Below are 72,089 nucleotides of genomic sequence, written 5' to 3'. Positions count from 1 at the left end.
GGGCTATAAGTCGTGCCTTGTTACTCACCACTTGACCGTCCTCATCTTGCTTGTTTCGGAAAATCCACTTGGTGCCAATGATGTTGTGCTTGCGAGGATCTGGTCGTTTGACGAGCTCCCATAAATCATTCAGCTTGAATTGAAGAAGTTCGTCTTACATAGCTTGGATCCACTCCGGTTCCAGAAAAGCCTCAGTGACTTTTGAGGGTTCTTTGATGGATACAAAGGAAAAAATGCCCACAAAAGTTAACTAAGTGTGAAGCTTTTGAGCGAGTGAGAGGACCTGGCGCGTTGATGTCGTTGAGGATTTTGTCAAGTTCTACTTCATTTGCAATCCTCGGATGAGCTGGTTGAGGATTTCGTCTGGGCTGAGGAAGTGGTTCTGGTGCAATTTCCTCAGGAGCATCTTCTTGATTTTCATCAGTGATGGGGATCGTTTCTTCACCTATTTCCTCAGTGGGGACAATGTCTTCAGTAGGTTTGAGCTTTATTGCTTCCTCAGGAGACATCTTATCTGGATCAGAAGGCAATTGCTCTCTTTGCGAGCCATTAGTTTCATCGAACCGCACATCTGCAGTCTCAACAACTTTGTTGTGATAGTTGTTGAAGACTCTGTAAGTGTGCGAGTCCTTTCCATAACCGAGCATAAAACCTTCATGTGCCTTAGGTGCAAATTTTGAGCTATGGTGAGGATCTCTAATCCAACATTTTGCACCGAAGACTTTGAAATAACTTACATTGGGTTTCTTGTCAGTGAGGAGTTCATATGAGGTTTTCTTGAGGAATTTGTGAAGATATACCCTGTTGATGATATGGCACACAGTGTTGATTGCTTCAGGCCAAAAGCGACGAGGAGTCTGATATTCTTCAAGCATAGTTCTTGCCATTTCAACGAGAGTCCTCTTCTTCCTTTCGACGACACCATTCTGCTGCGGAGTATAAGGAGCAGATAATTCGTGGGTAATACCAAGTTCATCAAGATAATCATCAACTATGACGAAGCCATATAAAGATGCTGCATTGGTTAGTGTGGCATATTGAGTAGGTCCAAATAGATCCATATGAAGCAACTCGAATGGACGTGTAGTGGTCATGATAGTCTTCGAGGGATGCTTGGATCTGGTCATTTTCCCAGATTCACAAGCACCGCAGAGATGATCCTTGAGGAATTTGACTGATTCGATGCCGATGACATGCTTCTTCTTCGCAAACTTGTGCAAATTCCTCATGCCTGCATGACCTAGTCTTCGGTGCCACAACCATCCTTCTGAGGTTTTTGCTAGTAAGCAAGTGGCTGGTTGAGGACCTCTAGAGAAATCAACAATGTACAAATCCCCTCTTCTTACACCTTCGAAGACTTTGGATCTGTCAGATTCCATGATGACTACACATCTATATCTACCAAAGATAAAAAATCATATCAAGATCACAAAGCATCGAGACTGACATGAGGTTAAAACCAAGGGATTCAACAAGCATCACTTTGTCCATATGCCTATCCTTGGAAATAGCCACTTTGCCAAGTCCCAATACCTTGCTTTTACCTTTGTCAGCATATGTGATTTTCTTCAGAGGTGATGGAGTTAGTGCCATATTCATCAGTAAGCTTTTATCACAACAGAAATATAAGGACGTGTGAAATATTTCTATTTCATCAATCATTAGCTTGCGTCCTATCAAGCATTTCCTTAGGTCTCGAGCAAATTCTTCAGATGATGATTTTCATGTGGAGACCTGACCTATAGAGGTGATTAGTTCGATTTCTTCACCACCCACATCTGAAGGGGTGGCAAAGCATTCATCATCCTGCGAGCACCATATGAGAAAGGTGGCATTGAAGCTAATGCACTTCTCTTAACAGTAGGGGGGTTAAAGTACTCATATGAATATGCAGAGAACTGGTTTGACGATATATGAACATAATGATTTGAAGAGTAGCACTCATATTCATATTCCTTGTAATTTCCCTACATGTTAGACGCATTAGCACGGGTACGAGCATAATTTTGACCAGCTGAGGATTTTAATCCTCTTGAAGACTTTGGTCCTAGTGAGGAATTTGATCTGGGGTTCAGATTCTTCAGTGGTGGTGTCATGAGGACATTCACCTGAAGATTTTCAAGACAGCTTTTGGGAACCGAGATTTTCCTCAAGGGAGGGCCATTCCTGTAGTTAGTTCCAACATATCGAGCAAATACTTCACCAGATTGATTTTTGAATAGTTTATAGTTGGAGTCAAATGACTCATCTGAGGAATAGGATAATTCACATGAAAAGCCAGTTAGATTAGATGGATCAAAAGGAGGCCTAGTAGCAGCAACCCATGAGGTTTTGGGATACTGCTCAGGTTTCCAATAAGATCCATCAGCATTTAATTTCCTCTCAAAGGCAATTCCTTCTTTTCTCGGGTTCCTGTTCAAGATCTGCTTTTTGAGCACATCACAAAGGGTTTGATGTCCTTTGAGGTTTTTGTATATGCTTGTCACATACAATTCCTTCAACCCTGCATTTTCATCAGTAACATTTGTGTTTTCCTCAAGTGAGGAAATAAACACAAGCGGTGCAGTTGAAGAATTTGTAGCAATGGTAGCATTTGATGATTCTCGTGAGGAATTAGCAGTTTCGCGTTCAATGCATTTAAGACATGGAGGAATGAATTCAACTTGACCAGCGTTGATCTGTTGAGCTAGTAATGAATCATTTTCCATACGAAGATCATCATGAGACATCCTCGGCTTCTCAAGATCAAGCTTCCTTCGAAGAAATTCATAGGAAAGCTTCTCATGATCAGTGAGGAGTGTATCATAACGATCCTGAAGATTATCAAATCTAGACTGAAGACTTTTCACATCTTCAGTGAGGATTTGGGTAAGGTTCATTTCATCATTCAACATATCATCACTTTTATCTAGCAGTTTCTGAAGCTTTTCCAGGGCAGTTTGTTGTTTAGTGGCAATGATAGCAAGTTTACTGTATCTGGGTTTTTTATAATCATCAGGTTCACAGTCACTTGAATCAGAGGAGGAGGCATTATTTGGTACCTTTGAACCTTTTGCCATGAAGCAATAGGTTGGAGCGAAGTCATCAGCATAGTCATCAGTGTGGATGGTGCAATCATTTTCTTCAAGATTGAAGATTGACTTGCTGATGAAAGTGGTTGCCAGTGCAAGACTAGCCTATCCGGATTCTGAGTCTTCAACAGAACCCTCTTCTTCATCACCTTCCTCTGATTCTGCCTCTAAGTCCATTTCCTTGCCAATAAGTGCACGAGCCTTTCTGAAACTAGTCTTCTTGTGCGATGAGGGCTTTGAAGATGAGGATTTTGAAGATTTCTTCTTCTTCTTCGAGTCATCAGAACTGTCATCCTTGTATTTCTTCTTCTTTGATTCCTTTCCCAACGGGGACAATCAGCAATGTAATGACCTGATTTCTTGCACTTGTGGCAGGTTCGTTTCTTGTAGTCCTCAGATGAAGATTCTGATTTCCTCATGTATCTTCTTGAAGATTTACCGAACTGGCCACGTCGTGTAAATCTCTGGAATTTTCTCATGACCATTGCAAGCTCCTGTCCAAATTCTTCAGGGTCACCAATGCTGTCATCTGTGTCTTCTTCTTCAGATGAGGAAATTTCTCTAGCCTTCAGTGCACGTGGTCTGGAATAGCTTGGTCCATATAGATCTTTATTTTCTTCTAGCTGGAATTCATGAGTATTTAGCCTTTCGAGTATATCAGCTGGATCAAGCATCTTGTAGTCTAGTCTTTCTTGAATCATCAGAACTAAAGTATCAAATGAAGAATCCAAAGATCTCAGCAGTTTCTTCACAACTTCGTGATCAGTGATGTCTCGAGCTCCCAGTGCTTGCAGTTCATTTGATATGGCAGTGAGGCGATCAAAGGTGTCTTGGCAGCTTTCATTGTCATGTCTCTTGAAGTGATTGAAGAGATTGCGAAGAATATCAACACGAGAGTCACGTTGGGTTGATACTCCTTCATTTACTTTGCACAGTCTCTCCCAGATCAGTGTTGCAGAGCCCAAAGCACTTACTCTTCCAAACTGGCCTGGGCTCAGATGGCCACAGATGATATTCTTCGCTTGAGAATCGAGTTGCTTGAATTTCTTCACATCAGCAGCAGAGACACTAGCAGAGATGATGGGGACACCATGTTCCACAATATACCAGAGATCATTATCAATAGCTTGTAGATGCATTTGCATTTTGTTCTTCCAGAAGGGAAAGTTCTTTCCTTCGAAGGTAGGACATGCTGCAGTCACCTTAAACATGCCTGCAGTCGACATAACTAAAACTCCAGGTGGTTAAACCAAAATCACAGAGAACAAGGGAGTACCTTGCTCTGATACCAATTGAAAGTGCGTTATATCGACTAGAGGGGGGTGAATAGGAGATTTTTAGAATTTCATCACTGAGGAAATTCCTCACTGATGACTAACTCACAACGGAAACAGTAAAGGATCAGAAGTGCAAAGTTTCACAACAGCGGTTTTTCAGAGTGAGGAATGTGAAAACAGATTGCACTGTGAGCAGGCACGCAGAATACATATGAGGATTAACTGACGTGAAGAATTTGCAGTTGAGGAAATTCAGAGAAAGTCTTCAGCAAATTCTTCAAACAGTAGCAGTGAAAGTCATCAACACATAATACAAGGAAAGTAAGGAGTTGAGGAATTAGAACCCGTTTCTCAGTGAAGACAATCGTTGATGACCCAGTTCCAACTGCTGTGACAGTCGTACATCTGGTTTGGAGCGGCTTGGTATTCAAACCAAAGGACACACAGTCTCGAGACACACAGTCCCTACCGTGTTCTCCTTGGGCTAAGAACACAAAGTCCTCGCCCAACACTCGTGGTAAGTCTTCAGGGCAGACTTCCAAACCCTCACAAACTTGGTCACCCGGCGATCAACAATTGACTGCTGGAAAGCTCTAGACCATGACGCCTAACCGTCTGGAGGATGCACAGTCCTCAAAGGTAAAAGGCTTCAGTCCCACACAGGAACAACTTCTTCGGTGATGCTCAATCACTAGGTTTGGTTTGTGGTTTCGGTGTATGGGGTGTTTCCTCACTAATAAATTACTCTCGAAGACTCTGAGGAGTTGGGTTGCTCTTATGACAAGTGTCAGTTTCTAACGGAGCAGCCAACCAGCTAATGGTTGTGGGGGTGGCTATTTATAGCCTGGGAGCATCCCGACATGATTTGACACTAATGCCCTTAAATAATATGACCGTTGGAGTGGATAATACCAATGACTTGGCGTGGCTATCGAAACGGTCGGAACCCTCAACTGTGAGAGTTCTCATGTCACTCGTATTCCTCACTTGAGGCTTTTGGTCGGATTAGGATTGGGTTGAGCATGATGAGGAAATTCATTCCAAAGTGTAACTTCGACCCCTTTAACAGTACGGTGTTCCTATTACTCAAATACGAAGAAAATAAAACAGAAACAGTAAATCTTCATGCTTCAAAGTCTTCAAAATGATTTTCTCCAGGACACACCGAATTCCTCGATTTCAGTATCTTCATGAGGAATATCAATTTCATCGCAGATTCCTCGCGATTCATTTCTTCACCTTCAGTCCAATTTCTTCAACCGAAGATATATATTTTTAGGGGTCGATATTCTTCAAATATCTCAAACTCCTCAATGACTTATAGATCCTGTGTACACTCATAAACACATTAGATACTTAACCTATAAGTCTTCAAACCACCAAAATAACTAAGGGGCACTTGATGCACTTACAGGTAACATCTCCCCCGAGAGTGTCACTCCCGCCATGTCCAATGATCCACTCTCCACAATTTCTCTACCTTTCTCTGTACTCGGATAGGAGTTGTAAGGAGTAATAGCTATGACCATGTTGGCTTGAACACTTGAAGACACACTCTTGCTAGCTGCCAGAGTCCCATCAGGAAGGTCGGCATCTACCTCCATGTTAGTGGAAAGCGAAGCATGTGAGATATTCTTCCAAGCGGATCCCTCTGTGCGGTGATCATTTCCTCCCTCATCATCATCATCTCCCTTTCATCGCTAGAAGAAAGGGACAAAGTTGGGGTCTAGGATAAAATAAGCAGCCTCACGACAGCAATAAAACCCGTATTCCTTGAGCTTCACCAGACAAGCAACCTCAATATACGGTCCATCATTGTTGATTCTCTTCTCAAGAACATTGGAATCCAACATACCCACTAGAATTTGAGTAATACCCTGACTCTGATAAGTCGCGAAATCAACATCTAGGGTAGTTCCAATAGGGGTACCCCCAACCCAAAAAACAAGAAAGTGTCTCATTGTCGAAAATATGCCCTAGAGGCAATAATAAATTGGTTATTATTATATTTCCTTTGTCATGATAATCGTTTATTATCCATGCTATAATTGTATTGATTGGAAACACAAATACACGTGTGGATACATAGACAAAACACTGTCCCTAGTAAGCCTCTAGTTGACTAGCTCGTGAATCAAAGATGGTTAAGGATTCCTAGCCATAGACAAGTGTTGTCACTTGATGACGGGATCACATCATTAGGAGAATGATGTGATGGACAAGACCCAAACTACAAACGTAGCATATGATCATGTCAGTTTATTACTACTGTTTTCTGCATGTCAATGTATCTGTTCCTATGACCATGAGATCATGCAACTCCCGGACACCGTAGGAATACCTTGTGTGTATCAGACGTTGCAACTTAACTGGGTGACTATAAAAGTTTCTCTACAGGTATCTCCAAAGGTGTCTGTTGGGTTGGCGTGAATCGAGACTGGGATTTGTCACTCCGTATGACGGAGATGTATCTTGGGGCCCACTCGGTAATACAACATCACAACAAGCCTGGCAAGCAATGTGACTACGGAGTTAGTTATGGGATCTTGTATTACGGAACGAGTAAAGAGACTTGCCAGTAACGAGCGTGAACGAGGTATGGAGATACCGACGATCGAATCCCGGGCAAGTAACATACCGAAGGACAAAGGGAACAACATACGGGATTAACTGAATCCTTGACATAGAGGTTCAACCGATAGAGATCTTCGTAGAATATGTAGGAACCAATATAGACATCCAGGTCCCGCTATTGTTTATTGACCGGAGAATGTCTCAGGTCATGTCTGCATAGTTCTCGAACCCGCAGGGTGTGCACACTTAAGGTTCGGTGACGTTTCGATATAGTTGAGTTATGGGTGTTGGTAACCGAATATCGTTCGGAGTCCCGGATGAGATCTCGGACATCACGGGGAGCTCCAAAATCGTCCGAAGGTAAAGATTGATATATAGGAAGTCCTGTTTTGGTCACCGGAAAAGTTTCACGCTCATCGCTAGTGTACCGGGAGTGCCGGGAGGGTACCGGGGACCATCGGGAGGGGTGTCACGCCCCGAGGGGCCTTATGGGCTGTGGGAGGATACAAATCAGCCCCTATTTGGCTGACATAATCTCCCACTAAGGCCAATGAGGTTTGAGAGGAAAAAACGCAAAGGTGAAAAAGGTTGAAAGGGTTTCCAAGTGGAAAGGAGGAATCCTACTCCTAGTAGGATTTGAGTAGGACTCCTCCACCTTCAATTTCGGCCAAACCTTGAGGGTTTGCGCCTGCCTCCTCCCCTCCCTCCCTCCAATATATACTAGAGGTATTGAGGGTTTCTGAGACACACAATTTCAGCCATGTGCTACCCTCTCCTCTAGTTTGTACTTCTTCCTCTAGATCGGATTTCTGCGGTGCTTAGGCGAAGCCCTGCAAGAATAGATCACCACCATCACCGGTGCACCGTCACGCTGCTGGAGAACTCATCTACTTCGCCGTCTCTCTTGCTGGATTGAGAAGGCGAGGGTCGTCATTGAGCTGTACGTGTGCTGAACGCGGAGGTGTCGTCTGTTCGGCACTAGATCGGGATGGATCGTGATGGGATCGCGGGACGGATCATGATGAGATCGCGGGACGGGCTGCCATTTGGACCGCGAAGATGTTCCACTACATCAACCGCGTTATATACGCTTCCGATTAGCGATCTACAAGGGTATGTAGATGCACTCTCCCCTCTCGTAGATGATCATCACCATGGATAGGTATTGCGTGTGTGTAGGAATTTTTTTGTTTCCCATGCGACGTTCCCCAACAGTGGCATCATGATGCACACTCTAAACATGAACCCAGACCCTCTCCAGCTCTCCGATCGGCTATACATCGTCGGCCTTTCACAGAGAAATAGATGCTTGTGCTTTAAAAGATGGGATATTGAGCTGAATACCATCCACTCTCTGAAGATCCTCCAGGGAAGGAAAGGTAATTAGATAGGCCTCATCACCATGGGGCAAGGCTTCCCAAGTCCACTGTGAGGACTGGCACATCCTCGACATCAAACTCTCAATGGCTTTTGTAGGAACTGATTCTCCAGTAATCGTAACCAAGGCAGTAGGAGAGGTTGTCGCAATCAGGTGAGGCTTGTAGACACTATCAGGAAGTTGCACAAACATGGTCTCATCAATCCCATGCCTTGAAGTGAAACATGAGGGCTTTGTGAGCCTCGACGTCGGGCACCTGAGGGTTGGGTGAGCTGCATTATCACAAACTAAGCAGTAGTGCTGCACCGGACAGGTTTTGTGGTATGAGAATCCACCCCACAGTTCTCGCACTTGGTGCTCTTTTTTCCTTTAACCTTGACCCCTGCAAGTCTCTGATTGTTGCGTCGCAACAGGAACCGACGTGCCACTTGCCGGTGAGGTAGCATCACCAGCACCTGCAGTATTCATAGCATTCGTCGGATTTCTGCGGTGCTTAGTGATACGTCCATTTTGCATCATGCTTTCATGTTGATATTTATTGATTTTTGGGCTGTTATATTACTTGTGGTACCATATTTATGCATTTTCTCTCTTATTTTGCAAGGATTATTTGAAGAGGGAGAATTCAGGCAGCTGGAATTCTGGATTAGAAAAGGAGCAAATCCTAGTCCACTATTCTGCACATCTCCAAATGCCGTGAAAATTTACGTGGATTTTTTCTGGAATATATTAAAAAATACTGGGTGAAACAACTACCGGAGGGGGGCCAGCAGGGCCCCACAAGCCCCCACTCCGCCACCACCCCCCTCGTGGCGGTGGGCAAGCTTGTGGGCTGCCTGAAGGCCCACTAGCCCCCTCTTTTGCTATATGAACCGTCCTGGTCTGGAAAAAATCAAGAGGGAGCTTTTTCGTGGTTTCGCCACCGCCACGAGGCGGAACTTGAGCAGATCCAATCTAGAGCTCCGGCAGGACGATCCTGCCGGCGAAATTTCCCTCCTGGAGGGGGGAATCGTCGCCATCGTCATCACCAACACTCCTCTCGTCGGAGGGGAGATATCTTCATCAACATCTTCATCAGCACCATCTCCTCTCCAATCCCTAGTTCGTCTCTTGTAATCAATCTTCATCTCGCGACTCCGATTGGTACTTGTAAGGTTGCTAGTAGTGTTGATTACTGTTTGGAGTTGATGCTAGTTGGATTATTTGGTGGAAGAGTTTATGTTCAGATCCTTGATGCTATTCATTACACCTCTGGTCATGATTATGATTATATCTTGTGGGTAGTTACTTTTGTTCCTGAGGACATGGGATAAGCCATGCTGATAATAGTCATGTGAATTTGATATTCGTTCGGTATTTTGATATGATGTATGTTGTATTTTCCTCTAGTGGTGTTATGTGAACGTCGACTACATAACACTTCACCATATTTGGGCCTAGAGGAAGGCATTGGGAAGTACTAAGTAAATGATGGGTTGCTGGAGTGACAGAAGCTTAAACCCCAGTCTATGCGTTGCTTCGTGAGGGGCTGATTTGGATCCACTAGTTTAATGTTATGGTTAGACTTTGTCTTAATTCTTCTTTTGTAGTTGCGGATGCTTGTGAGAGAGGTTAATCATAAGTGAGATGCTTGTCCAAGTAAGGGCAGTACCCAAGCGCCGGTCCACCCACATATCAAACTATCAAAGTAACAAACGCGAATCATATGAACATGATGAAACTAGCATGACAGAAATTCCAGTGTGTCCTCGGGAGCGTTTTTCCTCCTATAAGACTTTGTTCAGGCTTGTCCCTTGCTACAAAAGGGATTGGGCCACTTGCTGCACCGTTTCTACTACTTGTTACTTGTTACTCTTTGCTTGCTACGTTTCACCTCGCTACACAATTACTTGTTACCGCTACTTTCAGTGCTTGCAGTTATTACCTTGCTGAAATCCGTTTATCAAAGCCTTCTTCTCCTCGTTGGGTTCGACACTCTTACTTATCAAAAGGACTACGATTGATCCCCTATACTTGTTGGTCATCAAGACTCTTTTCTGGCGCCGTTGCCGGGGAGTGAAGCGCCTTTGGTAAGTGGAAATTGGTAAGGAAACATTTTTATACAGTGCTGAAATTTATTGTCACTTGTCACTATGGAAACTCTTCCTTTGAGGAGTTTGTTCGGGGTATCTTCACCACGAACGGAAGCACGAGGAGTTTCTCCTCAACCTGAGGTACCTACTGAAAATATCTTTTATGAAATTCCTTTGGGTATGCTTGAGAAACTGCTGGCTAATCCTTTCACACGAGATGGATCTTCACATCCAGACTTTCATCTAATCTATGTAGATGAAGTTTGTGGTTTATTTAAGCTTGCAGGTTTGCCCGAGGATGAGGTAAAGAAGAAAGTCTTTCCTTTATCTTTGAAGGATAAGGCGTTGACATGGTATAGGCTATGTGATGAAGCTGGATCATGGGGCTACAATCGGTTGAAATTGGAATTTCATCAAAAGTTCTATCCTATGCATTTAGTACATCATGATCGGAACTTTATTTATAACTTTTGGCCTCGTGACAGGGAGGCTTAAATCAATGCTATATTCATGCCCCAATCATGAGCTCTCGAGAGAAATCATCACTCAAAACTTTTATGCTCGGCTTTCTCATGAAGATCATACCATGCTTGACACTTCTTGTGTCGGTTCTTTTATGAAGAAGGATATTGATCACAAGTGTAATTTATTGGAGAGAATCCAAATCTGAAGATTCGGAGCTGGAGGAAGGTAAGGAGTTAGGTATGAATTTCCAGTTTGATTGCGTTAAATCTTTTGTTGAGACAAACACTTCTAGAGATTTTAGCGCTAAGTATGGACTTGACTCGGAGATAGTAGCTTCTCTATGTGAATCTTTTGCTGCTCATGTTGATCTTCCCAAAGAGAAGTGGTTTAAATATCATCCTCCTGTAGAAAGCAACATAGCCAAAACCAATCTAGTTGAGGAGAAAAGCATAGCTTTTAGTGATCCTGTTATTCCTTGTGCTTACACTGAGAAACCACCATACCCTGCTAGGATAAAGGATTATTCTAAAGTTCCAACCGTGATACATAGGGGTTACATTAGATCACTTGCACCCCCTGAGGAGATTAGAGTTGAACCTAGTGTTGCTATTATCAAAGATCTCTTTGCTGAAGACATAGATGGGCATGTTATCAAATTCTGTGAGGACTCCGCTAGAATTGCTAACCTCACGCGAAAGACAAACACAGACCTGTAGTTGGCCTGCCCGTTGTTTCTGTTAAGATAGGAGATCACTCTTACCATGGTTTATGTGATATGGGAGCTAGTGTTAGTGCAATACCCCGTTCTCTATATGATGAAATCTAAGATGAGATTGCACCTGCTGAGTTAGAACCCATTGATGTCACTATTACGCTAGCTAATAGAGAAACTATCTGCCCTCTGGGAATTGTGAGAGACGTAGAAGTCCTGTGTGGTAAGACGAAGTATCCTACTGATTTCCTCGTCCTTGGTATTGCACAAGATAGCTTTTGTCCCATCATATTTGGTAGACCCTTTCTCAACACTGTCAATGCTCACATTGATTGCATTAAGCAGACTGTCACAGTAAGTTTCGAGGGTGTGTCTCATGAATTTAACTTCTCCAAGTTTGGAAGACAACCCGTCTGGAAGAGATGAAATCATTGCTCTTGCCTCTATTGTCGTACCTCCTATGGATCCTTTAGAGAAATATCTTCTTGAGCATGAAAATGATATGCATATGGAGGAGAGAGATGAGATAGATAAAATTGTCTTAGAACAATATCCTATTCTCAAGAATAATCTGCTTGTTCAACTCCTTGGGGATCCTCCCCCACCAAAGGGTGATCCTGTGTTCAAGCTTAAACAGTTGCCTGATACTCTTAAGTATGCCTATCTTGATGAGAAGGAGATATATCCTGTCATTATTAGTGCTCTCCTCTCAGAGCGTGAAGAGAAGAAGTTACTAAAAACTCTGAGGAAGCAGCGCGCTGCTATTGGGTATACTCTTGATGATCTTAAGGGTATTAGTCCTACTCTATGTCGGCACAATATTAAAACCGACCCTGACTTTAAACCAGTTGCTGATCATCAAAGGAGATTGAATCCTAAGATGAAAGAGGTTGTTAGAAAAGAAATATTAAAGCTTCTGGAAGCAGGAATCATTTATCCTGTTGCTCATAGTGATTGGCTAAGTCCAGTACATTGCGTACCTAAGAAGGGAGGTATCACCGTTGTTCCTAATGATAAGGATGAACTAATCCCACAAAGGATTATTACCGGCTATAGAATGGTGATAGACTTCCGGAAATTGAAAAAGGCAACCAGGAAAGATCATTATCCTTTGTCGTTCATCGACCAAATGCTAGAAAGGCTATCAAAACACACACACACTTCTGCTTTCTAGACGGTTATTCAGGTTTCTCGCAAATACCCGTTGCACAATCTGATCAAGAGAAAACCACTTTCACCTGCCCTTTCGGTACCTTTGCCTATAGACGTATGCCTTTTGGCTTATGTAATGCACCTGCCACCTTCCAAAGATGTATGATGGCTATATTCTCTGATTTTTGTGAAAAGATTGTCGAGGTTTTCATGGATGACTTCTCCGTTTACGGGTCTTCCTTTGATGATTGCCTCAGCAACCTTGATCGAGTCTTACAGAGATGCGAAGAAACCAACCTCGTCTTGAATTGGGAGAAGTGCCACTTTATGGTTAATGAAGGTATCGTCTTAGGACACAAAATCTCTGAAAGAGGCATTGAAGTTGATAAGGCTAAGGTTGATGCAATTGAGAAAATGCCTTGCCCCACAGATATCAGAGGTATACGAAGTTTCTTAGGACATGCTGGTTTCTATAGAAGGTTCATTAAAGACTTCTCTAAGATTTCTAGGCCTCTTACCAACCTCTTGCAGAAGGATGTTCCTTTTGTTTTTGATGAGGATTGTGAGGAAGCTTTCGAAATACTTAAGAAGGCTTTGATAACTGCACCTATTGTAGGACCGGCTGGCTGGAGTAGGAAATCCAGCGTCGCTCCAGAACTGCTGAACGATCTCCTTCTCAGAGCGCTCTGGGTGGTAAGATTTTCTGCCGTGCGCATGCCGGCACCATCTCCTCCGAAGTCTCCAGAGCCACCCGGATTGCGACATGATCTGCTCCCTCGCCGTCGAGTCCGGATGGAGCGGCAACCAGATCCCCGAGACAGGAGAAACGCGAGTCTGAGCAGCCCGCATCCCACGAAGGAGGCGCGAGCGTTTTCCGGCGATGCCCCCCAATCCCCTTCTCCGGAGCCGAAACCTTAGAGCAATCCGAGGGGTGGCCGCGAGGAAGATCCACGGGTGGACTCTTGATACCCGCCTGCCGTGTTCCATTAAACTCCGACTTCTGATCCGCCATGAGTGGACTCACTCCCTCCGCACCCAGCGCGTGACGACGAGACGGAACCCCCGCGAGAATGAGCGGCGTAGAGATAGGAGACGCCGGTGCTAAATATTTTAACATTTCTCAGATAGTGCCCCAATACATACTATAAAAAGAATCTAGTTTAGGAAAAGAAATACACACTTCCAATGCTGCTAGGTTAGGTAAAGTGACATGTCCCAATACATGCTACTCCGTTTGTTTCAAAATAACTGTCTCAACTTTGTACTAGCTTTAATACAAAATTGTACTAAGCTCCAGACACTTATTTTGGGACGGAAAAAGTATATAGGTTCTTCACATAAAATTTGCATGTTTACTTCTTACATCAAAAGAACATGAAATTTATGTGAAGATCCCTTTTTGAGCAATCATAAGAAACTATACTGGAATTAGTTAATACCAACCTTGTAAGTGGCGTATGTCTCATGCAAACTATTGATCAAGTGATCAACGCGTACCTTATGTATTTCTGCTGAATCCCATGCGCATGTATATCCATCCAACTTTTTGCCAAATATTGATTGTTCTTGATCCTCGCAAAGGCGCCACTCATATTTACTAAATCACAAGCAGCTAAGGATTAGCAATATTCTTGGTCAATTGATATGATCAATATTCTGTTTCCCTGCACACTCCTATTTTCTCATATATGTATGCATGAAGATCCATCCAAGTTCTTGCTTACAATCAATGAAAACCCTAAATCCATGTCACGTCTTCAAACCTAATATCTGTAGTGCCACTCGCTCCCCTGGTGATGGAAGGTGAAGTATATGTGCACGAACGCGAAATGCATACCTGATTCTCGATGGTCTATGCCGGCGTCCAATGCCTATATAATCCTAATTGAAGTTGTTTTTATCTGCTTCACTAGGATCTAGAAGCAAGCAGCAATAAACCCATCACAACGTTGGAGAAACGGTGATCTGCTACCTAACCGCGTTGTTGGAGAGCCTTTCATTGCAGCCCTCACGGTAGCAACACTCCTTGGCGATACGATCTGATTCAAACCTGTCATACCTTTTTTAACACAAAAACCCGCCGTACCTAAGAGCATCGGACTGGCGACGCTCACAACACGAGCAGGAGCATGAGCGCATGAGCAGCTGTTGGCCGCCGGTGTATGGTGCGCTGAGTATGTCATCCCGCTGCACGTGGATGCGAAGTACGTGTTAGGGCTGCCGACATCGACTACTTCATCTTCATGGGCACGCTCACGCCCAACGGCGACTGTCATCCCATGGCGCGCCGCACCATCTAGGAGTTTAGGGTACCTCCGCAACACGTGTCAACCAGCGCAATGGGCGAGTTCTTCAGCTATAGAAGCACGTACACGTAGGGTATGTTTGGTTTCTATCATCAAATGGAATGTAATGGGTCGGTTCCATCCCTAGGGCCCATACCAACATTTGGTTAGTCGAAGAAATCGGAAAGTGGTTCTATGAAACGGCATATTCCTAGTTGAGAAAAATTCACTAGAGGTCCTTATACTTGTCTTGATGGTCACTTTAGTCATTGTAGTTACAAATACTAAAAATACAGTCCTCATACTTATCCTAGGGGTTCATATACAGTCCATTCTACGGTTTGTGTACGTATCGGCCTAGGTGGCGTTTGACTTGCCTCGCCATGTGGTGTTTGACCAACAAGTCAGCTAAGGGTCTCGCTTGACCGCTATACGGTGATAAGCCAGGGAGTTTTCACAAAATTACCAACATTTACACACAACACCCCGCCTGGTCGGACCGCAACGACCACCTGGTCGTTTCTCCTCTCCCCTCTCGCTCAACGCCGCCGTCGCATCCACTGTCGCCGCCGCAGCCACTGGAACCGCCGCATCCACTGCCGCCGCAGATCTCGCCGTCACATCCATCCCGTGTCCTGTTCTGCCGCCGCGCAAGGGTCATCTCGTCATGTCATCTTCAAGCTCCATCCACCATCGATCCCCTTCCTCCTCCATCACCACCAGTGCCACCGGTGAGTGTTTCAAGGGCGCGAGCGCGGAGAGGGAGCGGACGAAGGAGCGTGTGACAGTGGATGGCTTGAGCGCGGGGAGCACGGAGTTGATGTTCTGGCTGATGAAGACGAGGTACGCCAAAGTGCCACCGGTATGGCAGAGGACGGTGATGTCCTTTGTGAGGTGCCTACCGACGATGATGGCCTGTGTGAAGTGCCTGCCGATGGTGTCGAAGCATCGATCACTTAGGTCGTCGTAGGTGTAGTTGTCGCCATCGCCATGGCGGCTCTGCTCATCTCCGAGCACGTCCTCCTCTGTTTCTTGCTCCCACGACTTGTCCCTGCAATCCTGCTTTAGACCCAACATCAGCTAAAGTGATGAATGTGTGACTACACTTCATCAAACCAATCGATTAAGCAGATTAAGCTGAATATTTAGTCACGGTACAGATCGACTGAACCTGATTAAATCCTCGGAAATCCAGGTAGTGATACTCAAAGTAAAACACGGGGAGTGGAGGAGCGTGTACTGATGAGGAGGAGCATGAAGTAGAAGGTAGCAGCACTGGCACCGCGAGCCACCCCGCGGTACGGAAGGTGTAGGGCAGGCCGAACACGCCGGTGCCGATGATGGACACGACGATGTTCCCTAATTGTTGTATTGACGCAGATATTTCTCTTTCTAACCAGACCAACTCGCTCTCCTCTCCATTAGACGACGAGCTTCAAATCACCGCCGCCGACACAGATCAAAGACCCCTTTCCTTCTCTCATTCACTCACTCACCACCACCGCCCATGTTGGTCTCCTGCCCCGTCCACGTCCGTGTTCCTCGGCACCCCGGCAGCTCGCAAACTCCTCTGCTCGCTGCATTGCTACCCATCGACGGTTCGTCCACGACCACCCTCCTCATCTTAGCACCACCGGTTGTGGCCTGCCTACTCGACGTTTGACACGTCGGATGCATCTTGGCACATCGAGCTGAGCAGAGGAATCACCCATGTCGTCCGCCCCTTCTCGCTTCTCCGGTAAGCTCACTGCGGAGGCGGCTACCGCCCTTGTCGTCCATGACCATGTTCCTTGGCGCTACCTACATGTGCTTTATCCACGGCTCCTAGCTTGGCCCTACCGATTGTGGCATGGCTACTCGACGTTTAACCAGTTGGTTGCATCTTGTCACATTGAACTGGAGCTGATGGCTGCATCTTGGAATGTGAGAATGTGCAATAGCACTATTGACAATGACTAATCTGTTGATACATGTGCAATCTATTTTTTTTGGTGATCTATAGAGCATGTTGTTCTATCAACACTGAAGATGATCACGATAAGGCAAAGGAAGATAGAAGAACCAGCAAAACGATGAGCAGATCTCCAACTTACAGTAACGGTAACGGTAAAAAGTTGTGGAGAAATATACAACAAAATAAAGAGAACCAATTTGAAAACCTAATGAAACTTCTTTTCGTTGATTCATATATGCTGTTTTTATTATCTAAAGCTTGATTGTCGCGATTTCTTATTCCGAAGAACATGGGATCATGACGTTCTCTTAGAACAAGCTTGCTCTCACCGGATATGAATAAATGATTCATACCCTGTTCATGCTAACTTGGCAAGTTATAGAGGGGATGAGCTTGACTTGGTAGTAAGTGAATATTTACCAGATTTTAACCCGTAAACCTAAGATGAGCCGCATGCAGGAACACATGTTGCGGTGGAAACACGCGATGCAGTAGAAACACGAAAACAATGCAACAGGAAAAGCAGTTCAGTCAAATTCGTGAAAAGAAAGTGTTAGCAAAAGCTCCCACACGAAAACAATGCAACAGAAAAAGGATGAACCATGTTGCGAGGAAGCATGTGTTTCTGTTCCCTCATTCATTTCAACGCTCCCACCGATCCCAACTTCATTTTACACACCACAAGCTTGTGATTGTTACTTTGACTAGGCAAATGATCTCCAATTTTAGAGCATCTACAACCGGACATAGTAGATATGACTCCTAAATGGCCGCGGACACGTCCGGTCAGTTACCGATTATGTTTTCTATTTATCCATCCGCGCAACCACATTTCTTATTTTCTTTTTATATGTCTGGTCACTTGCACGTGATTGATGAATAGGAAGAGAAAAAACAAAAAACAAAAGATGATCCGGGATGGGGCCGTGTCCTACGTGACGGACTGAATGGGCACGCTGGAATGCAACTGCGAGCCCTCATATCCTCCCTATATTTGAGATGGATATGAGGCTTCAATGATAGCCCGAACGTATAGGGATAATATGAGGGTTTCGATTGGGTCACTCTTTTCTTTCTCTATCTTGTCCGATCACTGACCGAACGTGTCCGCCAGCATATAAGGGGTCGTTTGAGACGTTCGGCTCTAGATGCTCTTATACTAATATCACTCAATTCCAACTCGTTGCAAAACAGATAGACTGCTCAACAACGACACACCATCAACATCACCATCAGCGACGAAGCTAGGAAAGAAGTTTGATGGGGTCATGTACTTGGTTCATCCTTTTGTTAATGTTAGTCATCAGAACTAAATTAGTGAAGGATTTTTAATTTTTAGTGGGCTCAACTGACCGAGTGCCTATAAGGCAGGTCCGTCTCTGATCAACGCGTCAGCATCAGGAGTGTATCACTACTTCACTAGTAGAAAACGGGGCTATAGTATCGGTTGATAATGGCCTATAGTCCCGATTCTCCAACCGGGACTATTAACTTGGGACTAAAGACCCCTCCTTTAGTCTCGGTTTGCCACGAACCGGGACTAAAGCTATCCACGTGGCTGCTGGGGCTCGAGGACACCAACCGGGACAAAAAAAATCATTTTTTAAAATCAATTTTTTGGATTTAAAAAAATCATTTTTTTACTTTTATGATTTTTAAATATTTGAATTATTTGATAATTTAATCTCTAATCACCCCTACTCACTAGTCCGGCGTGGAGCACTCATTTCAAATCGTCTAACTTTTCGACCATTCACTTACCCCACTAATTTCAAACCATCTAACTTCTCAGCCGATCACCCATCCTCTCATTAATCCAACCCAAGCACGCTTAACTTTTTCGTTTTATCTCCACTAGTTTCCAAGTATCCACTTGTTATTTTCTTAACAATATTAAGTTAGCAATCCTATTAACCCTTAGTCTTGATGTTACATGATTTAATTTTTTGAATTCCAAACAATTATTAAAATAAACAACAATAATTAACCTAAAACTTTAAAAAACTTCAAAAAAGCAAAAAATTCAAAGAAAACTCAAATAATTCTTAAAAAGCATAAAAACAAAAAAATCCAAAATAAGGAAAAGTTCAAAATAAATTAAGTAATAAAAATAATATTGAATTTCAATGAAAATAAAATAATTAATAATATTATTTTATTCATTTTTTGCCATTTATTCATTTAATATGGCATAATTAATATATTTAAATCTATAAATCGAAATTCGACAAATAATATATCCATTATTATCAGAAAAATATGAGGAATCCAAATATGACACCCTTTTCTTAAATAAAATTAGAAACAACTAACATAGCAATAAAGTAATATTAACTAATTACAAAAACAAAATTATTGTCAAACAATAGAAACTAAAGTTAATCATATTAAAGTGGCAAAATGAATTACTTTTAATATAGCAAAACTAATTCTACCAACTAAAGTGTCAACTTTCAACCTTTTCAGTGTTCATTTGTATTGCTTTTTAATTTCAGGATCATTTAGCTCAAAAAAACATTAAATGCATGGAAAGTAGCAAATGAAGTTAGAAAGGGATAAAATTTGAAGATGTGGTTTAGAATGGTGCATATTGAATGCACAAAAAGTCTGAAGTTGAAATAAGTTTAAAAAATGAAATGTCTTTGTAACAGATGAGTTTTCGTCCCAAACCCTCATACTTCGAAGGAGATTGTCCAGTTTTGTACATGAAGTGCATCCAATTTTTCAGTAACCTTTTCAACTTTCTAGCACATGCTATGTGGTCGAAATGATGAAACATGCAAAGTTTCAACCTTTTCAGTGTCCATTTGTATTGCTTTTTAATTTCAGGGTAATTCAGCTCAAAAAATCATTAAATGCTTGAAAAGTTGCAAATGAAGTTAGAAAGCGTTGAAATTTGAAGATGTGGCTTAGAATGGTGCATAGTGAATGCACAAAAAGTCTGGAGTTGAAATAAATGAAATGTCTTTGTAATAGATGAGTTCGTCCGAAACTCTCATACTTCGAAGGAGATGATCTAGTTTATACACGAACTGCATCCAGTTTTTGTTGTAACCCTCTTAAATTTTTAGCACTCATGTTATGTGGTTGAAATGATGATACCATGCCAGGTTTCAACCTTTCAGTTTTATTTGTATTGCTTTTTAAATTCAGGGTCATTCAGCTCAAAAAAATCATTAAATGCATGAAAAGTAGCAAATAAAGTTAGAAAGGCTTGAAATTCGAAGATATGGCTTAAAATGGTGCATAGTGAATGCACAAAAAGTCTGGAGTTGAAATAAGTTCAAAAAATGAAATGTCTTTGTAACAGTTGAGTTTCCGTGTGAAACCCTCATACTTCGAAGGAGATGGTCCACTTTGTACACGAAGTGCATCTAGTTTTTGTTGTAACTCTCTTGACTTTTTATCACATGCTATGTGGTCGAAATGATGATACCATGCCAAATTTCAACATTTTCAAAGTTCATTTGTAGTGACAACAATTAAAAATAACAATTAAATGACTAAAACAACCATATAAGCAAAACACTATTGTTTTCATTAAAATCATAATTTAAATTATTCTAAAAATAACCAAATAAATCATATTGTGACGACAATCTAACATGTGACTAGGAGAAAAAAGAATTAAATTAAAAACTATTTTTAAAACTCAAGTTATTTACAATCTAGGGTTTGATGAAAATTTGAACAAATTCAAAGTTAAATCATTCAAATTTGAAAACTAAGGCACAGACAGAAACTGGACAAAATTTTGAATCTAATGCAAAAAGAATCACTAAAAACCTCAAATATCCTAAAAGATATAAGAAATTTAAAACAGAAACTAAAAAGAGAGAACAAATAGAAAAACAGAAAAAAAAACTTTCAAAACACTTTAGTCCGGGCTGGTATCTCCAACTGGGACTAAAGGTTAGACCTCCTTTAGTCCCGTTTTGTCTACCTCTAGTCCTGGTTGGTAAACAAACCGGGATGGTTGGTAATACCAACCAGGACTAAAGGGGCTCGTACGGGCCCAGCCTGACGCCAGCCTGACAGCCAGTGGCGGACCCAGAAATTGGTAAAGACCGGGGCTAAGTTGTGATGGACAAAAAAATACCCAAAAAAATATCTTCTAATCTTCTATTCATATCAGAATATATAAGTCAAACCAAACTAAAATGCATAAACAAACTTCTGAAGTGAAAGTATGTCAAGCACAAAAAATATATTCTTTCATAATCGCATAATTAGGACACATTTTTATGCCTACAAAATAAAACTTTCCTCTTATATTTAGCCCACCATTTCCTCATAAATCACCGGAGAAGAACCAGAACCTACATCAAAGACAAGAAAATTAATCAAAAAGAAGTAATGGATGAATACATACATTAATTGTATTGCTAAGAAAGTAACGTACCACTAGCTGCACGGGGTATTTGTCTTTTGCGCGACCTCATACTTTGGAAATGCTCCAAAATCTTTTCATCTTCAATATTTGCAAATATATCTCGCTCAATATAGCATAACATACTATGATTCATCCAGCCGTCATTCATTTTGTTCCTCAAATCTGTCTTAATAATCTTCATGGCCGAGAATGCTCTTTCCACTGTCGCTGTTGCAACCGGTAAAATCAAGGCTAACTCAATAAGACGGTATACCAATGGAAAGGTCGTGTGTCTCTCCGTTTGAACCATCTTCAGAGCAAGGTTCCCGAGATCTATACAATTTGCAAAGCTCGAATCATCTCTTGCATCAACAATAAATGTGCCAAGTAGATCAGAACAAATTAAATCAGTAAAAATTTCTGAAACAGCTAGCTGACTACATAATTGTAGCCTGTACTCAGTAGTTAGTACTCTGTAGGCTGTAGCAGTTCTACGTTTAAGAAGAGGCGGTCTCTTTGATGGACGGTATAAACCAAACGTAGTCAGTAGACTGTAGGCTATAGCAGTCTCTTTGGTGAACTGAACAAAAAGAGAAACTACCGATTAGAAGAGCAATCTGGAGGGCTGAACAAAAAAGAAACTAGAAGTCTAAAACTGCTACAGAGTACTACCACGAGCGTTGGTACGACGGCCAGCGGGCATGAGGAAATTACAAGACAAGCGCTGGTGCTGATGACTTGATGAGCCCATGTAGAAAAAGAAACACAAACGGCAACGGCAACGGCAACCGCTGGTGCGACGGCGAGCGGGCAGCGCCTCGACGTGGTCGAGGCGAGCGTGTCACGGGCAGGCGCCGGCCGTCGTGGGGCGGATCTCGGCGGCGTTGGGCGCTGCCGCGCGCTGTGTCGCACTAGATGGACGGCGACGCGGTGTGATAGAATGATCTGCGCGACGGTTCCGTGACTTGCGCCGATCGGAAGAGGAACGAGCGTGATCCGAGGCAAACCCTTTTCTTCTCGACCTAGCTAGCCCGGTCGGGAGTCCGTTCTCCATCGCTGCTTCGTTGGGCTTTCAGCTTTGCGTAGCCCGGGTCAATTTTACCCAGGACACGGGCTAGACTGCATGTAGGCTAATATTTTTGTGAAATATATAGAGGATAGCAAGGGATTACACGGGCCAAGACCCGGGCTGTAGCCCGGGCTGCCCTGGACGTAGTTCCGCCCCTGCTGCCAGCATCTCTTTAATCCCGGTTGGTAAGACTAACCGGGACTAGAGGTCATAAATAAATCGGAACTAAAGCCTAGCCGTTGGAACCGGGACTAGAGGTCACATTAGTCCCGATCCAAAATTTAACTGGGACTAATGCTCTGAACAAAAGGTCCTTTTTCTACTAGTGTATGAATTTGAAAAACGAGACATTGCCGGAGAAATATAAAAAATGCCTCATTTTCCATCTCCAAGGTGGAGAAATATGAAAATCCTACAAATCTCGAAAACAAGACATTGCCCCCCTCTCTCTCTCTCTCTCTCCTGGCCTCACTCAATTCCTGCACACACACGGCTCGGCTCGCTGCACCGTCGTACGCAGGATCTCCGGTCAGCTGTCGATGCCATAGCCGGCCAAGTCTGTTGCGACGCCACAGTGCAAGTGGTACGCGCGCGCGCCCTGCGCTCTTCGATCACGCGCGACATGCGTGTTGAGCAACAGTCCTTGCGTGCATGATCGAATCGCATGTGCATGCATGCAGGTCGTCCGTCTCTCTGCGTGCATGGCAGGGTCGCAGATGGACCACTTCGTTCAAAGTCAGTCGCAATCGATATGGCGTGGCATGGCATGGCATGGCATGGCGCATGCCCTCGCTCGCGTGGCCTGCGCGCGCTGTGTAAGCGTAGGCTGGCGTGCATGTCTGTCCGTACGTACGTGCGCCGCAGCAGCAGCGGCGGCACTGTAGGTGAGGAAGATACCGTCTGTCCGTCGTCGTGGTGGTGGCTCTGCCCCTGACTGACTTTGCATTCAACATGGTGTTTCTGTTCCACCTGCTTCTGATCACCGTTGCATGAATTGCAGGCAGCAGTTACAGGATGCGATGATCATGTATATGCGCGTGTAGACTGATTCATCTGAGTTTTCATGGTCGATCGCCATGCATGCATGCATGCATGCTTCAATGCTTGTTCGCAGAGTCGGGTTTAGTTTTCATGGTGCCAATCGAATGGAATCCGGAGAAGTGAGATTGCCGTGGGATCTGCCTGGAGAAGCACGTACGGGTGGGGCGAGGAGATAACTGTAAAGCGTGATAGGTCCTACGCGGAGAACGACGCAGTGCAGTGCAGTGCCCTTTGGGCTTTGTATGGGCATGGCGGACACGAGCACGAGCGAGCAGGAGCACGGGCAGTGGGCCAGATTCCAAGGCGGTTGTCAATGATGGCCACTCGATACGCTTATCAAGGCCGCGGGGGCCCGGCCGGAGCTTTTTACAGCAACAAAAATGGTGGATGCAGGCCGCAGGGACGGGCGCAGGGGAAGGGGAAGGAGAGAGATGGAGGGATGTGGTTGGATTGGATGGGACAAAAGGGCGGAATGGCAGAGAGGGGCGCGTGATCCACAGTGCCAGACGTACAACTCGTGTTCCGACGGCGTAGTAGAGCGCCTGCCTGCCTGCCTAGCTACTCGCTAGACCGATCGATCGCTCACACGAAAGAGGCTTTGTAGTACATGTCCTCCTCCTCCCTATCCACCAGTGGCTTTAGGACACGAGAGGAGAGGATAGGGGAGGGGAGGTAGACGGAGATGTGGTGGTTTTCTTCGAGATAAATGGTACATTTCCAGCATTTTACTCGCTCCGTGTAGGTACCTTGACCTGTCATGCTTGGTCTGCTCTTGCCGTTAGAGGGAGGCCGGGGGCGGCGGCTGCAAAGCTGCGGCAAAGATAAAGAAGACAGAGGGGGGAGGGGAGGGGAGGGGCACTTTGGCCAAAGCTCGGAGCGCAGATCCTGTTTTGACTGCCTCCGCGCCCCACGCTCAGTCGCCGCCAGTTCAAGCACGCCGTCGCGCTTGCTTCGGTTCCAGCGACTTCCCACGCTACCGTGTACGAGTAGATCTGGAGTAGTACAAGTTTCTATAGCATCCACAGATTTTGGGCGCATCCTTAGAGCAACTCCAACATAACGATTCAAACGAACGAACCCACGCTTTATTCGTTTTTTGTTCGTTTGGATCGACCACACAAACGCATGCGTTCGGTTTTTTATTTGGATCGATAGTGATGTTCAACGAAAGGGCGATCCATTTATGACGACGTCGCAGAAGCTGAGGCATAATTATAATTAAACATAAAATTACCGATCAAACGCCGCCTAAAGTCCTCATAACGTAAATTAAAAATTTAAAACACTAAATAAATATACGACCGTCCGCACGCTGCCGTGTACCGCCTTGATCTTGCCCTTGCCGCCATCGCCCTCACCGTCGGTGAGGCCAATGAATACGGGGGGAGGCCCAACCCAACTGAAAGCGGCTTGATAGGCCACCACGGCATCCTCCTCCGGCGTCTGCCGCTGCGGCGGCATAGCGGTGAGGCAGGCGCGCTCCTCCTCCTCCTCCTCGAGCCGCAAAGCCTCGGTGTCACGGTGCAACAGCTGCTCATATTGCATGTGCCGCTTGCCGTCGGCCCACTACTCGGTGAGCCAGTGCGCCTTCCTGCACTGAAGGTCGGCTAACCCTTCTTCCGGCGTGGCGGCGTAGTGGCAGGGAGTCGCGCTCACCCACTCGCGGTACTCGCCTGTCCACAAGTAGGACTCCTCCGACCAAGTGGGGGGCGGCGGTGACCGCTTGCATGTGGGTTTTGGCTCCGGCTCGGCCTTGGGCGGCGATGGCGGTGGTGGTGGCACGAAGAGGAGGAGCACGAGAGGATGAGGCGTCGGGGGTGCCCTTGCCCTTGCCGCTGCCGGAGCTCGTGTCGAAGAGGCGCATTGCTAGGGTTTGGGGGTGTCGTCAGTGAGGAAGGACGAAGGGGTGGTGGGGGGCCACATGTGGACGGAAGTGGATGAGCCCCCCGCACGCGTGGGTTAAAAAACGACGCTTCCATTGGCTGACTGGTGGGGCCAGTGTCAGTGGCCGTCATAAATTAGATGACGAGCGATAGTTGGGTGGCTGCCAAGTGGGACCGCTGCGGACATCGAGAAGACGCGCGACGCGTCCGCGCCAACGCATTTCAAACGCAAATTTGGGTCAGAAATGGGTCGGCACGGACGCGAAGCGGACGACTTTTGGGAATAGGTCGGTGCGTTGAGCTAATATTTTTGTCCGCGTGGACCCAAACGGACATGGGTCGGCGACGCCCCATTGGAGTCGCTCTTACAACTTTCATACGAGTACTAGAAAAAAAGCCCGTGCATAGCAACGAAAAAGTATAAGGATTTGTATATGTCACATCTAGATGTGAGATGGTAGCTCACATCTAACGACATCATCTAAGTTGATTTTTTAGCACTTGTTTGTTGTCTTTCTTTGTTGGGAAAATCTAAGAAGAAGCCCCACACGAGAGTTCTCCCATGCAGGGGTTCCCACAGCCCCATGCGGATATAAGAATCTTCTACTTCATGTTTACATCATTGTATTAAATGCTTTTTATTTATTTTTTAAAATAATTTATTTCATAGATTAATAATTTGATTGGAGATTCGTCTTTACCGGTAGATTTTTTTCGACGAGACCTTCAAAATAAAATCCCATGTTGACATGTTTCGTTGTTTTTTTTTCGTCGTTCCTAGTTGTTACATTTATGTCATCATAGTTGTCATCTTACGGGTGTATGGTTATTATAAAAATTATACATAGTTATCGAGACAGTAATTTTATACTTTTTAAGCATTGCAATGTTATGTAAAGCTAAAAAGTGGGTATTAAAGCACTAACAATAAGCAAGTAAATGCATGAAGCAGTACAAGTACAATGAATCAAGTTTTTTAGTGAATTCATAAGTCTGATAACCAAATTGATTTAATGTAGAACAATGTGGCAAGTAAGTGATAATAATCTGGCATGCAACGATGAAAAATAAATGTTATCGAAACATGTCGACATGAGATCTAGTTTTAAAGATCTCGTCGTGAAAAAGTCAATAGTAAAAATGAATCATTAATTAAGGTAACGATTTGGGACATAAATATTTTTTAAATACGAAATGAAAAATATATTTAATGATATCATGCTTGTAATATTGCTTGCATACAAGGAATAATTGAAAGGGAGCCACCGCACCGGAAGACTAATATGCCTCCCTAGTGAAGTAATTCTTTGTTTGTAGTTTTTCTTTTTTGCTGTTGTCCAGCCCACCGTAACTCTTGTTTTTTAAGAATCACGTAGCATGAGCGCATATCCTTAAAAACAATGTATGAGGTAGCATTCCCTAAAAAAGCCGTATGCTTAGTCTTGTCTTCAAAGAAAAAAAATAGGTAGTATATTTTGTATTCTTTACCTTTGGTTTTTTTCATTTTATGATTTTTTTCTTTTTATCTTTCAGGTTTAGTTCCTCTTCTAGTTTTCTTCCAGTTTTTGTTCATTTTTATAGTATTCTGTATTATAAACATTATTCTAATATATGTTGAACATTTTTCAGATGTGCACTTAATATTTTTTATATACAGTGAAGGATGTATTTCAAATATGCACTGAACATTTTTCAAAAATAGGTCAAACATTTTTTCGAATATACACTGAATAAAAAAATTAGTATGTTGAAATTTCATTTAATATACACTGAACTTTTTCCCATGTATGCCGAACCTTTATATATATAGAAATTATATTCATCACCCAGGGTGCAGATTAAATTATTTCTCATCGGAGGTAATTTTACGACCATTTTATAAATAAATTAAATTTGAAATGCAAATACATACGTTTATATTGATTCACTACGAAAAATTTGACATAAGAAAACAAAAATATAGGTCATAAGACCAGAAAAATCACATTTTATTTATAATTTACACTATGTTTTTATGTTTGTAATTTTACGTGACATCAAATATTTTTTACGGTGACTATGTATTTTTTAGAGTCTCTTTTTACGTATGAGATAAGATTAACATTTCAGAAACGTAAAATTACGGTGTATTGATGTGAAAATAGAGGGGGTGAAGAATAACTATTCCTCATCCAGGATGACGAATAGCGCGACCCTATATAACCTTTTGAGCTTGGAAATAAGGCTTGAAGTTCATACTTTTACTAGTGCAATCTCTCAACAATGCTAACATAATAGAATCATGTATTCATCCCTTAACGTGCGATAAAGAATTACTTCAAAGTTCATAAGTAGCGCAGAACATAAGATAGAATTGTTGTAGGTACTAGAACCACCTCAAAGCTATTCTTTCCGATCAATCTATTGAGCTATTACTATAAGTGTTAAAAATAGCCCTAGAGTTCGTACTATAATAACACATACGATACATCAATCAACCCTAGTGTCACCTAGATACTCCAATGTCACATCAAGTATCTCTGGATTAATTATTCGACATGCATCAAACAATTTGAGATTGATCATATTTAATCCAACACAAAGAACTTTATAGAGTACCCCAAGATTTCTATCGGAGAAAGTAGGACAAGAACGTGTATCAACCCATATGCATAGATTACCCCATTGACACCATGGGAATCCACAAGTTTAGTATCAAAATATATATCAAGTGAACCAATAGAACATCCATTGTCACCACAGATATCCACATGCAAGACATACATAAAGTGATATCAAATCCAATCCGACATAAGAAAATTTCAAAGGGAAAGATGCAAGTCATCACATCAATATAGCAAGAGACAAACACTATATGATTCAACTATATTAACAAAATCCGTGCTACATCAAGATCGTGACATCTCAAGAACACGATATATATATATATATACATACATACATATATATATATATATATATATATACATATATATATATATATATATATATATATATGTGTGTGTGTGTGTGTGTGTGTGTGTGTGTGTGTGTGTGTATGTATGTATATGTATATATATATATATGTGTGTGTGTATGTATGTATGTATGTATTCAGCCCCGAGGGTGAACTACTCCGTGCTCGTCATGGACACCGCCGGGATGATGAAGATGGCATCCGGTGACGATTGCCACCTCTGGCAGGGTGCGAGAACTAGGATGTGGATGAGTTTTCTTCGGTACACAGGCTTGCGGCGGTAGAGCGGAAGTTCTTGGTTAACTTCTGGGTGTTTCGCAATATAAAGTATTTTTCAACATTGAAATCACGTCAACCGGAGCCACGAGGTGGTTCCAAGTCATCAGGGTGTGCCCAGGGGGAGGCCCATTGGGCGCGCCCTGATGGCTTGACACCAACAGGTGGTTCTTCCCTCGAGTATTTTTTATTTGCTCCACAAACAATCACCAAAATTTTTTGGGCAATTCCAAGAACTTTTATGTTCTGCACAAAAAACAACACCATGGTAATTCTGGTGAAAACAACGTAAGCCCAGGTTAGTGTTGGGTAACGTAGCAAAAATTCAAAATTTTCCTACGCCATACATGGATCTTCCTATGGAGAAACCGGCAACGAGAGAGAGGTGGGAGCATCTTCGTACCTTTGAAGATTGCTAAGCGGAAGCGTTGCTAGAACGCGGTTGATGGAGTCGTACTCGCTACAAGTCGTGAATCCTATTACAAGAACATGATCATCTCATACATCATACATGTAACATCACATCCTTTGGCCATATCACATCACATGTCATACCCTGCAAAAACAAGTTAGACGTCCTCTAATTGTTGTTGCAAGTTTTACGTGGCTGATTTGGGTCTCTAGCAAGAACACCTTCTTACCTACGTGACAGCCACAACGTTGATATGCCAAAGCTATTTACCCTTCATAAGGACCCTTTTCATCAAATTCAATCTGACTAGAGTAGGAGAGACAAACAGCCACTAGCCACCTTAATGTCGGTCCGGGCCGCTTCAACCCACAATACCGCCGGAAAGGAATAAGACTAGCAGTGGTAAGAAATTGACAAAAATCAGCGCCCACAACCTTTGTGTTCTACTTGTGCAAAGAATCTACGCATAGAAAACCTGGCTCGGATGCCACTGTTGGGTAACGTAGCAAAAATTCAAAATTTTCCTACGCCATACATGGATCTTCATATGGAGAAACCAGCAACAAGAGAGGGGTGAGAGCATCTTTGTACCTTTGAAGATCGCTAAGCGAAAGCGTTGCTAGAACGCAGTTGATGGAGTTGTACTCGCTGCGATTCAGATCGCGGTGTGATTCCTATCTAGTGTCGAACCACGACACCTCCGCGTTCAACACACGTGCAGCCCGGTGACGTCTCCCGCACCTTGAACCAGCAAGGAGGAGGGAGAGGTTGGGGAAGAGCTCCAGCAGCACGACGGCGTGGTGGCAATGGAGCTACGAGGTCTCCCGGCAGGGCTTCGCCAAGCACCGTGGGAGAGGAGGGAGAGGAGAAGCAGGGCTGCGCCGAGAGAGAAAGAATTGCGTGTCTCCAAAGGCCAAAACCTCCACTATATATAGGCGAAAGGGGAGGGAGGCGCAGCCCTTAGGGTTCCCACCCCTAAGGGGTGCGGCAGCCCCCAGATGGGAGGCTAGGGTAGCGGCCAGGGCAAGGGAGGGGGTGGCGCACCCCTAGGTGGGCCTTAGGCCCACCAGCGCCTAGGGTTTCCCCTCCTTCCCCTCTTGTGTGCCTTGGACTCGGTGTGGTGGGCGCACCAGCCCACCTAGGGGCTGGTTCCCTCTCACACTTGGCGCATCTAGCCTTCGAGGGGGCCCCCGGAACCCTCCCGGTGGTCCCGGCACGTTGCCGGTGGTGCCCGAAATATTTCCGGCGTCCAAACCCATCCATCCTATATATCAATATTAACCTCCGGACCATCTCGGATCTCCTCTTGACGTCCGGGATCTCATCCGGGACTCCGAACAACCTTCGGTAACCTCATACAACAATTCCCTATAACCCTAGCGTCATCGAGCCTTAAGTGTGTAGACCCTACGGGTCCGGGAGGCATGTAGACATGACCGAGACACCTCTCCGGCCAATAACCATCAGCAGAGTTTGGCTACCCATGGTGGTTCCCACATGTTCCACGATGATCTCATCGGATGAACCACGATGTCAATGATTCAATCAATCTTGTATACAATTCCTTTGACTGTCAGTATAGAACTTGCCCGAGATTCGATCGTCGGTATCCCATACCTTGTTCAATCTCGTTACCGGTAAGTCTCTTTATTCGTTCCATAGCACATCATCCCGTGACGAACTCCTTAGTCACACTGAGCTCATTATGATGATGTTCTACCGAGTGGGCCCGGAGATAGCTCTCCATCACACGGAGTGACAAATCCCGGTCTTGATTGGTACCAACTCAACAGATACTTTTGGAGATACCCGTAGTGCACCTTTATAGTCACCCAGTTACGTTGTGACGTTTGATACACCCAAAGCAGTCCTACGGTATCCGGGAGTTGCACAATCTCACGGTCGAAGGAAAAGATACTTGACATTAGAAAAGATTTAGCATACGAACAACACGATCTAGTGCTATGCTTAGGATTTGGTCTTGTCCATCACATCATTCTCCCAATGATGTGATCCCGTTATCAATGACATCCAATGTCCATGATCAGGAAACCATGATCATCTATTGATCAATGAGCTAGCCAACTAGAGGCTTGCTAGGGACACATTGTGATCTATTTATTCACACATGTATTATTGTTTCGTGTTAATACAATTATAGCATGAACAATAGACGATTATCATGAACAAGGAAATATGATAATAAACATTTTATGATTGCCTCTAGGGCGTATTTTCAACAGTTAGATCTAATTAAATCATATAAGGTGCTTGAAAACCATACAATAGTATTGTAACACGTGGGTAAATATGGCGTGAATACTTCATAAAATATCGATACGTTGAAGACGTATCAAGGTCTGATCACACCACTCGACAACATATCTTGTATTTGCCACTCCAGATCAGTTTGCAGAGTATGAACCACGCGGTACGGTCTCATAGACATTGGAGTGGCCCCTGGCAGAAGAGGAATTGTGTGATTGTAAGCTCAACGAAGAGGGAGTCCCATAGGCGGGTCAAACAGATGTTTAAAGTCATCCCGAATTAGCTGAACTTCACAAGGAATGGGACTATATGTGGTTGACAACAATGCACATAATTCTAGGACTGCAACCGGAGGAACTACTGTTGCAGTCCCGAGGAGAATGATCTTTGAAGCTTGATGTGTGAAGGACATCCAACGGTTGCTCCAATCCACCATCATTGGGCTATGTGCTGAGAGCCAGTCAACACCAATGATACCATCATAGCTTCCTAGTGTTTTTTTGAAGAAGTTATGAATTTGTGACCAACACAAGACCAAGTATAGTCCAACAACTGTTTATTGCAAGGTACAATATCCCCATTGGTGATTTTCACTAGCACCTGCACTATACATCTTATGTGTGCGCTGCTCTGCAGGATCATGTTGTTGCTCTTGAGTATGTGCCTTCGGAGTTACATTTAGCTGACTTCTTCACGAAAGCCCGGACTAGAGCACACCATGGATTTCACCTCTCCTAACTCAGTGTTTTGGCGATCCACCATGAATTTTTTTTTTTGGGGGGGGGGGGGGGAGGGGGGAGGTAGGGTTATATTGATGATGGCCTTTGGACTTCTATATTTTATAGTCTTATGGCATCCTCATACATATTATATATATGCTAACTCTGACCTCCTAGTAATACAAGTTGTATCATAACTGTTATTAATTTAGTAGCAAGAATGATCAACAGAGTATGATGGATTTTTCAAAGGTCGTCGTTCTTCTTTTTGAATATGTTCAGATGCCTCGATGGAGCACGACCTGGTCATATGTCATGAAGGCGTCGAGGGAGTATTGGTTGAAGGCTCAACTCATTTAAGACTCCTCTAGATGTCATTGTATCAGGTACACAAACAATATTGCATCACTACTGTAAAGGGAGGCATGAAGGTTCCTCCCCACGAGACTGGCAGAGCAACATGTAATTTTGTAGGGGCTATGCCCTCCACCCCACCCCACCCCTCACTCACATACCCACCCTTAAAAAATATTTGAAGAATTTTTTGGGGGTGCTTAATTAGAAAAGGTATGGTCTTTCCCCCTCGCTCTCTCGGCTCTCTTTGCCTTTCGCCCCTCCTCGACCACTGCCTCACGGCACCAAGCACATGAATATTTTCATTACACATTCCCAAGTCCAATATTTGTTGAAGGGGGTCAATGGTTAGGACAAAGAGCAGCTGGAGCAACAGATCGCCTGGACACATACCCCTATGGCTGCCATGGGACTCCAATAAGAAGAACTGTATAAGACAATGTGGTGACAAAGTGGTAGCCAATCCCTAGACCTAGCTACATGACAACCTCTTATGTCAAGAAGGGAGTAAATATCAAAAGACCACCACTTGGTTTCTAATATTATTTTGTTTTATGCTGCAACTTAATATTTTTACTTACAAATGTGTGATCTACTAATCTTCCATTTTTCTCAGAAACCTAGCCACTCTCGAGTATGGAATTTATGCACTTGTACTATGTTTTAATAGATTACAAACAGATATTTTTTGTACGCCCGAGTAGTACCAATGGGTGTTCAAGTTATTTTTGAAATATCTTGAATGTCTTGCAAAAGCTCTCAACTCTCAAGCATGTATATAAAATATTTGATAAGAGCACAAATATTTACATAGTGTCGCGCTCTAGTTCTAAGTAAAGCACACGAACGTTAGAATCATATACACTACATCCTGGGTGTTCAAGTTTGCATTTTTGAAATATCTTGAATGTCTTGCAACTACTCTCAACTCTCAAGGATGTATATAAAATATTTGATAAGAGAACAAATATTTACATAGTGTCGCGCTCTAGTCCTAAGTAAAGCACATGGACGTTAGAATCATATACACTACATCGTGTTGTCTGCCGTTCTCGACTCCATCTTGGTATACTTCATGTCTCTCTTCCTAATTCCAAAAAATGTCCTAAAAACAATTGACTCCATCCATAGGGTCTTCTTGTGGGCCGCAGAGGAAACGTGCACTGGTACGCAATGCTTAGTTGCGTGGAAAAATGTTTGTAAACCAAAAACAGTAGGTGGTTTGGGTCTCAAAAATCTTTGCCAACAAAATAACTACCTGGTAATGAAATTCGCTGTCAAAGCCCTTTGTCCAGAAAAAAAACACCTTGGCTTGACTGGATTGCCTTACAACACCCAAATGTATTTATCGGTCCACAAAACAGTCGGTCCTTCCTTTGTCGTACCATCAACCAACAGTTGCCAGCCCTGCACTCCATTTCTTTTGTCATAACATATTCAGGTACAAGCACTTACTTTTGGTTAGATTGCTGGCTACATCAAAAATCCCTCGCCACTCTTTTTCCATGCCTCTACTCGCACACCATTTCACCTCTCGCTCGTGTGGCTGTTGTTATGAATCTCGGCTTAGAATCGATCCTTCGGAATCACCCAACATCTAATGCTGCCTCCAAGTTGTGCTCTTTGTTGTTTATTTTGCAGGATTTCCAGGTATCTCCATGACCAGACGAGTGCTACCTTAATGGTGGCCTATGCATCTCCACTAAGGCTGCCTACCAGCTTTCCATGGGCAACCAAGAAGAGGATACTCATGCCGTCTTCATTTGGGCTACATGCGTTCCTAACCGAGTGAAGATCTTTGCATGGCTCCTTTTTCGGGGAAGACTAAACTCAAAGCGCAACCTGCTCCGCAAGCATATCGGTTCAGATGAGCTCTGTCCAAGATGCGGGTTTGACGGTGAGGACACCTCCCACATCTTCATCCACTGCCCGCTTGCAAAGCGCATATGACAAAGGCTTAGACTCGCCCCATCCAAGAACATCCCTGATCTGTGGGGCTGCCGTTTGCCACCACAGGTGGACGCGAACATATGGCACTCCATCCTCCTCGTTGTCCTCTGGAAAATATGGGACTCCAGGAACACGATAACCTTCAAGAAACAAAACCACCATAGTATATTCACCCTAAAGAGAATCATGGATGACCTTATGCTCTAGACACACCGGATCAAGAAAGCAGAGAAGAAACGGGCCGCCTCCACATGGCGTTCCTACCTCCTATCACGACTACATGTGCTTATGTAATTCACCTTGTAATCGAACACTGTTGGGTTACAATCATCAGAAATATATTCAGGTGGGACCCCCCCTTGATTTTTCAAAAAAAAATCACCAATGAAGGAGGGTGTAGGGGGTTCCCATTTCTGGAGATTTGGGAGAGCATGCACGACCAAGATGGCCTTTATAGGTAATCTACAGCCCGAAACCTGCTTTGCCCTGTCATTAGCCTGGGAAATGTATTTTATGCTGCCAATCATTCCAAGTTAGTGCCACTTGATCCCCTAATTAGACTAGCATAAGTCCCTCTCGTGTAGCTAGCTAGCTTCAACCTTCAAGGGTGCACTAGTGGAGAACAGTCCTTTGGCCGAGACCCTTTAGTACTAAAGGCCCGGCCACGTCGCCCCAATTCTCAATGCCTCCCTTGAGGGTTTAGTCCCGGCCCGTAAGGAGCCTTTAGTCCCGGTTCGTGTCCCAAACCGGGACTAAAGGGCTACGCGGTGGGCAGCCCGCATGTGTGCCACCTTTAGTCCCGGTTTGTGTCTCAAACCGGGACTAAAGTCCTCTGCCTATATATAGCACAACCCCCCTCTCCCCTCTTTCTTGGATGGAGGATTGTGGGTGTGTGCTAGCTCTCCACTTTTTTTATGCACTAGAGGTGTTTGTTGAAATGTGTGTTAGAGCGATGCCGCTTTAGTTCACCGAACACAACTACGATATGAGATGCCTGAGCCACGCTTAAACCTCTTCCTCTTTATTTCTACTTATTCTAAAAGGTTAGCAACTATATTTCCTCGTTTAGACCGTGCGGTACTAATTTTTGAGGATCGTGATTGTATTTGATATACTGTCGTATAACATAGATGAGCCATCCATGGATGTACGGTGATCGACGCACAGCCGCTTACAGAGAAGGCGTGCATTCTTTTCGAGATGCAGCCGATGCGAACAAGCATGGTGGTGGCTATATGTTTTGTCCATGTGTTGAATGTCGGAATGAGAAGGATTACACTTCCTCAAGAGTCATTCAGAGCCACCTGCTTCGGTCCGGTTTTATGTCGGGCTATAATGTTTGGACCAAGCACGGAGAAAGAGGGGTTATGATGGAAGACGACGATGAAGAAGAAGAGAAGATGATGACAACTACCGATCTATATTCCCTGAGTATGCTGATACCGCAATGGAAGACAATGAAGAAGAAGATCAGGATGAAGAACGGGAACCAGATGAGCCTGCTGATGATCTTGGCCGGGTCATTTCTGATGCACGGCGAGGTTGCGACACAGAAAAGGAGAGGTTGCAGTTCGAGCAGATGTTACAGGACCACAACAAATTGTTGTACCCAACTTGTGAAGATGGCCAGAAGAAGCTGGGTAGCACACTGGAATTGCTGAAGTGGAAGGAAGAGACCGGTGTGACTGACTCGTCATTCAAAAAGTTGCTGGTACTGATGAAGAAGATGCTTCCAAGAAAGAACGAATTGCCCGCCAGCACGTACGAAGCAAAGAAGCTTGTCTCCCCTCTAAGATTAGACGTGCAGAAGATACATGCATGCCCTAATGACTGCATCCTCTACCGCGGTGAGAAGTACGAGAATATGGATAAATGCCCGGTATGCACTGCATTGCGGTATAAGATCAGAAAAGATGACCCTGGTGATATTGAGGGCGAGCCACCCAGGAAGAGGGTTCCTGCCAAGGTGATGTGGTATGCTCCTATAATACCACGGTTGAAACGTCCGTTCAGAAATAAAGATCATGCGAAGTTGTTGCGATGGCACATGGAAGATCGTATGAAAGACGATAAGTTGAGGCACACCGCTGATGGTCGGCAGTGGAGAAAAATCGAGAGAGAGTTCCCGAGATTTGCAGCTGACGCAAGGAACTTATGGTTAGGTCTGAGTACAGATGGCATGAATCCTTTTGGGGAGCAGAGTTGCAGTCACAACACCTGGCCCGTTACTCTATGTATCTACAACCTTCCTCCTTGGTTGTGCATGAAGCGGAAGTTCATTATGATGCCAGTGCTTATCCAAGGTGCAAAGCAACCCGACAACGATATTGATGTGTACCTAAGGCCATTAGTTGATGAACTTTTACAGCCGTGGGCCGAACCAGGTGTATGTGTGTGGGACGAGCACAAACAAGAGGAATTTGACCTTCGAGCGTTGCTTTTCGTAACCATCAATGATTGGCCTGCTCTTAGTAACATTTCAGTACAGTCAAACAAGGGATACAATGCATGCACGCACTGTTTGGATCAGACAGAAAGTATATATCTGGACAAATGTGGGAAGAATGTGTACCCGTACAATCGTCGTTTTCTTCCGCCCAAGCATTCCTTAAAGAAAAAAGGCAAGCATTTCAATGGCAAGGCAGAACCCCGGGGGAAGCCTGTCATCCGTACTGGTGCTGAAGTATTTGATATGGTCAAAGATTTAAAAGTAATCTTTGGAAAGGGTCTTGGCAGCCAACCTGTTCCTAACGGCCCTGATAAGCGTGTACCCATGTGGAAGAAGAAATCTATATTTTGGGAGCTACCCTACTTGGAAGTCCATGAGGTCCGCTCGGCAATCGACGTGATGCACCTGACGAAGAATCTCTGCGTGAATATTCTAGGCTTCCTGGGCTTGTATGGGAAGTCAAAAGATACACCGGAAGCATGGGAGGACCAGGAACGTCATAAAGGAAGAGATGGCATGCATCCAGGGCAGCTTCAAGGGCGTGCCAGCTACGCTCTTACTAAGGAAGAGAAGGAAATCTTCTTTGAAGTCCTTTTCAGTATCAAGGTCCCGACTGGCTTCTCGTTGAATATAAAGGGAATCGTAAATATGAAAGACAAAAAATTCCAAAACCTAAAGTCTCATGACTGCCACGTGCTTATGACGCAATTGCTTCCAGTTGCATTGAGGGGAATTCTACCGGAAAATGTTCGCCTGGCAATTGTGAAGGTATGTGCATTCCTCAATGCAATTCCTCAGAAGGTAATCGATCGAGAAAGTCTATCAGGGTTACAGATTGATTTGGTCCAATGTCTGGTGAGCTTTGAGTTGTTGTTCCCGCCATCCTTCTTCAATATAATGACACACCTCCTAGTTCACCTAGTCCAAGAGATTAGAATTCTCGGTCCTGTGTTTCTACACAATATGTTCCCCTTCGAGAGGTTCATGGGAGTCTTAAAGAAATATGTTCGTAACCGTGCTAGGCCAGAAGGAAGCATCTCCAAGGGCTATGGAACAGAGGAGGTCATTGAGTTTTGTGTGGACTTTCTTCCTGACCTTAAGCCGATTGGTGTTCCTGAATCTCGGTATGAGGGTAGGCTGACAGGAAAAGGCACACTAGGAAGGAAAACAAAAGTATGTATGGACGGGCATTCTTTCTCTCAAGCACACTACACAGTTCTACACAATTCCACCGTGGTGGCTCCGTATATCGTGAGACACAAGAATATTCTACGCTCCGAAAACCCGAGGAAGGCTGACTCTTGGATTAAAGGGGAACACGAGAAGACTTTCGGCAGTTGGTTGCAGACACATCTCATGAATGACGACACCGTTGGAGATGAGTTGTACTGTTTGGCCAGGCCACCATCTTCGACTATATGTACTTTCCAAAGGTATGAGATAAATGGGAATACATTTTACACGGTTACCCAAGATAAGAAGAGCACCAACCAAAATAGTGGTGTCCGCTTTGATGCAACAGACGAGAATGGGCACTGTTTGGAAACATATTACGGGTACATAGAGGAGATATGGGAACTTGACTATGGACCTACTTTTAAGATCCCTTTGTTTCGGTGCAAATGGGTGAAGCTGACAGGAGGCGGGGTAGTTTTAGACCAAAAGTACGGCATGACAACAGTGGATCTCAACAATCTTGCGTACATGGACGAACCATTTGTCCTAGCCAATGATGTCGCTAAGGTTTTATATGTGAAGGACATGTCTACAAAAACGAGAAAAAGAAATCAGCAAAAGAAGATATCGTCCGATGAGCCAAAACGCCACATAGTTCTTTCAGGGAAAAGAAACATCGTGGGAGTAGATGACAAGACAGACATGTCATAAGATTATAATAAGTTTCATGAAATTCCGCCCTTCAAAGTGAAAACTGACCCAAGCATCCTAGTGAATGATGAAGATTCTCCATGGCTATGACCCAGAAGAAAACATAAATAATAGATAGGAATATTGGTGCAATAATGTAATAATGTATTAAACCTTTTATGTAATGCATGTATGGAATGTACTAAATTTCAAACACTTTTCATTCTCATAGTTTTGTCAAATTCTCAAATACGCAAAAAGAATTTTAATAAACCTTTGTAAGAGATGAGTTCTCGTTCGAAATTGTTGAAATTTTGTGATGTGCCTTTGAATGGTGCATTTTGAACACACAAAAAGTATGGAGTTCAAATAAGTTCAAAAAACCATATTATGAAATTAAATATTATCATTGGCGATTCATCTCTATTATGAAATTAAATATATTAAAAAACCATTGCAGAACATATGACCAAATTAATACAAGTTCATCATCACATTAAAGCCAAAGAACAGTAGTGATCAAATGTTATTATTGCAAAAAATAAATACATAAAGTTCTCTCATAAAACAACATACAACTATGTAAAACATTTAAATAAAACAAAAAATGCGATCAAAATCGCAACTAAGGTAACAATTCACCCAACAGCATAATGATACCAAGCCTCTTTATTAATGGCATATTTTCTAATATTCCTAATCTTCCAGCGCATTTGATCCATCTTCAAGCGCATTGCATCCATCTTCAACCGCATCGCATCGATCTTCATCTTGCGATCATCGATGACATCGGCGACATGCAACTCGAGTTCCATATTCTTATCCTCAATTATTTTCAATTTTTTCTTCAAGTATTTGTTTTCTTTTTCAACCAAATTTAACTTCTCGACAAGAATTTCTATGTGGGTTGGAATTTCCGGTTCACATACCTCCTAGATTAAAAAATATATGTCACGTTGGTCGTCATAAACACTAAATAAAACAAATAGTTATAAAAGATAATATATACCACATCCGAATCATAGACAGGACGAGGACCGACGGAGGCGGATACCAAAACCATCGCACTATATAATAACAAAAAAATAATGAAAGTGAGTAATTTATACAAGTATGTATCTAAATCATACAAGTAAGATTTTTTTTTCTTTTAAAAAAAAGATAAGAACAAGAGGCTCACCACGGTGGTGCTCGCGACGAGATCGGCACGGAGCGATCGACAATGGTGAGGACGGGCACGGGACGACACCCTACGCATGTGCAGACTCTAAGAAGTTAATTTGAGCATTTGAAATGAGCTACACTAGCAGTGACAAATGGAAGGATGAAGTAGCTAACCTTTTAAAACACTTGTGCAGTTGGTGCACGGCCAAACCTAGACAAATATGAAGGAAAATGGAGCTTGGAGGTCGAGCTTGGAGAGGAGAAAGCTTAAGTAGAGTGGCTCGGGCATTTCATCGAACACGTCATGTGCATGAACTAGAGTGGCAAGAGCATGGCATGGTCACACTTCAACAACCAAAAAACAGGGGATATGGTGGGCAGGGGTGAGGGTTTATATAGGCAACACTTTAGTCCCGGCTTTTGTCTAAAACCGGGACTAATAGGCCCTCGCCTGCCGCCTGCCGAGGAGGGGCTTTAGTCCCGGTGCGTGGCTCTACCGGGACTAAAGACCCCCTTTAGTCCCGGTTGGAGCTCCGCACCGGGACTAAAGGCCCCTGCTTCCCGCCTTTTGGTCTGCCGAAAAAGGGCCTTTAGTCCCGGGTCGTGGCTCCACCCGGGACTAAAGGGGGTCTTTAGTCCCGGATCGAGCCCCGAACCGGGACTAAAGATCCACCTAAATAAGCGGGAGTTAGAAAATTTCCAACCCAAATCGCATTTCCTTCTCTCCTTCTTCCTCGTTCTCCTACCCGGCGCGGCAAAGCGACGAACTCGACGACGCCGTCAGGCTGCCCGCCGTCCTGCTCGCCGCCGCCTGCCGTCCTCCTTGTCGTCGCCGTCGTCCTGCTCGCCGCCGCCGTCCTCCTCGCCGCGCGTCGTCGACACCTCCGGCCGGTAAGCCCCCTCCTCCCCAACACTCCGGCCAGTAGAAGAAAAGAAGAAAAAGGAGAAGAAAAGAAGAAAAAGGAGAAGAAAGGAAGAAAAAGGAGAAGAAAAAGGAGAAGAAAGGAAGAAAAAGGAGAAGAAAGGAAGAAAAAGGGAAGGAGAAGAAAATAAGAAAAAGGAGAAGAAAAGAAGAAAAAGGGGAAGAAAGGAAGAAAAAGGAGAAGAAAGGAAGAAAAAGGGAAGAAAAGAAGAAAAAGATTTTTTTGTCATTTAATTCCTATTGTTATTAGGTTTGTGCTAGATTATTAGGGTTAGTAATATGTAGAATTAGGAAAAAGGAAAATAAGAAGAGGAGGAGAAGAAAAGAAGAAAAAGGAGAATAAGAAGAGGAGGAGAGGAGAAGAAGAGGAAAAATAGAAGAAGAGGAGAAGTAGAAGAAGAGAAAAAATTAGAAGAGGAGTAGAGGAGAAGTAGAAGAAGAGAAGAGGAGAAGTAGTAGAAGAAGAGGAGAAGTAGAATTAGAAGAAGAAGTAGAAGAAGAGGAGAAATAGAAGAAGAGGAAAAATTAGTTTAGGGTTACAAGAAAGAAGAAATATTTTTTTTGTAATTTAATTTTGCTATTGTATAGTGTATATGCTTAAGTGTTAATAGTGTTTCTTAGACTATTGCTTAATTTTGCTATTGTATATGCTTAAGTGTTAATAGTTTAATTTTGCTATTGTATATGCTTAAGTGTTAATAGTTTATTTTTAGCAAGAAAATTAATAGAACTAGTTTAATTTTGTTATTGTATATGCTTAAGTGTCCGGGACTGGGCTCCGCCCGGCTGGTATTTTAGAGTTTAGGTTCTAGCCAAGACCCGGGACTAAAGGTCCTCCTATATAAAACGACACTTCGAAGTTTCCAACCCCTCTTATATAGTTTGTTAGTTTATTAGTTAATCAAATGTCCGTTTTTTGCAGAACTATGGATCCACATATCAGGAACCTCGAAGAGGAAGAACTTCTCGAAGATATAATCAAAGACGGCCCCGACGTTGAACCAGCTGAATCTCCGTCGTCATATCTAAACCCCTCCGGATATGGAATGGAGGTCGAGCGACACGAAGATGAAGCCGATGGGGCAGGAGATAGGTCCAATGACGGAGAAGGTGATAGCTCCACTCATGGAGAAGCCGGTGAAGAAATAATAAAGTCCGGCGAGGAATAAATATGAAGTTCGACAATCATTGGTAATATGTGAAAAATATTGGAGATAGCTCTATATTGTATACATATACATTCATTTGACGAATGTTTCTCCCTCTTAGGCCTCCACACCGAGCAAAGCTACGAAACGAGGCCCGACTAGAAAGTTGGATGCACGGACGCATTACACCTTTGAGGTGATATTGCCTAGGGGCGAACCCAAGCTTCCTAAGAATGCTGCTGACACATTCAAGAAGCAATGCGGAGTTCTCGTTAGGGATCACGTCCCGACCAGCGTTCGGGAGTGGAACAAGCGCAAAGGGGCAGCCGATAGTGCCTATGTCGCCGAAAGGTACAAAGATAATCTTTGGAATGATCTCATGTCACATTTCAACCTGCCAGAATGTGAGAATGAAGACGCCGCAGACAAACTGAGGGCCAAAGTCAAGCAGTGGACTCTAAAGAAGATGGTCGAACTGTTCCGTAGCTGGAAGAAGAAGCTATGGAAAAACTATCTGAAGACAAAGAAAGTGCCAGTACTCGAGGGGTATCTAGCCAAGCACGCGAATCACTGGAAGGCATTTCAAGAGTACAAGGAGTCAGAAGATGCCCAGGCATTATCAGAAAAGAACAAGATAAATGCCGACAAGAAGAAATATCACCACAAGCTGGGGCCAGGGGGCTACGAGACTGCCATCCCAAAGTGGGATAAGAAAGAGCAAGATGTGCTAGATAAAGGCATCGTACCTGAACCACTCCGTGATGAGTGGGAATTGAGAGCAAGAAATTGGTTCCTTGCGCATGGTGGTTCGTACGACGAAAAAACAGGGGACCTCATCTGCAGTGACGGTCTTAGGATACCCAGGGAGAATTGGAAAAGGATAGTGAAAGAAATTAAGGAGGGAAAAAGAAAGTTCACTACAGATAGAGAGAACAATTTGCTCACACTGGTCCTCGGCAATGACGAACATGGAGGACGAACGCGAGGCTTCGGTCCTTCTTACCCGTGGTGGCTTGGGTTTGCCAGAGACCAAGACACTTACAGAAGTCGAGAGAGAGCAAAGAAGCGGCAGCAGGATGAGGAGAATGACAAGTTCAACGAGTTGCTTGCTAGGATTAACGAGCAAGAGAAGCAGATTGATGAGCTTAGAGGAGTAGCGCGCCAGGAAGATCCTGCACTTGATATTATCGGCGCCCCATCTAAGCGGAAAAGCTGCATGGCTGAATCTGAGGCCCCGCCCGACGATGCACAAAGAATGATAGAGGGCGGTCCCGGCTACCCTGTCGATGGAATCAAGGAGTCAACATCATGTGAACTCCATCAGAAATTCAAGAACATATCCATGAAGGTGGCCGTCGGACAAGCTTTACCTTCTGGCCCTGATGCACGCTGGCATGGCCGTGAGATTCCAGCTGGCTTTGCTAAAGTCGGGGTGGATGAAATCCTGGCGGGGGTTTCATGATATGGAGCTCGACATAGCTAGACCCGAAGATGAGAGGACACTCGGAGAAGTACTGGGTGGAGTCATCCTATGGGACAAGAACTACATCAAGCTTCCAGGCTCGGCCCCAAGGACAACACCGCCTCCGAGTCGTCGCAGGTCACCTACACCTCCATTACCTCCAAGCCCTCCACATGACGTCGGCCAGCACAACACGAGTCCATCTCGATCACCGCCGCCGGACTTGGGTCGTCCGTCTCCGCCGCCGCCCGCTCCAGATACTAAGCGAGAGCGTGCCACCAAGAACGCTCCGCCGACGATTCCTAAGCAACGGAGCGCCCCAAAGCGCAAACGGTCGCCCCTCCCAAAGGTACCTCATGCTAATCTTCCTATCAGACCTTATGATCGTACCCCCAAGGAAAACGCCAGGATAGCAAAGGAACATCATGATGCACAGATGAAAAAGAAGGAACCCGAGCCCCGCCCGGAATACACCGAGAAGCAAATAGCATTTGCAAAATACTTCACGACCCTTCCATCACAGTATGACTTACACCATAAGCCTGATGACTATACACGCACATTGCAGAAGAAAGTGAAAAAGAGCAGATCACGTGCAAGTGCAAGTGGGAGCAAATCAAGTTCAACTACAAGCAAGAAAAAATCAGACGTTCGTCAGCTTGGACAATAGGCCAAACAGTCGATCCCACCCCTCAAGGTGTTAACCGAGAATGTTCCCCCTCCGGTGCAGGGGCAAGCTTTTGAAATAGCAAAGAATTGAGCGGCTGAATGGGGTGTCTCGGTTGAAGATGTTCTGGCTTCCCAAGACGACAGGTTACCCAAGGCTGTGGTAGCCCCTAAGCCACAGTTTGTCGTGGGAGAGCCTTTGGTCAGCAAAGATGATCTCCCAACAAATATGCGTTACTTGCATCAATGGTACTTAAGTGAATCAAAGAATGGGAGAACGATGATCGTGGTGAGTGTCCCACGGGAGTACTACGGCCGCCCCGAAGAAATCCATATCGACTTTGATGAACTCTTCCAGATGTACAATGGCGACGCCCTCGACAAATCGCTTATGAGTTGCTATTGTCTGTAAGTTTTTCAATTCGTTGTCTACATATAACTTGTTTAGTTATTTCAATTCATTGTCTATATATAACTTGTACTCTATTATGCAGAAAGAAGATTCTGGATTGTAAAAGTAAGAACATCCTAAATATTGGGTTTATTGACCCAGATAAAATACATATAGTGACGCTAACTGATAAACCCAAGGAGACGGAGGAAAACCTTCTAAGGTTTCTAACAGATCAAAATTTCTGTGACCACATACTGTTTCCATACAACTTCAGGTGAGGGTCTTTACTCTGTTGTGTCCATTCACTTAAAAGTGTAATTGATAAGTTACTGACACACACACACACACACACACACACACACACACACACACACACACACACACACACACATATATATATATATATATATATATATATATATATATATATACATGTGCAAATTTCATTGGATTCTGTTGGACATTCAAATTGATAAGGGAAGAGTTGATGCCTTCGACCCATTATCGAGACCCTTGGAACAGTTCCAAAGCCTGCAGGACATGCTCCAAGGGTAATTTCAATCATTCTTGCGCTCTATCGGTCTCTTTCGATGATTTTTTTGATATATCAATTAATGAAAAACTTATCAAATCATTATCCTTGTCGGGCAGAGTTTGGAAGCGGTTCAAGTGCGTGACTCCCGGTAACTTTCCTGAGAAGCTGACCTTTAGAGCGGCTCAGGTAAGTAGTAGTATGATATACTTCTATTTTCAATACATTTATGATGCTAGATTATTATTTTGATTATATATATTCTATTCTCGTAAAGTGCGACCAGCAGCCACGGGGAACGCATCTATGCGGATACTATGTTTGCGAGACCATTCGCACGTTTACCTCTGAGCACAAGGATCACAGATTCGACGTAAGCAATGAACATTCACACCTCTATTTTTACCCGTCATTCTTTGTTATCATGATTGATATTCATATTCATCTCCTCTTCTTATATAGTACACGGCCATGAGGACGAAGGTCCTACCAGAGCAACGCGCGATTGCTGTTGCAGAGGAGCTTACGACCTTTTTGAGGACGGAAGCTATAGATGAGAAAGGACGATTTAGTGTAGCTAGGGGCCATTACTGATGTTCGTCCATGTAATCGAATAGACGGGCTCTAGTCCCGATAATTCAGATCTCCATATAATTGTATATATATATGCTCGCTTGTAAGATAAGTTAATCTTATATATATATGCATAATTATTTCTATTTAAATTATATGAAAACTAATTCCCGAACACCAAACGAGGCATCACGTTAATCTCCCGAACACCTAAACCCTAAAACCCTAAAACCCAAAAATAATTTCATTCAAAAAAAACTCAAAAATAAGCAAAATCTCAAACTCTTTAGTCCCGGTCCGTGTAACGAACCGGGACTAAAGGTCCTGCCCCTGGGACGCTACGAGGCGCCCACGTGGAGCACCTTTAGACCCGGCTTGTAACAGGGCCGGGACTAAAGGTTAGGCCTTTAGTCCCGCCCCTTTAGTCCCGGTTGGTGAACCGGGACTAAAGCCCCTTACGGGCCGGGGCTAAAGGCCCCGTCCCCACTAGTGGTGGTGACACACAATGCTCCATGAGCTTGCTTTTCTCCTAAGAGCAAGTACAATAGTATAGTCAGCTGCTGGCTATAAACCATTGTCATGTCATCTATAGCACATGTTACAGTTAATATGTACAATAGTTCATTGCAAAAGTGTACTACTTTTTTATTATATGACACATCTTTCATACTCATAAAATGCCTAGGAGCACGTACTAGAGCTGACTCTTAGCTAAGAGCTCGCTTACCTTTTCTCTCTTCTTCTGTTTCCTCTAACTAAACAAAAATATATTAGTTTATCCCTTATAGCCAGCTGACTCAGCTTTATTGTACTTGCTCTAGTAACACAAAATTTGCCCACTGACCCCACTAACCGGTGAAGCAGCATGCAGAGCTAGTTGGCATATCCCAGGTTCTTCTCGGAGCTGCTGGTCAAGCTAGTGTGCCCTGGACTCAAGAAGAGTGGCCTAGCCTGCCTTGGAGAAGGGAACAATGCGCACAACAAGTAGCCAAGGCTGTACTTTTGGATTGATTAATCAACATAGGAACCGGTCTAATCCCAGGTTGGACCAGTGCAGTGCCAGGAATTAGTGCTGCTACTTGTAGAGGTGTGCAGAGACAAAGATTAATAGCTTGGCCATGATTGGGGCAGCGAGAATCTGCATCGCCGGCCCGAGGCAGCGTGTTGCTACTGTTTTCAGGTCGTTTTTTCTTGGATGGTCATGATCAGCGTGAACCCTGCTGGAACGGAGACCCATAACAAATCTGCTTGGGTTGCAGGCCAACTTTTGTCTCTTGGAGCTGCCATGCCAATCGCGAATGGCATGCGTCCGTGGGAGCGGATTAAACTAGACTTGAACCGGGCGGAAAGGATGGGCGTGTGCGCGGCTTTTGGCGCGGTCGTGATCTCTTGGTTCCAGGATTATGATGCTAACTGTTAATTATTCTGTCTTGAAACCCATTGGCCTAGTTCAGGCAGAAGAACAATGGTGGTGCTAGTACTCCTGCGCGCCGTCTGAGCAAATGATCATTGGAAATCGGGGGCACGTGGTTAACACCGAGGTTCTCTTCGCCGTTCCTGTAATATCATTTCTCGTGGATTTCTATGCACTTGGAAATACCATGAAATGTACCTTACTGGATTTCTTACTGCCAATACACCTGCAAGTCAGTGAGACATTGTACGAGTGACACATTCTGAATTATTTTAGTTTCCATAAGGAGAAGGGTTCAGAGATTCAGTGCGTCGGTAATAACTAGGGTCATTTCGTTTTTACTGCACGGAATGGATGGAGGCCAGGTATCTGGTGACTGTTTCCACAGTCGTCGTATACGGAGCCGATATGAAACCGCCGCGTCCTTTCGGCCGCAGAGGCCGCCGGTCAAGATGGCAGGAGAAGAATCAACGTCCGGTCGGTTTTACCGCTGAGCTCACCTATTAACTCCCGTGTCTGTACCCAAGATCTCGCGGTCCGGCCGGCGTCCTCCGGCGAGTACGTGCCCAGCAACAAAGGCTGCTGCTGCTGCAAGTGTTATCTTCCTGGCCGGTACAGCCAGCGTGAACAGTCCATGGACCGGTAAGAGATTCGGAAAGGACGCGAGGGAGGACCGATCCAGGGGTGGCCCATGGGTGCCACGCTCGATCGGCCGGCGGCGAGCAGGCGTGCTCTGCGATCGGGTTGCCCGGGCGGTCGACGACGGGGCTTCTTCTTGAGCCGTTTGTTCACGCCATGGTAGCAGACGGCTCACATTGACGGCGACGACGACGACTTGGAGTAAAGCAGGATGACATCCTTGATCAGTTCATCGTCTGTTTGTTTTGTGTTTTTGTGTGAAATTGCTTCTGTGTAGGTCTGGTGGGATGTTTTTGGCTGATATTATGGTAGGCTTTGTAGACAGCTGGCGGACGATAACTTTTGAAATCTGTGTGTATATACACTCTATATATGCAACGAAAAGATAACAATTCAACAAAAAATAAAAAAATAAATTTTTAAAATAAACTTGACCTTTATTGTATTTGTAAGAAAAAATTCAAAAAAAACACATTTTGATTTCTTTTTAAAAAGATATTTTTTTGGTTAAAATAATATGAATAGTGACCTATAATAATAAATATGTTTTTTTGTCCAAAAGCCAATGTTGGTTTTCGTGGCGAAAATTTATATACTAGTGCAAAACAAAGTCAAGTTTAATCTAAAAATACTCTGGAACTATTTTGATTTTTTAATTAATTATCTAAAAAAGTTCATATAGGGTGGGTATACAACTAGGAACCGAAGTGTATTTTCCGTCACCTCATGCCTAACTTTACACTGGCTCCACGGGTATCGTTCGATTCATGCAAATTAGACGCCTCCCGCACAGTCACGCGTCACGTGCCGCCCACCCCAACCTTATCTCATTTCCCACCCGTCTTCTTCCCCTCGTCCCCATCTCTCCCCTCGAGTCACAAAGTAGATGCCCCCTCCCATCCCCCTCCCCTACCTCCAGCTCGTCGGCGCACACGGGTGTTGAGCGGGCCGTCGTGTTGCTCGAGCACATTGCAAAGCTTGCGGCCATGGCGTTGGTACAAGCCCATCCCGAGGCTCGGACCTCGTTAGGTTTGACGTCATGGCCATGAACACTCACTCGCCTAGTTTCCTTGGCGTGCCATGGTGTTGTTGCCTGCTGCAGCACTAGTACACCACCGGGAAGGTGGGGTGTCGGCGTCTAGGATACGTGTCCAAGAAACTCTTTCAAGTACTCGGGTTCGAACACTGTGGGGCTTTGCTTGGCAACCTACGACCCGACCGCAACTATGGTGAGACCATGATGAGTGCGCTCACCCACACCACACACGACGGGGACGCGCGAGCTATCCAGGTTTGGGCCACTATACGGTGTAATACCTACTCCTGCCTGTGTTGGATTGCTGTGTAATGGAGAGCTTGTAGCTCGAGGTACACGAAGGTGTGTGGAGAAGATGGTTCGATGCCCCCACATGGATGCGAACCTGCCCCCTTTTTAGTGACTCGGTCCTCTTCTGCGGAAATATGAGCAGGAAAGAGTGGCCACAGGGTGGCAATTCAAAGGGGGACATACGCCCGGACTTATCCTAACTAAAGGCGGTCTCAGCTTGATAAAGTATTCATCCTCACGCGCTGGTGGGCTTGGCCTCGGCGATGACCTCCGTCCTGGCACGCCAATCCATCCTGATCTCCTTGCACCAAAGTGTAAATACCTTGGGATTTGCTGGGGGAGGTAGATGTCGCTGCTCCCTTATCACCAGAATGGGAACTGGCTTCGGTCTTGCCCCATCGTCCTTATCGTGACAGCGTAACGTCGCCCACGTGATGGGCGCGTGGCCCCGTGGCTGGCACCGTATGACCTGCTTCATGAGGCGGCTTGTGATGGGGGTCTTTGAGAGGTGCTTTGGTACTTGGTGGCCTTGACCAGGTCTAACCTGACGGTGAGAGGCCTCGCGAGGTAGCTTTTCTTCTGAAGCGGCTGCGAGCAAGACATCCTCCGCGGGCCAGCCCACATGTCATCTCATGGGCTGGAGGCAGACGGGTTGTGGTACCCTCGTTCCCACTTGGCCGACAATAGCTCCCAGGCCTGCAGCCCGCACGTTTTGCAAGTGAAGCATGAAACTGTGTAGGTCGAAACGCCATGGGTCCTATCGAACTGACGTGCCAAGAGGTGAAGCATGTCAGCCGCGATGGGATGGGACGCACCCACCTCTCCCACGATGCCTCGGGAACTGCACATTTGCCTTAAAACTACCGTGCGCGTCGGGCGAAACCATCATTGCTGGCCTTTTGCCAAACGCTTCCCTTGTGCATTGCTTCTCTTTCCTTGTGCACGCGCCCCTCGCCGTTCTCCTTCTCCGCATCCGTTGTCGCTTCTTCATAGCCATGGTGTCGAAGAGGAGCGCTACCGTCGCCGGTGCACAGGTGGAGCCAGAACTGCTTCTCTTCACCGTCAGGAATCTGGAGGGGCTGCAAAAGCTCATCCCGCTGATGGCCAGTGCTCACAATGAGCATTGGGCCACCAAGACCTGGCCGGGCTCAAGGCCAACTATGGTGCCGTCAGCGATGACGTTCCCCTTCTTCTTCCTCTACATCTTCGGAGGTCGGCTCCCTCCCTTCTTGGACTTCTTCAGCGCGGTTCTAGAGCACTACCAGATCCACGCGCTCCATATCCATCCCAACTCTATCTTCCTCCTCGCCACCTTCACCTACCTCTGCAAGGGATTCCTGGGGGTGATGCCCTTTCTCGCCCTCTTATGCACCTTCTACACCATGAGGCGCAAGGAGGGGTCGATCACGGGACGTGCCTCCTTCCGCATGGTGGACCGCATGTCAGAGCAGTTCATCGACATGACGTTGCTCAAGAAGGTGGAGAAGCTCAAGGCACACTGGATCTACATGAAGGTAGGCCAGTTCAGCCCCCTGTTCGCACCTCCTATAGGGATCGTCGTGAAGAGCTCGGGCTTGGGGCACTCCAACATGGAGGATACCCAGATCTGACCGACACCACCCGGCTGCAGGCATTCCGGGTAGCAGGGCTCTCCAGCGCCATGGTGGCGTGTGAGTTCATGCTCTGCCACATCACTGTTGGGGAACGTTGCATGGGAAACAAACAATTTCCTACGCACACGAAGACCTATCAGGGTGATGTTCATCTATGAGAGGGAGATCAGATCCACATACCCTTGTAGATCGCTAAGCGGGAAGCGTTAAGAAACATTGATGATGTAGTGGAACAACTTCGTGACTCAAATCACCGTCGTCCCACAATCCGTCTCGATCTCGCGCCGAACGGACGGCACCATCGCGTTCAATACACGTACAGCTCGATGACGATCCCCACCTTCTTGATCCAACAATAGAGACGGGGAACTAGATGAGTTCTCCGGCAGCGTGACGGCGCGCCGGTGATGGTGATGACCTATTTCTGCACAGCTCCGCCCGAGCTCCGCACAAAACCGATCTAGAGGAAGAACTACGAAGTACAGGTTTAGGGTTGCACATGGCAAAAGTTGTGTCTCAAAAACCCTAAAACCTCTAGTATATATAGGAGGCGGGGACGGGCTAGCCTTAAGAGCCCCAAGGGCGCCAGCCAAGAGAGGAGGTGGAGGACACCAACTCCAATTCGGTTTGGGAGGAGGAGTCCCCTCCTTCCTTACCACCTCCCTTTTTTCCTTTGTTTTTTTCCTTAGCCGACATAGCCCACTTGGGCTGGCCTCACCAGTACACTAAGGGCTGGTGCGCCACCCTTGGGCTATTTGGCTCACTCCCGGGTGGGTGGGCCCCTCCCGGTAAAAACTCGGAACCCATTTGTCACTCCCGGTACACTGCCGGTAATACCCGAAATCTTTCCGGAGATCAAATGAAACAATCCTATTTATCAATCTTCGTTTCCGGACCATTCTGGAAACCCTCATGACGTCCGATCTCATCCGGGACTCCGAACAACCTTCGGTCACCAACACCTATAACTCAACTATACCGAAACTTCACCGAACCTTAAGTGTGCAAACCCTGCGGGTTCGAGAACTATGCAGACATGACCTGAGACACTCCCCGGTCAATATTCCACAGCGAGACCTGGATGTCCATATTGGATCCTACATATTCTACGAATATCTTATCGGTTGAACCTCTGTGCCGAGGATTCATATAATCCCGTATATCATTCCCTTTGTCCTTCGGTATGTTACTTGCCCGAGATTTGATCGCTGGTATCCCTATACCTATTTCAATATCGTTACCGGCAAGTCTATTTACTCATTCCGCACTACAAGATCCCATGACTAACACTTGAGTCACATTGCGTGCAAGGCTTATATGTGATGTTGTATTACCGAGTGGGCCCCGAGATACCTCTCCGCCACACAGAGTGACAAATCCCGGTCTTGATCCATGCTAACTCAACGGACACCTTCGGAGATACCTGTAGAGCACCTTTATAGTCACCCAGTAACATTGCGACGTTTGATACACACAAGGCATTCCTTCGGTGTCAGTGAGTTACATGATCTCATGGTCATAGGAATGAATACTTGACACGCAGAAAACAATAGCAACAAAATGACATGATCACATGTTGTGTTTATAGTTTGGGTCTTGTCCATCACATCATTCTCCTAATGATGTGATCCAGTCATCAAGTGACAACACTTGCATATGGTCTAAAAACCGTAAACATCCTTGATCAACTGGCTAGTCAACTAGAGGCTTACTAAGGACATTGTTTTGTCCATATATCCACACATGTATCTATGCTTTCATTCAATACAATTATAGCATAGATAATAAACGATTATCTTGAAACAGGAACTATAATAGTAACTATTTTATCATTGCCTCTAGGGCATATTTCCAACAATCTCCCGCTTGCACTAGAGTCAACAATCTAGTCTCACATCGCTATGCGATTTACATTGAAATGAACCTAACACCCATATAGTTGTGGTGTTGATCATGCTTCGCTCGTGGAAGAGGTTTAGTCAACGGATCTGCAACATTCAGATCCGTGTGCACTTTGCAAATATTTGCGTCCTCTCCTTCGTCATAGTCGCGGATGAGGTTGAAGCGTCGTTTGATGTGTCTGGTCTTCTTGTGAAACCTTGGTTCCTTTTATAGAGCAATGGCACAAGTGTTTTCATAGAACAGAGTTATTGGATTTAGTGCGCTCGGCACAACTCCAAGATCCGTCATGAACTGCTTCATCCAGACACCCTCATTAGCTGCTTCCGAGGAAGCCATGTACTCCGCTTCACATGTAGAATCGACTACAACGCTTTGCTTGGAACTACACCAGCTTACCGCACCCCCATTAAGAATAAATACGTATCCAGTTTGAGACTTTGAGTCATCTGGATCAGTGTCAAAGCTTGGATCGACATAACCCTTTGCGACGAGCTCTTCATCACCTCCATAAATGAGAAACATTTCCTTAGTCCTTTTCAGGTATTTCAGAATATTCTTGACCGCCGCCCAGTGTTCCACTCCTAGATCACTTTGAAACCTTCCTGCCATACTTATGGCCAGGCTGACGTCCGGTCTTGTGCACAACATTGCATACATGATAGACCCTATGGCTGAAGCATAGGGGACGGTGCTCATCTTTTCTCATCTTCCGCAGTTACTGGACGCCGAGTCTTACTCAACTTTATACCTTGTAACACTGGCAAGAACCCCTTCTTGGACTGCTCCATTTTGAACTTCTTAAAAACTTTATCAAGGTATGTGCTTTGTGAAAGTCCTATTAGGCGCCTCGATCTCTCCCTATAGATCTTAATGCCTAATATGTAAGCAACTTCTCCTAGATCTTTCATTGAAAAACATTTGTTCAAGTAATCCTTTACGTTCTCTAAAAACTCCACATTGTTTCCAATCAGCAATATGTCATCCACATATAATATTAGAAACGCTACACAACTCCCACTCACTTTCTTGCAAATACAAGATTCTCCAACAACTTGTATAAACCCAAATGCCTTGATCACCTCATCAAAGCACTTATTCCAACTCTGAGATGCTTGCACCAGTCCATAAATGGATCGATGGAGCTTGCATACTTTGTTAGCATTCTTCGGATCGACAAAGCCTTCGGGTTGCATCATATACAACTCTTCCTTACGAAAACCATTAAGGAACGCCGTTTTGACATCCATCTGCGAGATTTCATAATCGAGAAATGCAGCTATTGCTAACATGATTCACACGGACTTAGGTATCGCTACCAGTGAGAATGTCTCATCGTAGTCAACTCCTTGAACTTGTGAAAAACCCGTTGTCACAAGTCGAGCCTTATAAACGGTCACATTATCGTCCGCGTACGTCTTCTTCTTAAAGATCCATTTGTTCCGAATAGCCTTGCAACCTTCAGGTAATACTTCCAAAGTCCACACTTGGTTTTCATACATAGATCATATCTCGGACTTCATGGACTCTAACCATTTATTGGAATCCGGGCCCACCGTTGCTTCTTCATAATTCGCAGTCTCATTGTTGTCTAACTACATGATAGATAAGACAGGATTCCCGTACCACTCGAGAGCAGTACGTGATCTTGTCGACCTGCGAGGTCTGACTGTAACTTGATATGAAGCTTCATGATCATCATCATTAGCTTCCTCCTCAACCGGTGTTGCCTCGACAGAGATTTCTCTCTGCCCTGCGCCACCATCTAGAGGGAACAGAGGTTCCACAACCTCATCAAGTTCTATCTTCCTCCCACTCAATTCTTTCGAGAGAAACTCCTTCTCAAGAAAAGGTTCCATTCTTAGCAACAAACACTTTCCCTCGGATCTGAGATAGAAGGTGTACCCAACTGTCCCTTTTGGGTAACCTATGAAGACACACTTTTCCGCTTTGGGTTCCAGCTTTTCAGGCTGGAGCTTTTTGACATAAGCATCGCATCCCCAAACTTTAAGAAACGACAACTTTGGCCTCTTGCCATGCCATAGCTCATATGGTGTCGTTGTTGGAATTATGCCCTAGAGGCAATAATAAATATAGTTATTATTATAATTCCGGTATCAAGATAATCGTTTATTATCCATGCTATAATTGTATTGAATGAAGACTCATTTACATGTGTGGATACATAGACAAAACACTGTCCCTAGCAAGCCTCTAGTTGGCTAGCCAGTTGATCAAAGATAGTCAGTGTCTTCTGATTATGAACAAGGTGTTGTTGCTTGATAACTGGATCACGTCATTAGGAGAATCACGTGATGGACTAGACCCAAACTAATAGACGTAGCATGTTGATCGTGTCATTTTGTTGCTACTGTTTTCTGCGTGTTAAGTATTTATTCCTATGACCATGAGATCATATAACTCACTGACACCGGGGGAATGCTTTGTGTGTATCAAACGTCGCAACGTAACTGGGTGACTATAAAGATGCTCTACAGGTATCTCCGAAGGTGTTCGTTGAGTTAGTATGGATCAAGACTGGGATTTGTCACTCCGTGTGACGGAGAGGTATCTCGGGGCCCACTCGGTAATACAACATCACACACAAGCCTTGCAAGCAATGTGACTTAGTGTAAGTTGCGGGATCTTGTATTATGGAACGAGTAAAGTGACTTGCCGGTAAACGAGATTGAAATAGGTATGCGGATACTCACGATCGAATCTCGGGCAAGTAACATACCGAAGGACAATGGGAATGACATACGAGATTATATGAATCCTTGGCACTGAGGTTCAAACGATAAGATCTTTGTAGAATATGTAGGATCCAATATGGGCATCCAGGTCCCGCTATTGGATATTGACCGAGGAGTCTCTCGGGTCATGTCTACATAGTTCTCGAACCCGCAGGGTCTGCACACTTAAGGTTCGACGTTGTTTTATGCGTATTTGAGTTATATGGTTGGTTATCGAATGTTGTTCGGAGTCCCGGATGAGATCACGGACGTCACGAGGGTTTCCAGCATGGTCCGGAAACGAAGATTGATATATAGGATGACCTCATTTGATTACCGGAAGGTTTTCGGAGTTACCGGGAATGTACCGGGAATGACGAATGGGTTCCGAGAGTTCACCGGGGGGGGGGGGGGGGGGCAACCCACCCCGGGGAAGCCCATAGGCCTTGGGGGTGGCACACCAGCCCTTAGTGGGCTGGTGGGACAGCCCAAGAAGGCCATATGCGCCATAGGAAGAAAATCAAAGAGAAAAGAAAAGGAGGAGGTGGGAAAGGGAAGAAGGACTCCACCCACCAAACCAAGTTGGACTCGGTTTGGGGGGGGGGAGACCTTCCCCCTTGGCTCGGCCGACCCCCTTGGGGCTCAAGGGGGCTCCTTGAGCCCCAAGGCAAGGCTCCCCCTCTTCCCCTATATATACGGAGGTTTTAGGGCTGATTTGAGACGACTTTTTCATGGCAACCCGACCACATACCTCCACGGTTTTTCCTCTAGATCGCGTTTCTGCGGAGCTCGGGCGGAGCCCTGCTTAGACAAGATCATCACCAACCTCCGGAGCGCCGTCATGCTGCCGGAGAACTCTTCTACCTCTCCGTCTCTCTTGCTGGATCAAGAAGGCCAAGATCATCGTCGAGCTGTATGTGTGCTGAACGCGGAGGTGCGGTCTGTTCGACACTAGATCGTGGGACTGATCGCGGGACGGTTCGCGGGGCGAATCGAGGGACGTGAGGACGTTCCACTACATCAACCGCGTTCACTAACGCTTCTGCTGTACGGTCTACAAGGGTACGTAGATCACACATCCCCTCTCGTATATGGACATCACCATGATAGGTCTTCGTGCGCGTAGGAAAATTTTTGTTTCCCATGCGACGTTCCCCAATAGTCGTCTCAACGGATTTTGATGGTGCCCTATATAAAGTGAATGCAACTGTCTCTAATGCATAACCCCAAAACGATAATGGCAAATCGGTAAGAGACATCATAGATCGCATCATATCTAACAAAGTACGATTACGACGTTCGGACACACCATTACGTTGTGGTGTTCCAGGCGGTGTCAACTGTGAAACGATTCCACATTGTCTTAAGTGAGCACCAAACTCGAAACTCAGATATTCACCCCCTCGATCAGATTGTATGAACTTGATCTTCTTGTTACGATGATTTTCATCTTCACTATGAAATTGCTTGAACTTTTCAAACGTTTCAGACTTGTGCTTCATCAAGTAGATATATCCATACCTACTCAAATCATTAGTGAAGGTGAGAAAATAACGATATCCGCCACGCGCCTCCACACTCATTAGACCGCACACATCAGTATGTATGATCTCCAATAAATCACTTGGACGCTCCATTGTTCCGGAGAACGGAGTCTTAGTCATCTTGCCCATGAGGCATGGTTCACACGTGTCAAGTGATTCGAAATCAAGTGACTCCAAAAGCCCATCAGCATGGAGTTTCTTCATGCACTTTACACCAATATGACCTAAGCGGTAGTGCCACAAAAAGGTGGCGCTATCATTGTTAACTCTACATCTTTTGGTCTCAATGTTTTGTATATGTGTGTCATCACAATCAAGATTCAATATGAACAAACCCCTCACATTGGGTGCATGACCATGAAAGATATTACTCATAAAAATAGAACAACCATTATTCTCTGACTTAAATGAGTAACCGTCTCGCAATAAACAAGATCCAGATATAATGTTCATGATTAACGCATGCACTAAATAACAATTATTTAAGTTCATAACTAATCCTGATGGTAACTGAAGTGAGACTGTGCCGATGGCGATTGCATCAACCTTGGAACCATTTCCCACGCGCATTGTCACTTCATCCTTCGCCAGCCTTCGTTTATTCCGCAGTTCCTGCTTCGAGTTACAAATATGAGAAACAGAACCAATATCAAATACCCAGGCACTACTACGAGAGTTGGTTAGGTACACATGAATAACATGTATATCACATATACCTTGTTTGGCGTTGGCCGCCTTCTTATCAGCCAAATACTTGGGGAAGTTGCGCTTCCAGTGACCCACCCCCTTGCAATAATAGCACTCTGTTTCCGGCTTAGGTCCAGCCTTGGGTTTCCTCATCGGATTAGCAACAATTTTGCCGCTCTTCTTGGAGTTACCCTTCTTGCCTTTACCGTTTCTCTTGAAACCAGTGGTCTTATTGACCATCAACACTTGATGTTCTTTCCGGAGTTCTGACTCTCCGACTTTCAGCATCGCGAATAACTCGCCGGGTGACTTGTTCATCCCTTGCATGTTATAGTTCAACACAAAGCTCTTATAGCTAGGTGGCAGTGATTAAATAATTCTGTCAGTGATAGCCTCTTGCGGGAGTTCAATCCCCAGCTCAGCTAGACAGTTTGAGTACCCAGACATTTTGAGCACATGTTCACTGACAAACGAATTATCCTCCATTTTGCAAGCATAGAATTTATCGGAGGTCTCATACCTATCGAACCGGGCGTTCTTCTGAAAGATAAACTTCAACTCCTGGAACATCTCATATGCTCCATGACGTTCAAAGCGTCATTGAAGTCCCGGTTCCAAGCCATACAAGACTGCAAATTGAACTATTGAGTAGTCCTCCTTACGTGATTGCCAAGCGTTCAAAACATCTTGGTCAGACGTAGTGGGTGGTTCATCTCCTAGCGCTGCAGCAAGGACATAATTCCTTTTCCAAGCTTGTAGGAGGAGCCTTAGATTAAGAGCCCAGTCTACAAAGTTGCGACCATCATCTTTCAGCTTAGCTTTCTCTAGGAACGTATTATTCAGGGTTGCTACTGCGTGAGCAATTAATCTACAACATAAAATATTGCAAAGTGGACTTAGACTATGTTCAAGATAATTAGAGTTTAACTAATCAAATCACTAATAAACTCCCACTCAAATAGACATCCCTCTAGTTACTTGAGTGTGGCATGATCCAAATTCACTAACTCAAGTCCGATCATCACGTGAGTTGAGTGTAGTTTCAGTGGTAAACATCTCTATGCTAATCATATCAACTATATGATTCATGCTCGACCTTTCAGTTTCTTGTGTTCCGAGGCCATGTCTGCACATGCTAGGCTCATCAAGTTTAACCCGAGTGTTCCGCGTGTGCAACTATTTCGCACCCGTTGTATGTGAACATTGAGTCTATCACACCCAATCATCATGTGGTGTCTCGAAACGACAAACTGTCGCAATGTTCCACAATCGGGGAGAACACAATTTTATCTTGAAATTTAGTGAGGGATCACCTTATAATGCTACCGTCGTTCTAAGAAAGATAAGGTGCATAAAAGGATTAACATCACATGCAATTCATAAGTGACATGATATGGCCATGATCTTGTGCTTCTTGATCTCCATCACCAAAGCACTGGCATGATCTTCATCGTCACCGGCGCCACACCATGATCTCCATAATCATGATCTCCATCATCGTGCCGCCATCGAGGTTGTCGTGCTATCTATGCCATTACTACTAAAGGTACAACCTAGCAATATAGTAAACGAATCTGCAAACACAAACATTAGTTTAAAGACAACCCTAGGGCTCCTGCAGGTTGCCGTAGCATCGACGTGCAAGTCGATATTTAACTATTACAACATGATCATCTCATACATCCAATATATCACATCTTGTCACTGGCCATATCACATCACATGCATACCCTGCAAAAACAAGTTAGACGTCCTCTAATTTGTTGTTGCATGTTTTACGTGGCTGCTATGGGTATCTAGTATGATCGCATCTTACTTACTCAAAACCACAACGGAGATGTGCAAGTTGCTATTTAACCTCTCTCCAACGACCGCCGAGGTCGAATCCAATTCAACTAAAGTTGAAGAAACAGGCACCCGCCAGTCATCTTTATGCAACGAGTTGCATGTTAATCCATGAAACCGGTCTCCCGTAAGCGTACGAGTAATGTTGGTCCGGGCCGCTTCAATCCAACAATACCGTCGAATCGAGAAAAGACTAAGGAGGGCAGAAAATCGAACATCAACGCCCACAAAAACTTTTGTGTTCTACTCGAGATTACATCTACGCATGAACCTAGCTCATGATGCCAATGTTGGGGAACGTTGCATGGGAAACAAAAAATTTCTTACGCACACGAAGACCTATCATGGTGATGTTCATCTACGAGTGGGAGATCGGATCCACATACCCTTGTAGATCGCTAAGCGAGAAGCATTAAGAAACGCGGATGTGGTGGAACAACTTCATGATTCAAATCACCGTCGTCCCACGATCCGTTCCGATCTAGCGCCAAACGGATGACACCTCCGCGTTCAACACACGTACAGCTCGATGACGATCCCCGCCTTCTTGATCCAGCAAGAGAGACGGGGAAGTAGATGAGTTCTCCAGCAGCGTGACGGCACGCCGGTGATGGTGATGATCTATTCCTGCACGGCTCCGCCCGAGCTCCGTAGAAACCGATCTAGAGGAAGAACTACAAAGTAGAGGTTTAGGGTTGCACGTGGCAAAAGTTGTGTCTCAAAAACCCTAAAACCTCTAGTATATATAGGAGGAGGGGAGGGGATAGCCTTGGGGCTCAAGACAGCCCCAAGGGTGCCGGCCGAGAGAGGAGGAGGAGGACTCCAACTCCAATTCGGTTTTGGGAGGAGGAGTCCCCTCCTTCCTTCCCACCTCCCTTTTTCTTCTTCTTTTCCTTTGTTTTTGTTTCCTTAGCCGACATAGCCCACTTGGGCTGGCCTCACCAGCCCATTAAGGCCTAGTGGGCCACCCTTTGGCTATTAGGCTCACTCCCGGGTGGGTGGGCCCCTCCTGGTAAAAACTCGGAACCCATTTGTCACTCCCGGTATACTGCTGGTAATGCGCGAAATCTTTCCGGAGACCAAATGAAACAATCCAATATCAATATTTGTTTCCGGACCATTCTGGAAACTCTCGTGACGTCCGTGATCTCATGCGGGAGTCCGAACAACCTTCGGTCACCAACACCTATAAGTCAACTATACCGAAACGTCACCGAACCTTAAGTGTACACACCCTGCGGGTTCGAGAACTATGCAGACATGACCTGAGACACTCCCCGGTCAGTATCCAACAACGGGACCTGGATGTCCATATTGGATCCTACATATTCTACGAAGATCTTATCGGTTGAACCTCTGTGCCAAGGATTCATATAATCCCGTATATCATTCCCTTTGTCCTTCGGCATGTTACTTGCCCGATATTTGATCGTCGGTATCCCTATACCTATTTCAATCTCGTTACCGGCAAGGCTCTTTACTCGTTCCATAATACAATATCCCGTGACTAACACTTCAGTCAAATTGCTTGCAAGGTTTATATGTGATGTTGTATTACCGAGTGGGCTCCGAGATACCTCTCCGTCACACGGAGTGACAAATCATAGTCTTGATGCATGCTAACTCAACGGACACCTTCGGAGATACCTGTAGATCACCTTTACAGTCACCCAGTAACGTTGCGACGTTTGATACACACAAGGCATTCCTCCGGTGTCAGTGAGTTACATGATCTCATGGTCATAGGAATGAATACTTGACATGCAGAAAACAATAGCAACGAAATGACACGATCACATGCTACGTTTATAGTTTGGGTCTTGTCCATCACATCATTCTCCTAATGATGTGATCCAGTCAACAAGTGAAAACACTTGCATATGGTCAGAAAACGTTAACCATCCTCGATCAACTGGCTAGTCAATTAGAGGCTTACTAGGGGCAATGTTTTGTCTATATATCCTCACATGTATCTATGCTTTCATTCAATACAATTATAGCATGGATAATAAGCGATTATCTTGAAACAGGAAATATAATAATAACTATTTTATCATTGCCTCTAGGGCATATTTCCAACAACGCTCGCACTCGGCCTGGGAGTAGGGGAAATTTATTATAGCATGGATAATAAATTTTTGTTTCCCATGCAACGTTCCCCAACAAATGCTCCCATGAAACCCCCTCCTAAAACGCTTGCACTCGGCCTGGGAGTACGACGGCGCCAGTACCGCACCAGGTTGTGCATCGAATCCCTGTGGATGCATGTGCTAGAAGCAATCCTGCACGTACTCTTCATCGCTGGCGTTTATGTTGAGCTGCCATTTGGGGAGAGCCCTTGTACATTCATGGTCACGACGCGACGCTCCACGATCTGATGTCATCCTTCGACCAGTGGGGCTTGATCCCTGAAGGACGGGAGGGGCTCTGGGACAACCACATCCCTATTAGCCCTATAGCTGTTGCGGAACGTTGCATGGGAAACAAAAATTTTCCTACGCACATGAATACCTATCATGGTGATGCCCATCTACGAGTGGAGATTTGGATCTACGTACCCTTGTAGATCGCACAGCAGGAAGCGTTAAGAAACGTGGTTGATATAGTGGAATGTCTTCACGTCCCTCGAACCGTCCCACGAACCGTCCCACGATCTGTCCCACGATTCGTTCCGATCTAGGGCTGAACGGTCGGCACCTCCGCGTTCAGCACTCGTACCGCTCGACGATGATCTCGGCCTTCTTGATCCAGCAAGCAAGACGGAGAAGTAGATGAGTTCTCTGGCAGCGTGATGGCGCTCCGGTGGTGGTGATGATCTACTCCTGCAGGGCTCCGCCCGAGCTCCGCAGAAATCCGATCGAGAGGAAGAACTATGTGGTCTAGGGTTGAGATGCACGTGGCAAAAGTTGTCTCAAATCAACCCTAAAACACCACTATATATAGGAGGGAGGGGAAGGTGCTTGCCTTGAGGGCCAAGCCCTCAAGGTGTGCGCCAGTGCTAGGGAGGAGGAGGACTCCTCCTCCAATTCGGTTTGGGGAAGGAGGAGTCCTACCCTTCCTTCCCACCTCCCTTTTTCCCTTTTCCTTTTCTTTTCTTTTGGTATTTATTTATATGGCGCCATGGGCCCCTTGGGCTGACTCCACCAGCCCACTAGGGACTTGTGGCACCACCCTAGTGCCTTGGGCTCACTCCCGGGTGGGTGGGCCCTCCCGATGAACTCCCGGAACCCATTCGTCACTTCCGGTACACTGCCGGAATTGCCCGAAACTTTCTGGTGACCAAATATAACCATCCTATATATCAATCTTCGTTTCCGGACCATTTCAGAAACCCTCATGACGTCCGTGATCTCATCCGGGACTCCGAACAACACTCGGTAACCACACATATAACTCAACTATACTAAAACATCATCGAACCTTAAGTGTGCAGACCTTACGGGTTCGAGAACTATGTAGACATGCCCCGAGGAATTCCTCGGTCAATATCCAATAGTGGGACCTGGATGCCCATATTGGATCCTACATATTCTCTGAAGATCTTATTGCTTGAACCTTAGTGTCAAGGATTCATATAATCCCGTATGTCATTCCCTTTGTCTCTCGGTATGTTACTTGCCCGAGATTCGATCGTCGGTATCCGCATACCTATTTCAATCTTGTTACCAGAAAGTCTCTTTACTTATTCCGTAGTACAAGATCCCGTGACTTACACTTAGTCACATTGCTTGCAGGTCTTGTGTGTGATGTTGTATTACCGAGTGGGCCCCGAGATACCTCTCTATCACACGGAGTGACAAATCCCAGTCTTGATCCGTACTAACTCAACGGACACCTTCGGAGATACCTGTAGAACACCTTTATAGTCACCCAGTTACGTTGTGACGTTTGATGCACACAAGGTATTCCTCCGGTGCCAGTGAGTTATATGATCTCATGGTTATAGGAATAAATACTTGACACGTAGAAAAGAGTAGCAATAAAATGACACGATCAATATGCTATGTTCATAGTTTGGGTCTAGTCCATCACATGATTCTCCTAATGATGTGATCTAGTTATCAAGCAACGCCACTTTGCACATAGTCAGAAAACCTTGACTATCCTTGATCAACTAGCGAGCCAACTAGAGGCTTGCTAGGGACATTGTTTTGTCTATGTATCCATGATAACCCTCAAGTATAAGGGATTGTAACAGTTTTCGAGGGTAGAGTATTCAACCCAAATTTATTGATTCGACTCAAGGGGAAGCGAAAGAATATTCTCAAGTATTAGCAGTTGAGTTGTCAATTCAACCACACCTGTAAGATATAGTGTCTGCAGCAAAGTATCAGTATCAAGGTAGTATGATAGCAGCAGTAGTAACAGTAACAAGTAGAAGGAAAGTAACAGCAGTAGCAACAGAGCAACAGTAGCAGGAGTGACATCAGTAGCGGCAAAGTAACGTAGCAAGGACCAGTAGTAAAAGACTCGTAGGCACTGGATCGGTGATGGATGATTATGCCAAATGTGATTCATCATGCAACAGTTATAACACGGAGAGATAAGTAACTAGCTCCAGTTCGTCAATCTAATGTAGGCATGTATTCCGTATGTAGTCATACGTGCTTAGGGAAAAGAACTTGCATGACATCTATTGTCCATCCCTCCCGTGGCAGCGGGGTCCTAGTGGAAACTACAGGATATTAAGGTTCTCCTTTTAATAAAGAACCGGACCAACGCATTAACACTTGGTGAATACATGAACTCCTCATACTATGGTCATCTCCGGGAGTGGTTCCGGCTACTGTCACTCCGGGGTTGCCGGGTCATAACACATAGTAGGTGACTACAACTTGCAAGATAGGATCTAAAACACACATATATTGGCGACAACATAATAGGTTAAGATCTGAAATCATGGCACTCGGGCCCTAGTGACAACTATTAAGCATGGCAAAGTAGTAGCAACATCAATCTCAGAACATAGTGGATACTAGGGATAAATCCCCGTCAAAACTAACTCTATTACATGATAGATCTCATCCAACTCATCACCGTCCAGCAAGCCTACGATGAGATTACTCATGAACGGTGAAGAGCATCATGGAATTGGCGATGGAGGAAGGTTGATGATGACTATGGCGACGATTTCCCCTCTCCGGAGCCCAGAACGGACTCCAGATCTTCTCTCGAGATGAAGAAGAGCAGGTGGCGGCGCCTCCGTATCGTAAAACGCGATGAATCCTTCTCTCTGCTTTTTTTCGGGCGAAACGGAATATATAGAGCTGAGATTGGAGGCGGTGGAGCTCTGTGGGCCCCACAAGCCCTCACGGCGCGGCCAGGCGGGGGTGGCCGTGCCCCTGGGCTTGTGGCCCATTGGCTCACCTCCTCCGATGGATCTTTGGGCAGGTATTTTTCATTAATTCCAGAAAAATTCTCCGTAAATTTTCAGGTCATTCCGAGAACTTTTATTTCTGCACAAAAACAACACCATGGCAATTCTGTTGAAAACAACGTTAGTCCGGGTTAGTTCCATTCAAATCATGCAAGTTAGAGTCCAAAACAAGAGCAAACGAGTTCGGAAAAGTAGATACGACGGAGACGTATCAACTCCCCCAAGCTTAAAGCCTTGCTTGTCCTCAAGCAATTTAGTTGACAAACTGAAAGAGACAAAAGGAAAACTTTGGCGACCTGTGTTTGATCTTGTTATTGCAACTATGTCTAACTCATAACCCGGATTTCAGCAAGATCACAAGCAAACCACATAAGCAAATGACATCTAGGTCTCACGGTACACTCATATCAATGGCATAATCAACTAGCGAGCAAATAATAATAAGCCTCAAATGTCAACACTTCAATCAAAACAATCATGAAGCAGTACGAATAGATTGTATCTCGCTAGCTCTTTCTGAGACCGCAAAACAGAAATGCAGAGCATCTTCAAAGACCAAGGGCTGACTAAACATTGTAATTCATGGCAAAGAAGATCCAGTCACAGTCATACTCAACACAGTTAAAAGCAAAGCATAAAAACGACAGAGGTGCTCTCTAATTGGTGCTTTTATAAGAGGATGATGACTCAACAGGAATATAAATAGACATGCCCTTCGCAGAGGGAATCATTGATTTGCAGAGGTGCTAGAGCTCAAGCTTTGAAAACAGAGATAATAATTTTGGGTGGCATGCTTTCATTGTCAACGCAATGACTAAGGGTTCTCAACATCTTCCACGCTACACATGCTATAGGCGGTTCCCAAACAGAAAAGTAAAGTTTTGACTCCCCCACCACCAAACAATCACACTCCACGGCTAGCCGAATCCTCGGGTACCATCCATACCAACATCATTCCTGGGGGAGTTTTGTTTGTAATTATCTTTTTGATTTGAGCATGGAACTGGGAATTCCAATTACCGGCCCCTTTCTCGTGAATGATAGTGAATAAACACATATCAAGGATAACACGCCTAGCATGGAAGATACCAATAGCCCCCTATCACCACATGAGCGGTTCGGGCATGCAAAACAGATTATTTCTTGAAGGTTTAGAGAGTGGCACATGCAAATTTACTTGGAACGGCAGGTAGATACCGCACATAGGTAGGTATGGTGGACTCATATGGAACAACTTTGGGTTTATGGAAGTGGATGCACAAGCAGTATTCCCGGTTAGTACAAGTGAAGGCTAGCAAAAGACTGGGAAGCGACCGACTAGAGAGCGACAACAGTCATCAAAATGCATTGAGATTAACTAACATTGAGTGCAAGCATGAGTAGGACATAAATCACCATGAACATGAATATCATATAGGCTATGTTGATTTTGTTTCAACTACATGCATAAACATGCGCCAAGTCAAGCCACTTGAATCATTCAAAGGAGGATACCATCCTATCATACTACATCATAGTCATCTCAAAATTCATGTTGGCATCCAAGACAAACCAATATAAGCTCCTAGCTAAGTAAGCATGGCATAGGCAACTATGATCTCTAAGTTGTCATTGCAAACATGTTTCTCTCACAACAAAGCTGAATCAGGCACAGTGAGCTAGTCATATTTACAAAAACAAAATAGATCGAGTTCATACCAACTTTTATAGGCTCAATCACTTCATCATATATCGTCATTATTGCCTTTCACTTGCATGACCGAATGATGTGAACAATAATAAGAGTGTTTGTGCATTGGACTACGCTGGAATCTCCAGGAAAACACAAAGGAGAAGACAAAGTAATATGGCTCTATGATAGCTAAACAGGTATGCATGCGAGAGCCACTAAACATTGTAACCATGGTCTTCTACCTTGACCCAAAGAAAAAGAAAACTATTTATACGGGAAAGCTCCCAACAAGGAAAAGGAGAACAAGAAAATATTTTTGGGTTTTCTCAGACTAGACAGACACACTAAACGAAAACGAGAAAAAAGAAAATAAGCTAGCATGGATGATACAGTGGCAAAGTGTGAACACCGGCTAACAAAGTGAAAGCATAAGCAAGAATGTAAAGTCAGTGAGAAACACGTACTCCCTCAAGCTTAGGCTTTTGGCCTAAGTTGGTCTACTCCCAAGGAGGAAAATAACCAGCTCCTGGGTACTCCGGAGTGGACTGAGGATGCCACTGTTGTGTGAGCTCCTCTGGCTCCCACTGATAAACTCGTGGCTGGTACTCAACTGGTGGCTCGGGCACGGGCACCTGTGGTTGGGCTAGGCCCCAATATGCGTAGATGTCCGAGGGCATAATAATGTACCTGCCTGCATGAAGATTGAACAAAGAAGGAGCACTCAAAGTAATAGTCTCACGAGTACCCTGATAAACACCAGGTTATAAATCATCCTTCTATTTATATCTCTATCAAGAAAGTCATGGCGAACCATGCTATCGTAATCTAGATATCTCTCGGGAAGAAGAATCTCTTCTTCCTCCTCCAGTCTAATAGGTATCTGAAAGTGTCTAGCAAGACGAGTAGCATAGATACCTCCATAGGCAATGCCCTTAGAACGGTTCGTGTTCAATCGTTGAGCTACTATAGCGCCCAAGCTATAAGTTTTATCATTATAAAGGGCTTCGTGCAAGACCGCAATATCTGGGGAACTAAGTGACCCAGCTTTCCCACGGCCAATAAAACATTTTCCCACAAATAGTGAGAAGTACCAAAGCACGGGAAAATTAATGCTAGCAGCTCTAGCGCAAGACACTCCTATCTCCTCTCCTACAACAATTGTATTGATGAAAGCTTCCAAGTCCCGTGGACGAGGTTCATGGATATCTCCAACATAAGGTAATTTGCAAACATTGCAAAAATCCTGGAGTGACATACGCTGGGGGATATCATAAAGTTTGAACTCAACCATAGGAGGATTCTTCCTCGTATAGAAGTTAAAGCTTTGTACGAAGATATTAGTGAGGATGAGGTATTGCGGACACTTATCTTCAACGAAGGCGGTAAGGCCTGCGTTTTCCACCAAGTGATAAAAGTCCTCATAAATTCCAGCGGCGCGTAAGAACACGTCGCTTGGCCACTCGCACGCTTGAACTTCGGCGACTCAAGGGACCAGATACTTGGGCTTCTTCTCACTCCCATCACCCTTGGGGTCATGGCTTGAAGAGCCTCTTAAGAACCTCCTCATCTTTTCCCTTTTTTATCTCTGAAAATTTCTGAAATTATTAGTGATTCTAAGGAAAAGTGAACAAGGCTCAACAAAACTCGTAGCAACTACTCCCACAAGTGCCTAGATGCCATATTACGCATCAAAACTACTTGGGACCAGCTAAAATTAGCATGCAAAGCTCAACAACATGGTCACCAATGAAGCAAAAATACACGGAGTATAAGGCACTAGAGCAAAAACTAATTGGACCAATGGAGGAGTCACTTACCAAGGAGTAATTTACCCAAAACAGTTCGTAGAACGGTGCTTTGAGCAAAAAGATCGAAAATCCCAGCAAGAGGAGCAAGAACATGGGTTTGAGCTGTGAAACGATTTTTTCTGGAGGTAGGGGAACCACATGAGAGCAAGAATGAGTGGAGGTGGTGCCTGTGGGCCCCACAAGCCTGGGTGGCGTGGGCAGGGGGTGCTCGCGCCATCAGGGCTTGTGGCCCACTGGTGCAGCCCCAGACAAGCTCTTCGTCTTAGTATTTTTCAAAAATTCCAAAAAGAAATCATACTTGATTTTCAGGACGTTCGGAGCACTTTTATTTTCGGGGTACTTTTCCACGGGACGCTACGACAGAAAACAGGTAAAATTACACTAAATCTATCATTTTTCTTCTAAGCAACCTAAAGTAAAAGCTTGGAACAGAGGTTTGTGACTCCTCGGTTCATCCATCTCATGGTCATCGAAAGAAATCCGTCAGTGAGGTTGATCAAGTCTCCTTGACAAACTTTTTTGAATCGCAAAAGAAGACGGAGAATTTTCGAATAGTCACTAGGTCACCTCAATGGCGATGTGTATCTCCCCAACTAGCAAATCATACTTCATCTTGACACGAGGAATAGGGCATTCAAAGCTCCCAATAAGAACCGATGAAGTTTTTTCGATAGCATTGATGCAATGTACTCGATATTGTTTCTTCGGAAAGTGCACCGTATGCTCATTACCGTTGACATGGAAAGTGACATTGCCTTTGTTGCAATCTACAACAGCCCCTGGAGTGTTTAAAAAGGGTCTTCCGAGGATGACAGCCATGGCATCGTCCTCGGGAATATCCAAGATTACAAAGTCTGTTAAGATAGTGACGTTAGCAACCACAACAGGCACATCCTCGCAAATGCCGATAGGGAAAGCAGTTGATTTGTCGGCCATTTGCAGAGAGATTTCAGTGGGTTTCAACTTATCTAGTTCAAGTCTATGATAAAGAGAGAGAGGCATAACACTAACACCGGCTCCAAGGTCGCATAAAGCAGTTCTAACGTAGTTGCCTTTAATGGAGCAAGGTATAGTGGGCACATCGGGATCACCTAGTTTCTTAGGAGTTCCACCCTTGAAGGTATAGTTAGCAAGCATGGTGGAAATCTCAACCTTAGGTATCCTCCTCTTATTAGTCACAATACCTTTCATGTACTTAGCATACGGAGACATTTTGAGCATATCTGTCAAACACATTTGCAGAAAGACAGGTCTGATCATTTCAACGAATCGCTCAAAATCCTCATCATCCTTTTTCTTGGATGGTTTGGGAGGAAAGGCATAGGTTTCTGAACCCATGGCTCCCTTTCTTTACCATGTTTCCTAGCACTGAAGTCATTCTTATCGTATCTCTTATTCTTAGGCCATGGGTTATCAAGATCAACAGGTTCAATCTCCACATCCTTTTCATTGCTAGGTTGAGCATCATCATGAACATCACTATTGATATTATCATTAGGCTCATGTTCATCACAAGATTGTGTTTCAGCATCAGAGACAGAGACATCGTTTGGACTCTCAGGTGTAGCAGCAACAGAGTTGCTAGCGTGCAGGTTCCTATCATCTTTCTTCTTCTTTCTAGGATGACTAGGTGCATCAGTGCTAACTCCTTGAGAATCTTGTTCAATTCTCTTCGGATGACCCTCAGGATACAATGGTTCCTGGGTCATTCTACCGCCTCTAGTGACGACTCTAACAGAATTATCATTCAACTCATTGAGCAAGTCATTCTGAGCTTTAAGTACTTGTTCTACTTGAGTAGTAACTATAGAGGCATGTTTACTCAGATGTTTAAGATCATTGACGTTTTTTTTCCACACAAGCACTTAAATGACTAAGCATACGAGCATTCTGTTCCAATTGTCTGCTAACATAATCATTGAAACTTTGTTGTTTGGCAACAAAGTTATCAAATTCATCCAGGCATAAGCTAGCAGGTTTACCAAAAGGAATATCACTCTCATCAAACCTACGCAGAGAATTTACTTCTACTACCTGTATCGGGTTATCAAGACCATGGATCTCTTGAATAGGTGGTAGATTTTTGACATCTTCAGATTTAATGCCTTTCTCTCAAATAGATTTCTTAGCTTCTTGCATATCTTCAGGATTGAGGAATAGAATACCTCTTTTTTTCGGAGTTGTCTTAGGAGGTGGTTCGGGAATAGTCCAATCATTCTCATTGCACAAGATGTTATTCAGTAGAATCTCAGCTTGTTCTACAGTTCGTCCCCTAAAAACACAACCGACACAACTATCTAGGTGGTCTTTGGAAGCATCGGTAAGTCCATTGTAGAAGATATCAAGTATTTCATTCTTCTCAAGAGGGTGATCAGGCAAAGCATTCAGTAGCTGGATGAGCCTCCCCCAAGCTTGTGAGAGACTCTCTTCCTCAGCTTGAGCAAAGTTGTATATTTCCTGCAAGGCAGCTTGCTTCTTATGGGCAGGTAAATATTTTTCAGAGAAGTAGTAGACCATATCCTGGGGCTACGCACACAACCAGGAGAAAGAGAAGTGAACCAGGTCTTAGCATCATCATTTAGCGAGAAAGGAAACAACTTGAGGATATAGTAGTGGCGGATATTTTCCTCACTAGTGAATAGGGTGGCTATATCGTGCAGTTTGGTAAGATGGGCTACAACCGTTTCAGACTCATAACCGTGAAAAGGATCAGATTCGACCAGAGTGATTAACTCAGGATCGACAGAGAATTCATAATCCTTATCGCTCACAAAGATAGGCGAAGTAGCAAACTTCGGGTCGTATTTCATCCTAGCGTTCAGAGATTTTTCTTTCCACTTGCGCAGTAATTTCTCAACATCATAGCTATCCTTACACGCAAGAAAATCCTCGGTATCTCTCCCTCCATAACATAACGTTCAGGCATAGCAGGCAATTCAGGCATATCAGGAGAGCTAGTTCTAGCATGCAAAATAGCAGGTTCTACTTCAATAGTATTAGCACTTTCAGAAGTATCATCACATCTAGCAGCAACTGTAGCAATTTGTGCATCAAGGAATGCACCTAGTGGCAAAGCAGTATCAGGCATGGCATCATCAGGCAAAGCAGTATCAAGCATAGCATCATCAGGCAAAGCAGTATCAAGCACAGGCGACATATCAAGATTTCTAGCAAGAGGTGATGTCGCAAACTTACTCATAACTGAAGGTGAATCAAGTGCAGAGCTAGATGGCAGTTCCTTACCTGTCCTCGTAGTGGAAAGCAAGACTTTAGTTCTTGTATCTATTGGATTCCTCATAGCGACCAGCAGACGAAAATCCCAAGTGACTCAAAGAATATAGTTGTGCCTCCCCGGCAACGGCGCCAGAAAAATGTCTTGATAACCCTCAAGTATAGGGGATCGTAACAGTTTTCGAGGGTAGAGTATTCAACCCTAATTTACTGATTCGACTCAAGGGAAAAAGAAATAATATTCTCAAGTATTAGCAGTTGAGTTGTCAATTGAACCACACCTGAAGGATTTAGTGTCTGCAGCAAAGTATCAGTAGCAAGGTAGTATGATAGCAGCAGTAGCAACAGTAACTATTAGCAGCAAAGTAACAGAAGTAGCAACAGAGCAACAGTAGCAGAAGTGACAGCAGTAGCGACAAAGTAACGTAGCAAGGACCAGTAGTAAAAGACTCGTAGGCACTGGATCGGTGATGGATGATTATGCCGGATGTGATTCATCATGCAACAGTTATAACACGGAGAGATAAGTAACTAGCTCCTGTTCGTTAATCTAATGTAGGCATGTATTCCGTATGTAATCATACGTGCTCAGGGAAAAGAACTTGCATGACATCTATTGTCCATCCCTCCCATGGTAGCGGGGTCCTAATGGAAACTACGGGATATTAAGGTTCTCCTTTTAATAAAGAATCGGACCAACGCATTAACTCTTGGTGAATACATGAACTCCTCATACTATGGTCATCTTCGGGAGTGGTTTCGGCTATTGTCACTCCGGGGTTGCCGGGTCATAACACATAGTACGTAGGTGACTACAACTTGCAAGATAGGATCTAAAACACACATATATTGGCGACAACATAATAGGTTCAGATCTGAAAT

Source organism: Hordeum vulgare, chromosome 4H, assembly GCF_904849725.1.
Source record: "Hordeum vulgare subsp. vulgare chromosome 4H, MorexV3_pseudomolecules_assembly, whole genome shotgun sequence".
In the NCBI taxonomy this organism is placed as follows: domain Eukaryota; kingdom Viridiplantae; phylum Streptophyta; class Magnoliopsida; order Poales; family Poaceae; genus Hordeum; species Hordeum vulgare.
Note: the sequence above shows the minus strand (reverse complement) of the source record.